General features: G+C 34.1%; 4 protein-coding genes and 1 long non-coding RNA gene across 5 annotated transcripts in view; all 5 read right to left on the bottom strand.

The window, feature by feature from the left end:
- The window catches only part of LOC131646336 (peamaclein-like), a 523-nt gene extending 268 nt beyond the window's left edge, over positions 1-255 (bottom strand). Inside the window, exons 1-2 of the mRNA XM_058916402.1 lie at positions 190-255; positions 24-54 (exon numbers count right to left, since the gene is read on the bottom strand). Of these exons, the coding sequence (XP_058772385.1) occupies positions 24-54; positions 190-255 (97 nt within the window). The remainder of the gene's footprint in view (positions 1-23; positions 55-189) is intronic.
- An 18,842-nt stretch (positions 256-19,097) lies between these two features.
- Positions 19,098-19,705, bottom strand: LOC131646335 (peamaclein-like). Its single transcript, XM_058916401.1, has 3 exons — positions 19,640-19,705; positions 19,518-19,548; positions 19,098-19,418 (listed from the first exon to the last, which is right to left on the bottom strand). The coding sequence occupies exons 1-3, from the start codon at positions 19,703-19,705 to the stop codon at positions 19,198-19,200; spliced, it is 318 nt and encodes a 105-aa protein (XP_058772384.1). The 3' UTR covers positions 19,098-19,197.
- A 17,624-nt stretch (positions 19,706-37,329) lies between these two features.
- On the bottom strand, positions 37,330-37,798 carry LOC131646334 (peamaclein-like). The gene is made up of 3 exons (XM_058916400.1): positions 37,733-37,798; positions 37,611-37,641; positions 37,330-37,511 (listed from the first exon to the last, which is right to left on the bottom strand). Exons 1-3 carry the CDS (start codon positions 37,796-37,798, stop codon positions 37,330-37,332), a joined length of 279 nt encoding a protein of 92 aa, XP_058772383.1.
- A 10,905-nt stretch (positions 37,799-48,703) lies between these two features.
- Positions 48,704-49,126, bottom strand: LOC131646333 (uncharacterized). The gene is made up of 2 exons (XR_009297421.1): positions 49,085-49,126; positions 48,704-48,985 (listed from the first exon to the last, which is right to left on the bottom strand). It is a non-coding gene; the product is annotated as an uncharacterized LOC131646333 (long non-coding RNA).
- A 5,412-nt stretch (positions 49,127-54,538) lies between these two features.
- LOC131646332 (peamaclein-like) lies at positions 54,539-55,107 on the bottom strand. The gene is made up of 3 exons (XM_058916399.1): positions 55,042-55,107; positions 54,920-54,950; positions 54,539-54,820 (listed from the first exon to the last, which is right to left on the bottom strand). The coding sequence occupies exons 1-3, from the start codon at positions 55,105-55,107 to the stop codon at positions 54,639-54,641; spliced, it is 279 nt and encodes a 92-aa protein (XP_058772382.1). The 3' UTR covers positions 54,539-54,638.
- Between the last annotated feature and the right edge of the window lie 16,982 nt (positions 55,108-72,089).

Genomic DNA, 72,089 nt, shown 5'->3' with positions numbered 1-72,089 from the left:
AAAAAAATAGCAAGAGTTCATACCATTAGGATGAACAGATCCTTCTCCACCAGCCTGTATATTTTTATTTAAAAAAATAAATAAACAGATGTTAGTATGAATAAATTCAGAATTATAAATCTTATATCTAGAATGAAAGGAGATATTATTTTTAATAAACTAAATCAACAGAAAAATTAAATCACTCACATAAACATCTTGGATCACAAAAGCTGTGACAACCATTAGAAGAAATGCATAAACTAATTTAGCCATAGTTGCTTGGTTGGTATTTTAATCTCACTCTTGTTTTATACAAAGTTTCTTCTTAGACATGAGAGTTATATAGAGGCAAATGTTAACACAGTACAATTAATCTTATTTATTATTTTCAATTTTAATGTTGTGTTTATCTGGACGGGTTTTAATATAAGTCAATAAATTGATATATATGGACGGTGAGTCTTTAGTTTTTGATTTTCTAGGTTTTTTTATGCTTGTTTTATAATTTTTAGTTGACTTCTACCTTTATTAGATTGTTTTTTCTATTTTCTTTTATATTGTTATTTTTCACTTTTTAATTGAATTAGAAAATAGTTTTTTATTTAATTTTATTTATCGTTTTTTAAATTTACTAAAATATGCATTTTTAATTTGTCAATATACTTTTATATATTTATTGGATAGAGATATTTATCACCTTAATTCTTTTTTAAAATCTGTTATGATTTTTTTTTGTTGAAAGAAGAATAAATATTTATGTAATCCAAGAACCAATAAGTACAAAGTCGATCCGAAGATCCAGACATTAATATTGACAAATTAGAGGCCACACATTAGGAGTTTGGAACTACTCTTAGCTTATTACAATAGTTACTAATCTTTTTCTAGTTTCCGCTCTACATAATATTCTTTCAATAATAACGGTTGTCCGAAGACAATTCGAATTGGTGTGCTGGAAAACGATGTCACTGTGCATTTTCAAATGGGATAGATTGTCTCATTAAGAGCATTTTTTAGGATAAGCTTACTACAATATTTGCCACGAGTCCACCCATATATAGTATTGATTTCTTTGTCCCAATCACCCGAATTATGACTATATATTTCAGTCACGCCAAGATTTGACCCCGAATTCCATTTGTTGTGTAGCACGAAAAGAACAGGTGCCCACACTTTCCTGCATCCCACAGAACACACATTTTCTATCTGTGTTACTCCAAAATTAGCCAACCGATCTTTCGTGGGTAGACTATTATAGCAAGTTAGCTACATCGTGAACTTCCCTATTAGTCTATCTAAATTACCTAAAAACAATTTCCTCCAGCAAACTTTTGGCTTATGACCTCTAAACAATTTGTATACTTGCTTGGTTACATACCTCCCCTTGGTTAGAAACTCATACCACATAATAGATTGTACTAGCATGTCCCTATTCTTGAACATGGCCTTAATGATCCACGAACGCTACCCTGATGGAATGAAGGTATTCGCGGTCTCCTTTTTCAGGTAGTAGTTGTGTATCCAATTGATCCATAGTCTATCCTTTTTTGAATAAACATTCCATAATAGTTTGGTAGACATGGCTTTATTCCATTCTCGTAGATAGATCAAATTTAGACGCCTGGTAGAAAGTGGATCACAAATGTGGTCCCACAATTCCTATCCATAAAAATTTTCTGCAGATTCTGTCAATTTGAGAAATGATCGTTTTTGGGAATAGAAAAATTTGCATCCATTAGTTGGCAATCGTAAACATCACGCTCTCCACCAATTGGAGTCTTCCCCCATACGATAATAACCCGATGCTCCTGAGATTGAGCTGCTGGAACATTTTGTCAATCAGAGGGTTTTAATCATGAATCAATAAATTTCTACTAGCCAACAGAAATCCTAGGCATTTCATCGACAACGATCCTATTGTAAAGCTGGTCGCATTCTGGAGAATTTCTTGAGTGTTGTTATCAATTCCACCATAGAAAATCTTACTTTTTGGGATGTTGACGGTGAGACTAGTATAGGCGGAGAAAAACGTTACCTTATCCATGATTAGCTGCATTGATATCGTTGTTAGAACAAGATTTGTTCTGATCAATTATCTTAGTTTTGATGATAACAATAATATGAATTTTGCTTAAGATAATATGGTACTCTAATCCAATGCAATTTCCTTTTCAGGAAATATATAAAGAGTATGCATAATTCAGCGCTCAGAAGCTTTGTCTCAAGGGTTCAGCATGCAACATCAGAACATGGTCTGGCAAGACATCAGAAGATGGTCGAAGCAGAATCAGAACATGGGTCTATGGAAGCATCAGAAGAACATGAGATCAGAAGCACTGAAGTTCTGATGGTATCACGCTCAGAAGCACTTCAAGGTCAGAAGATCAGAAGATGCTTTGCACCAAGCTGTTTGACTCTGATGATATTCAAACGTTGTATTCACAAACATCAGATCAGAAGGAAGTACAAGTGGCAAGCTACGCTGACTGACAAAAGGAACGTTAAAAGCTATTATAGGCAACGTCAGTAGACACAGCGTGAACAAGGCTCGAGGTAGTTGACAAAAGCGTATAACATTAAATGCGATGCTGTACGGAACACGCAAAGCGTTAAATGCACTCAACGGTCATCTTCTCCAACGCCTATAAATATGAAGTTCTGATGAGAAGCAAGGTTAACGATTCTGAACAAAACAACTCATATTAACTTGCTGAAACTCTGTTCTACTCAAAGCTCAGAATCTTCATCTTCATCAAAGCTCACTACATTGCTGTTGTAATATATTAGTGAGATTAAGCTTAAACGTTAAGAGAAATATCACAGTTTGTGATTATAGCTTTTAAGAAGCAATTGTAATACTCTTAGAATTGATTACATTAAGTTGTAAGGAACTAGAGTGATCGTGTGGATCAGAATACTCTAGGAAGTCTTAGAGGGTATCTAAGCAGGTTGTAACTAGAGTGATCGTGTGGATCAGAATACTCTAGAAAGTCTTAGAGGGTATCTAAGCAGTTGTTCCTGGAGTGATCAGTGTGTGATCAGAAGACTCTGGAAGACTTAGTTGCTGACTAAGTGGAGAACCATTGTAATCCGTGCGATTAGTGGATTAAATCCTCAGTTGAGGTAAATCATCTCTGCGGGGGTGGACTGGAGTAGTTTAGTTAACAACGAACCAGGATAAAAATAACTGTGCAATTTATTTTTATCTGTCAAGTTTTTAAAGCTACACTTATTCAAACCCCCCCTTTCTAAGTGTTTTTCTATCCTTCAATTGGCATCAGAGCGCCGGTTCTAAGGTGCAAGCACTTAACCGTGTTTAGAAAAGATTCAGGAAGAGAAAAACGCTTCAGTAAAAGATGGCTGATGAAACTGCAAAGGCTGATGAAACTGCAAAGTCTACATCTACATCTGGCTCTGCTGAGCAACACAACGGTAACAATGGTTATACTAGACCGCCGGTATTTGATGGTGAAAACTTTGAATACTGGAAAGATAAACTGGAAAGTTACTTTCTTGGTCTAGATGGTGATCTATGGGATCTTCTGATGGATGGTTACAAACATCCAGTAAATGCCAGTGGCGTAAAGCTGACAAGGCAAGAAATGAGTGATGATCAGAAGAAGCTTTTCAGGAATCATCATAAATGCAGAACTGTTTTGCTGAATGCTAACTCTCATGCTGAGTATGAGAAGATATCTAACAGGGAAACGGCCTATGACATATATGAGTCCTTGAAAATGACTCATGAAGGAAATGCTCAAGTCAAGGAGACTAAAGCTCTCGCCTTAATCCAGAAGTATGAAGCCTTCAAGATGGAGGATGATGAAGACATTGAAAAGATGTTTTCAAGATTTCAAACTCTTACTGCTGGATTGAGAGTTCTTGACAAGGGATACACCAAGGCTGATCACGTAAAGAAGATCATCAGAAGCTTACCCAGAAGATGGGGTCCTATGGTAACTGCATTTAAGATTGCGAAGAATCTAAATGAAGTCTCTTTGGAAGAGCTGATCAGTGCCCTGAGGAGTCATGAAATTGAACTGGATGCAAATGAGCCTCAAAAGAAAGGTAAGTCTATTGCATTAAAATCCAATATCAAGAAATGCACTAACGCTTTTCAGGCTAGAGAAGAAGATCCTGAAGAATCAGAATCTGAAGAAGAAAATGAACTGTCCTTGATCTCCAGAAGGCTAAATCAACTCTGGAAGAACAAGCAAAGGAAGTTCAGAGGCGTCAGAAGTTCAAAGAAATTTGAACGTGGAGAATCTTCTGATGACAGAAGATTTGACAAGAAGAAGGTCATGTGCTATGAATGCAATGAGCCTGGACACTTCAAGAATGAATGTCCAAAACTTCAAAAGGAAAATCCCAAGAAGAAGTTTCATAAGAAGAAAGGTCTTATGGCAACCTGGGATGAGTCAGAAGATGATTCAGACTCTGAAGATGAGCAGGCTAACTGTGCGCTGATGGCGACAGAAGATGACGGATCAGAATCCACATCAGAATCAGATTCTGAAGAGGTATTTTCTGAACTTACTAGAGATGAGTTAGTTTCCGGTCTAACTGAACTTCTGGAATTCAAGTCTCAGATTAGTCTCAAATACAAAGAGCTGAAAAAGCTATTTGAATTTGAAACAAAGAAGCTTGAGTTGGAGAATTCTGAATTAAAAGAAAAACTTTTAAAATTATCCAATAATGTTGGATCTCCTTCTGATTCAGAAAAATCCACTCCTAGTCTAAACCATATTCTGAAAGAATATGATTTAAGTTTCAGGAAGTTCTTATCTAGAAGTATTGGCAGAAGTCAGCTAGCTTCTATGATATATGCTGTGTCTGGAAACAAAAGAGTTGGCATTGGTTTTGAGGGTGAAACCCCATACAAACTTGAACCTGTTGATGAAATGAAATTCACATACAAGCCATTGTATGATCAGTTCAAGTATGGCCACTCCCATGATTTTAGGCACACTTCACATGCTCAAAGTTTTCACATAACACACACCAAAAAGCATGTGACATAACCTAGGAAATATCATGAAACTCACATTAAAAATTATCATGCTGTTCCTCCTATTGCTTACAATGTTAAACCCAAGTTCAATCAGAACTTGAGAAAATCTAACAAGAAAGGACCCAAGAAGATGTGGGTACCTAAGGATAAGATTATTCCTATTGCAGATATCCTTGGGTGCAAAAAGGACAAAGCACAACATGTCATGGTACCTGGACTCTGGATGCTCACGACACATGACAGGAAGAAGGTCTATGTTCCAAGACCTGGTGCTTAAGTCTGGAGGAGAAGTCAAGTTTGGAGGAGATCAGAAGGGCAAGATAATTGGCTCTGGAACTATAAAGTCTGGTAACTCTCCTTCCATTTCTAATGTACTTCTTGTAGAAGGATTAACACATAACCTCTTATCTATCAGTCAATTGAGTGACAATGGTTATGATATAATCTTTAATCAAAAGTCTTGCAAGGCTGTAAATCAGAAGGATGGCTCAATCCTATTTACAGGCAAGAGGAAGAATAACATTTATAAGACAGATCTGCAAGATCTTATGAGTCAGAAGGTGACTTGTCTTATGTCTGTTTCTGAAGAGCAGTGGGTCTGGCACCGAAGATTAGGTCATGCTAGTTTGAGAAAGATTTCTCAGGTTAACAAACTGGATCTTGTCAGAGGACTCCCTAATCTGAAATTCAAATCAGATGCTCTTTGTGAAGCATGTCAGAAGGGCAAGTTCTCCAAACCTGCATTCAAGTCCAAGAATGTTGTTTCTACCTCAAGGACATTAGAACTCTTGCACATTGATCTGTTTGGTCCAGTCAAAACAGCATCTGTCAGAGGGAAGAAATATGGATTAGTCATCGTAGATGATTATAGCCGCTGGACGTGGGTAAAATTCTTGAAACACAAGGATGAGACTCATTTAGTGTTCTTTGATTTCTGCATTCAGATTCAATCTGAAAAAGAGTGTAAAATCATAAAGGTCAGAAGTGATCATGGTGGTGAATTTGAGAACAGATCCTTTGAAGAATTCTTCAAAGAAAATGGTATTTCCCATGATTTCTCTTGTCCTAGAACTCCACAGCAAAATGAAGTTGTAGAACGAAAGAATAGGACTCTGCAAGAAATGGCCAGAACCATGATCAATGAAACCAATATGGCTAAGCATTTCTGGGCAGAAGCAATAAACACTGCATGCTATATTCAGAATAGAATCTCTATCAGACCTATTCTAAATAAGACTCCTTATGAATTGTGGAAGAATAAAAAGCCCAACATTTCATATTTCCATCCTTTTGGATGTGTATGCTTTATTCTGAACACTAAAGATCATCTTGGTAAGTTTGATTCCAAAGCACAAAAATGTTTCCTTCTTGGATATTCTGAACGCTCAAAAGGCTACAGAGTATACAATACTGAAACATTGATTGTGGAAGAATCAATCAATATCAGGTTTGATGATAAGCTTGGTTCTGAAAAACCAAAGCAGTTTGATAATTTTGCAGATTGTGATATTGATATATCAGAAGTTGTTGAGCCAAGAAGCAACGTATCAGAAGCAGAGCTTCTCAGAAGCAAAGAATCTGAAGATCAAGTATCAGCTTCTCTGGAGAATCTAAGCATTTCTGAAGAACCATCTGTCAGAAGATCATCCAGACTCATCTCTGGTCATTCAGAAGATGTCATTCTTGGAAAGAAGGATGATCCAATCAGAACAAGAGCATTCCTTAAGAACAATGCAGACTGTTAATTAGGTCTTGTATCCTTGATCGAGCCAACTTCTGTTGATCATGCTCTAGAAGATCCAGACTGGATAATTGCTATGCAAGAAGAACTGAATCAGTTTACAAGGAATGATGTTTGGGATCTTGTTCCTAGACCAGATGGATTCAATATAATCGGTACAAAATGGGTCTTCAGAAACAAGCTCAGTGAGAAAGGTGAAGTGGTAAGGAACAAAGCCAGACTGGTGGCTCAGGGTTATAGTCAGCAAGAAGGGATTGACTATACAGAAACCTTTGCACCAGTGGCCAGGTTAGAATCTATTCGTTTATTAATTTCATTTGCCACTCAACATAACATCACTCTCTATCAGATGGATGTTAAGAGTGCCTTCTTAAATGGTTATATAGATGAAGAAGTTTATGTCCATCAACCTCCTGGTTTTGAAGACTCTATGTCTCCTAATCATGTTTTTAAACTAAAGAAATCGTTGTATGGATTGAAACAAGCTCCCAGAGCTTGGTATGAACGCTTAAGTTCTTTCCTTCTGGATAATGGTTTCACTAGAGGAAAAGTGGACACTACTCTCTTTTGTAAAACCTTTAAAAGGGATATTTTAATCTGTCAAATATATGTAGATGATATTATTTTTGGAACATCTAATGCTACACTTGGAAAGGAGTTTGCTGAGTCTATGCAGGCTGAGTTTGAAATGAGCATGATGGGAGAACTCAAGTATTTCCTTGGAATACAAATAAATCAAACATTAGAAGGAACGTATGTTCACCAAACCAAGTATGTGAAGGAACTTCTGAAGACGTTTAATCTTCTAGACTGCAAAGAAGCCAAAACTCCTATGCATCCAACATGCATCCTAGGTAAGGATGAGGTAAGTAAGAAGGTAGATCAGAAGTTATACAGAGGTATGATTGGATCTCTTCTATATTTGACTGCTTCTAGACCTGACATTCTGTTCAGTGTTTGTTTGTGTGCTAGATTCCAATCAGATCCTAGAGAATCTCATTTAACTGCTGTTAAGAGAATTCTAAGGTATCTGAAAGGTACTACTAATGTTGGCTTAGTTTACAGAAAATCTAAAGAATATAACTTAGTAGGATTCTGCGATGCTGACTATGCTGGAGACAGAATTGAAAGAAAGAGTACTTCAGGAAGTTGCCAATTTCTTGGAAGTCATTTGATCTCCTGGTATAGCAAGAAGCAAGCAACTATTGCTCTATCAACAACAGAAGCAGAATATGTCGCTGCTGCTGGTTGCAGTACACAGATGCTCTGGATGAAGAGTCAGTGAGAAGATTATCAGATATATGAGAGTAACATTCCTATATTCTGTGATAATACTTCTGCTATATGTTTATCTAAGAATCCTATTCTTCATTCAAAGGCTAAACATATTGAGATTAAACATCATTTCATAAGGGACTATGTTCAGAAGGGTGTTATATCTTTAAACTTTGTGGATACAGACCATCAATGGGCTGATATCTTTACAAAACCCCTGGCTGAAGATAGGTTTAAGTTCATTCTGAAGAACATCAGTATGGATTTATGCCCAGAATGAGAAGATGAGAAGTTCTTACGTATGAGTATCTTCTGAAATGAATGTGATTTTTTTTAATCAGAAGTTCTGATTGAAATCTTTTAGAAATTATGATTCGGTTATTACTAACGTTTCATTGTCTAAGTTGATTCAGAACCTCTTTTAAAGCAAAACAGCTGTAACGTTTTATCTCGGGATGGTAAACCGTCGTTACTATTCATGGATAAGCGCGCGTGCAGTTGAAGGGACGCCGACCATAGGTAACTGTGCTAGTCACCTCATTTGTCTTTATTATCTCTCCTCATGTCACGTAACATTAAATGCTATCCATCATTTGTTTCATTTTATTTTCTTTTAAATACTCTTCAAACGCTTCTCCTTCCCTCTTATATTTTCTCTATTACACTCTGTCTCTGTTTTCCTTCTCTATCTCTTTGCATTCCTCATCAAGTTTTTTCTCTCTCTCTCTCCTGTTTTTTTTTTTTTTTTTCTCTTGCTCAAACCTAGCGTTCATCTTGAATCCTTTGTCTGGATCTCTTAATCATGCTCTAAGCCTGTTGAAGATCTATGACTCAAAGGCGGCAGATCTCTGCATATCTCGGGATGGCTCTCCTAATACCTCTCAAGTCAGACCTCTTCTTTGATGTTGTTATCAACTTTCACCCAAAGACAGAAGACTTTCTTGAGTTATGGGAAGAGGTTAAGAATGATATTCTTAACTTCTATGTTAAGGGAAAGCCCCTTTTGCAACAGCAGTTCTCTGTCTGTGAACTGTCCCTCTCTTCCTCTTTGGTCTCTGGGATCTCTCCTACAGTGGAGGTTCTAGTCTGGAAGACAATAAGACCACCGGGATTCTTGATGGGTTGACACAGAATGTGTCTTGCTAGGGTTTTGTTTTTAATTTTTGTAGTCATTTCCTCTTGGGATGACTTTTTATGTATTTGCTAGGAATGTTTCTCATCTTGTTAAACATAGGAACCTTTTGTAATATCTTTTAATTATCAATGAAAAGTTTCTTTGTTTTTACATTCCAGTGATTTTATTTGTCGTTTTATTCATCTGAATCTTTTGAAATATTCTTTTTGATGTTATGACAAAAAGGGGGAGAAGATAAATGATAAATGATTTGATTAATCTATCAGTTGCTGGGTAAAGCTCCCACACATTTACTAACAAGAACTGCAAGTTCTATATGGTTTAAGTGTTTTGCAGGTATAAAGAAGTGAAGAGAATCTTCAAAGCAAACACAAGAAGCAAAACCATAAGAAGTGTTATTCTGTAAAAAGAATAAGCTCATGGAAACTGAAGCAAGCTGAGTGCTGTCAAGCTTCAGAAATCAGAAGCAAGAAAGAAGAATGAATCAGAAGCACTGATAATAGAATTTGATCCATATCTGTCTATTTGCTCTAACAAAATTCTATTTGCTCTGATACATTATTTTAGCCTATATGGCTCTGATACATATCATGTGTTCTAATATACATTTTATGTTCTGACTCGTTCATGCTGACTTTTGTCGTTTAGTTTTTGTTCTGTAACATTTCAGGATGTAGAGATGCTCTGATGATGCTCTGGTACATTCAACAATGTTCTGATACAAATCAAGCATGAAGTGATGTTGGTAGAAATTCAAAGCTCTGAAGCTATCCGAGGGAAGCAGAAATCAGAAGCTGTGAATGTTCTAAAGATACAGAAAACTCAAGTTCTGAAGCTGTCCTAAATGGAAGCAGAAATCAGAAGCTGTGAATGTTCTAAAGATCCAGAAAACTCAAGTTCTGAAGCTGTCCTAAATGGAAGCAGAAATCAGAAGCTGTGAATGTTCTGAAGATCAAAGAAATTCAAGTTCTGAAGCTGTCCTAGATGGAAGCAGGAATCAGAAGCTGTGAGTGTTCTAGGGATCTAAAGAAATTCTAGTTCTGAAGCTGTCCAATGGAAGCAGAAGTCAGAAGCTATGAATTCTCTGAAGACAGAAGCTTATGTGATCGTCTCTACCGAAATAATCAGGGAAGTCTTTTATTAAAGTTCTTCGAGTATTTATTTCAGGGGGAGATTATTTATCTCAGGGGGAGATTGTTAATCTCAGGGGGAGACATATTCATATGCTTATGCTATAGCTGTGTAATTTGTCTTTTGCCGTCTGCTCTTTCTGATCGCAAATTCATATCATTTATATATGTTTTTGTCATCATCAAAAAGGGGGAGATTGTTAGAACAAGATTTGTTCTGATCAATTATCTTAGTTTTGATGATAACAATAATATGAATTTTGCTTAAGATAATATGGTACTCTAATCCAATGCAATTTCCTTCTCAGGAAATATATAAAGAGTATGCATAATTCAGCGCTCAGAAGCTTTGTCTCAAGGGTTCAGCATGCAACATCAGAACATGGTCTGGCAAGACATCAGAAGATGGTCGAAGCAGAATCAGAACATGGGTCTATGGAAGCATCAGAAGAACATGAGATCAGAAGCACTGAAGTTCTGATGGTATCACGCTCAGAAGCACTTCAAGGTCAGAAGATCAGAAGATGCTTTGCACCAAGCTGTTTGACTCTGATGATATTCAAACGTTGTATTCACAAACATCAGATCAGAAGGAAGTACAAGTGGCAAGCTACGCTGACTGACAAAAGGAACGTTAAAAGCTATTATAGGCAACGTCAGTAGACACAGCGTGAACAAGGCTCGAGGTAGTTGACAAAAGCGTATAACATTAAATGCGATGCTGTACGGAACACGCAAAGCATTAAATGCACTCAACGGTCATCTTCTCCAACGCCTATAAATATGAAGTTCTGATGAGAAGCAAGGTTAACGATTCTGAACAAAACAACTCATATTAACTTGCTGAAACTCTGTTCTACTCAAAGCTCAGAATCTTCATCTTCATCAAAGCTCACTACATTGCTGTTGTAATATATTAGTGAGATTAAGCTTAAACGTTAAGAGAAATATCACAGTTTGTGATTATAGCTTTTAAGAAGCAATTGTAATACTCTTAGAATTGATTACATTAAGTTGTAAGGAACTAGAGTGATCGTGTGGATCAGAATACTCTAGGAAGTCTTAGAGGGTATCTAAGCAGGTTTTAACTAGAGTGATCGTGTGGATCAGAATACTCTAGAAAGTCTTAGAGGGTATCTAAGCAGTTGTTCCTGGAGTGATCAGTGTGTGATCAGAAGACTCTGGAAGACTTAGTTGCTGACTAAGTGGAGAACCATTGTAATCCGTGCGATTAGTGGATTAAATCCTCAGTTGAGGTAAATCATCTCTGCGGGGGTGGACTGGAGTAGTTTAGTTAACAACGAACCAGGATAAAAATAACTGTGCAATTTATTTTTATCTGTCAAGTTTTTAAAGCTACACTTATTCAAACCCCCCCTTTCTAAGTGTTTTTCTATCCTTCAATCGTATCACGTCTCAAGAAGATGAGAATATCGTTTGCAAAAAAAGATTGAGAATCTTCAGTTTTTCACATTTAGGATGAAAGTTAAAGTTGGGATTATGGATCAACCTCCGCAACACCCGCTGAAATACTCCATGACGAGGACAAACAATAGCGGAGATATTGGGTCTCCCTGACGCAACCGCTGTTTGGCTTCAAGAGTTCTAGAAAGAATACCGTTAATAGAAATTTATATGAAACTGCTATTACCCAAGCCATAATCCACATAACGAATTGCCGAGGGAAACCAAAATCCGTCATAATGTGTCACAGAGGCTCTAATTCCACCGTATCGTAAGCTTTATGTATATCCATTTGGATCATGTCATGAATCACTCTTCCGGGTACAAAAACCTATTGGTTGTCATCAATAATAGTATCAATCACCTCTCCAAGCCTTGCTTTGATACTTTTAGAAATCACCTTGTACACAATGCTACAACAAGCAGCGGGCCTCATGTCCTTGATCGTGGTCGGATCGGGAGACATGGGGATCAAAGTTACCAAAGAGCACTTAAACTCTTTGAACATAGAACTTGTATTAAAAAATTATGATACAGCATCAACCACACCTTTTTAGATTATCTGCCAAGTTATTTTAAAGAAATATGCATTAAATCCGCTTATGTCGGGTGCTTTGGTATTACCTATACTAAAAACAACTTTCCATATTGTCAGATGCAGCTGCAGCCTGCATAAGTGTTAATTAGCATTATATTTTATATTTAAATAGGATTAAAATCTCATAAATAGGATTTGATTAGCTGAATAATGTGTATGTATTTATAGAAATTATTGGCCCTTAGTTATAGAATTAAAACAGGTCATTGATGAGTATTTATTAGGAATTTCCTTTTCTAAATACATTGTATTCTATTTAAGAGCACATGCTGCTCTATCGTAATAACAAAATAATTATCTCTGTCATGGTTACAGAGCTCCAAAATCCATAGGACCCTGTTGAAAAATTGTGGCATGCATTACCATTGTTTCCGTTGTGCGGCCTGCGTTGCCGATTTTATTTTATAGTCTATATTTCCATTTTCCCCAACAAAATTCAGAATGCCTGAACCAGTTAATATATCTGTCCCAAACACTGGCTCTATTGAACTGCAGAATGTTCAACCTAGCCTTCATCTCAATGGTAAAAACTACCTCAATTGGACTCATTTTGTCCAAATCTTTTTAAAGGGAAAAGGAAAAATTGAATCATCTTACTGGAAAGGATACTCCATAAACTACAGAAAAAAAGTTTGTTGCATGGGAAAGGGCAAATTGAATCATCTTACTGTTGTAATGTCATGGCTATGGAATTCCATGGTACCCGAGATTAGTGATGCGTGCATATTCTTGAAGACTGCCAAAGAGGTGTGGGACAGTTGTAAAGAAAACTATTCCAAGGTTGGTGATGTTGCACCAATTTACGAAATTAAGATGAAGATTACAACTACCAAACAAGGAGATCGGTCCATTAGTGATTATGCCAAACTCTAAAAAACCTATGGTTGGAGTTGGATCACTATGAACAATTTGAAAAAACATGCACAACAAATGCTACTTTACTAAAAAATTATAAGGAGAAGGACATAATCTATAAGTTCTTAACAGGTCTGAATAACAAGTTTGATCCAATAAGGATTCAAGTAATCGGAAAAGAGTTACCCTCACTAAATGAAACCATGGCTGCCTTTCGAACAAAAGAATCACGAAGATGAGTGATGATGGAGCCTCAATCAACTCAAAGTTCAGCTTTAGTAGCACAAAGTCGAGAGAAGAACATCTACCAATGGAAGAACGGTCAAATCAGAGGAGCCCCCAAAATGGAGATTGAAAGAGGGGATAACAAGGATTCTCTATGGTGTACATTCTGTAATAAGCAAAGATACACCAAAGACAGATGCTGGAAACTTCATGGAAAACCGCCAAATCATATTCGAAATTAGAACACCAAAGGAATTCAATGAGGAGGATCAGCACATGCTCACTTGGTCCAATCAAGTGTTGTTGAGGGATGTCATTCCAAATCTACTGTAGACTTCAATCCAGAAGAAATTACAAAACTAAGGGAATTACTAGACTCTTTAGACAAACCCACAAATACAGGTAGTTCTTCCATGGCATTATCAAGTAACTCTCATCCCTATGCTCATAGTGTTATACAATCTACAGAAAAAGAGACATGGATTGTTGATTCTGGGGCTACGAATTACATGACACATTCCTCTATTGAGTTTATCTCTTATGCATTGTGTCCAAGTAATAAAAAGATTGACATTGCAGATGACACGTTTATTAATGTTGCTGGAAAGGGAGATATTCCACAAAGTCAAAATTTAATGTTGAGAGATGTCTTGCATGGGCCCTATTTATCTGCCAAATTATTATATATTCACAAACTTACAACATATTTCAATGCTTAGTAACATTCACTCCTACACTTTGCAAATTTCAGGATTAGGAAACGGGGAAGATGATTGGACTTGCTAGAGAGGACTGCAACACCCCAAATCTACCCAATGTTGATATTAATATTAGAGTGCCAAAATTCCAACAATTTTTTGTTAAACAGATACACATCACTATAATAAAATAAAGAATTTTTCAAACAATTATTTAGTCTTCAATAATTCAACTTTAATTAAGTAACTGCAACGGAAAACAAATCAACTTAAACTGCGAGAAATCATAGCATCTTTCAACAACTTAAATCAACAACGAAATTCTCAAAACAACAACTGAATTCAACTTTAAAATGAACAACAGCATAAATCAAAACAAGCGTTTGTCACCCCCCCCCCCCCCCGAGTGCTACGTATCAGAGCAACGACATCCAATAGCTACTAAATATTTACTCCTCGTTACCTGCACGTTACTAATATAAAGGCAACGGAGAAAAACAAAAGAATGTGTGAGATATCAAAAAGTATAAGAAAGATTATGATAATTGATATATTAGACATAGAATCGTACAATATTCACCACATTCAGATATAATGACAATACAATAATCAACCAACTTACATAGCAATCACAACGACGTCAAAATGCGACTCAACATGAAACTCGACTATGCAAATGCACGTGGATCCATCAGAGTAAAACTGCCAACTTAATCATATGTCAGGTTATCAAGGCATTCCAACAACTTCAATAGGGTGCCATCAAGACCAACTTAATCGGATGCCAATTCAGGCCAACTTAAACAATGGAATGTTATGCGACAACAATGAACAATATTCAATCGACAATATCACAACGAAATCAGAACAACAACACAAATAACAACTTAACCGCAACTTAAACAATTTTCAACTTTGGCTATATGAGTCTACAACAAAAATTTGTCCAAATTTAGGACAAAATCATCTTACTTCGATAGTACCTGAAAATCACGCAATCGATATAATGTTTAACAAAAGCAACCAACCGCAATTTCCTAAATATATATATAAACCACCCCGAAGAATTTCATCCAATTCCGGTTAATTAATTTGCCGTTTATTTCGGCTAAGTCAATTAAATTGGTAGTGGTGTTCTTTTGTGTGTCCTGTTATTACTACTGTAATTTGTCACTATCCTGAAAAGTTCATCTTACTGATATAGCTATTTCCTACTGTGAAACATACTAACTATCATAAAATCATCATCTGCTAGTTAACACCATTGCTGCTAGACTATTAGTTATGTTAACACTATTATTGAGGTTTCTGCTACTGCTACATATTACTAACAATTTTGAACCCATTATTATTATTATTATTATTCACTAATGGGAATAGTCTATTATTAAATCTTAAAATACACATGAGAAAGGACAGAGAAAGTCAAATTACCAAAAACAAGTGCCTTATATTTCATACACACACACGTAACACAAGGATAGAGAAAGGGATGGAATGGGACCCCCGTCCCCATTTCATGAAAGGGATGGAATGGGACACCGGTCCCCAAGAAAGGGACACCCAACCCCATTTCATTTATAATTTTTTTCTTTTTTTGTTCTTGCCCTGGGGACTAGAGGCCCCCGTCCCACTTCTATTTCTTCTTCAGTTCTGATATCACATACTTAATACAACTTTAATATAGTGGGAGAACTGACTTTATTGAAATTTTGCGGATAGCAAGAGTCACCACCGACTTTTATTTTATCCAATTAAAAAGGCTAAAAGAACAGAAAAAAACTTTTTTGAAAGACTTTGAGTTCGGGGGGTAAGTTATACAAAGGGAAGGTTTAAAGCACCCTTTGTATCCATGGTTATCCATGGGCTCTTAATTTGCTTAGCTCACTTTGTTTTCAAAATGTTTGAGAAGTTTGAGAAAAAGGATTTGAATAAGGACTTTAGCTTGTAAAGTAAGCGTAGCCTTTTTGAAGTTTTTTGAAAGAGGAAAGTTTGAATTTAAACCAGAGCAAGCAATTAAAAACAATTACCCTAAGTTTTTAAAATTTGTTCTTTTAGCTTTTCAGGGCTATCCATACCATAGGAGGGTAGGAAGTACTTTTATTGGATTTAAAGGGTCATCGAGATTATCTTCGCCACAAGACTGTCCCTACCATATAGAGGACAGGTAGTCTAAGGGAAGGATATAATAGTCTTTTGATCTTTTAGGCAACAGGCGAGCATACCTTAGCAATGGGATAAATCATCATTTACCGAGGCAACATCGAGGGACAAAAATGATGATGAATGAACTGAGGGAAACATTTGCTTTAGGTATCCTCGGAATCGAAGGACTTGAAAATTTTAAAGGCAACAAATAATAAGGCAACAAGGCAGCAAATAGTAAGGCAACAAGCAACAAGCGAGGTTCTCCAATCGCTTCCTCGTGGTTCTCTAAGTGATTCCAGACCATCACCTTCGGTCCATACGCCCAGAATCACGTTCGTGAAGCAACGGTTTGCAAGTTTTTAAACTTTGTCGTTTTCATTGATTCATCATGTATGAATGCATTTTGATTGAATATCATCAATTGTTGTGAAGTTTTGAAGCTTTATGTGTAGTTATTTTATTGTTTGCGTACATATGTCGCAAACCACCATTGTTGATTTCTAGGGTTTTGTATTTAGGCTTTTCTGATACAGGCAAAATCAGACTGAAATAATGCTACCACTGTGTTCGTAGGGATCAGTTTACTCAATCTGGTTCATTTGTTCGCATTATTAGATACTGTTTTGCCCTTTTTGAGGATTGAAGGGCTAGGACCACGCATGTAAACCGTGACCTAAAAGTCCTGGTTTTCTGGAAAAACAACAACGAGGAAGATGGAGAAGCCTGCGCGCGGTTTGACTAAGCACGCACGTCCCCACGAAGGTTCACGGTGTTTCTTCACATCTAGGCCCCAGGATCATTCTTAGACAGAATCCAATGAACATCAAGCTGAGGGTGCATCAAAAGCTCCCATAGTTGCGCCACACAGGATCAGCTAAGTCTTTTTCTATTTTTTATTTATTTATTTTAATTATATAAATGTTTTTTTTACTTATTTCTTTTACTTTTTTATTATTATTATTTTAATTATTTATTTACTCTTATTTTTATAACTTAATTTTTTTTATAATAATTTTACGATTGTTTATTTTTATCGAAAGTTCGATTTTTACCCATTCTATTAATAATATTGTTATTTTGATTAAATACTTAATTTAATTCAATTTAATCGTTTAACTAGGTTAATATTTTATTAATTGATTAAAATACCTATTAGGATTAGACAATTTAATCGGAAATTTACTTTTATCGATTTAATTAATTAGGTTGAAAACTAATCATTAATTAAATTTGTTTTATTAACCATAGTTAACTTGTGCCCTAATTAGAGTTTGTGAGGTTTATCATTAGATCATTCATACATTAAAAAGTTTCTTTTCTTTGTGCAACTTTTCAAGGTTAACTCAAGATCCTCCTACTACGTGCCATGCCAATCGAAAAGTTAAGTTTTCTAAATCTCTATTTAATTTAATATTATTTTACTTTTTATTTTGTCTTTTTCCTTAAGTTAGGGTTTGTCCCACGTAGTCAATGAACTCCTCCTATACTCACCCCCTCTTTTGCCTTTATTTATTTTAGGGTTAACCAATCGGTCAAAGCTCGAACTTTCGGTAACCCTAAAACGCGTTCCTTTTTAATTTCTTCTTTAATTATTACTTGTGTTAAACCTGTTGTTTATTGGTTTATTTTATTGCTCTATTCCCCTTCCCCATGGCTATATTCTGTAACTGCTTCTGGGTTGTATTGTTTGGCCTTGAAGGAACTTAGACTGTTATTATAACTGCGTGGTTAGTAATTTAGGGAGTGCAACCTCGAACTGAATTTAAAATAACTAATTTACAAGATAATTATTTGAATTGAATCACGTGATTGTGCACCCATACACCTTTTATGATAAACCTTTTGTTGCCTGTTGCCTTGTTTCCTTTTCAGTGCAGAATAGTCAGGTCCCTCGGATATGAGGACGCCTCAGCAAATGTTGCCTTCAGTTCATTCACATCACAAAAAGATCACAAAAAGATCATAAATCCCAATAATGCGGCATTCGGCTCGGTTATATGATCTCGTCCCTCGAAGTTGCCTACGATGATGTGATAGTCCCTTTTGATTATTGCTGAGGTGTCCTCTTGGTTGCCTAATAATGACAATTTTGATCCTTCCCTTAGACTACCTGCCCTCTCTATGGCAAGGGACAGTCTTATGGCGAACGAACTCTCGATACCCTTCAACCTCCAAATAAAAGGACTTCCTACCCTCATATGGTATGGATAGCCCTGAAAGGCTAAAAGAACTTTTTTACAATGTTAAGGTAATTAGCTCCTAATTGCTTGCTCTGATTTAAATCCTTTTCTACTATTTTCTCAAAACACTTCAAAAAGGCTACACTTATTTACAAGCTAAAGTTCTTATTTCAAATCTTTTTCTTTATTCACTACAAACATTTTCAAACAAAAAGTGAGCTAAGCAATTAAGAACCCATGGAAAACCATGGATGCAAAGGGTGCCTTACACCTTCCATTTGTATAAATTACCCCCCAAACTCAAAATTTCTTTTAAAAGGTTTTTCCTATTCTTTTAGCCTTTATGTTAATTTGGATAAAATAAATGTCGGTGACGACTCTTGCTTACCGCGACATTTTTTAACGGTTTTGGTCCTTTAAGTTTTTATTAAAAAAATATATATTATCATTCACTACTATTATTTGACCATTATAATTCAACCCACCAAATTTTTTTCACAATAATAACAATAACCCTTTGAAAATTACTATATTTTAATTTTTTTTATTTCATTATTTTAATTAAATTGTCATCACTTATTTGTCACTCTTAACTTTTCATCTAGTTCCATTGCACATTAATAACCAAATAACAATATTTGCACGATCAATAATATACACACAATAAAAACTAGAGACAATTTTATTAATAATCATATTTCAGAGAAATGCATTCACATAGATCTATGCATGCATAGACAATACAAAAAATAAAACTAGGGACACTTGGGTCCTCCTTTATCATTTTTCAAGTTATTATAACATGGACATTCTTCCTTGTGACCAAATGTTCCAGATGGAACACATAAACATTTTGCACAACAAATGTTACAATACTCTAAACATCTCTCCTTATTTGAAGTTGCTGAACAATACTCTAAACATCTCTCCTTATTTGAAGTTGCTGAACATCGCACATTACATGCTCCCGCACACTCTGAAGAAATAAAAACAATATTTTAACGGTGAGCAATGTTGTGTTTCTCATATGATTGCTAAAAGAATATTGTTAAAAAGCAATAGCTAGAGTTCATACCATTAGGATGAAGAGATCCTTCTCCACCAGCCTGTAGATTTTTAAACTCTGAATTATAAATCTTATATCTAGAATGAAAGGAGATATTATTATTTTTAAACTAAATAAATCAAATCACTCACATGAACATCTTGGATCACAAAAGCTGTGACAACCATTAGAAGAAATGCATAAGCTAATTTAGCCATAGTTGTTAGGTTGGTATTTTAATCTCACTCGTTTTATACAAAGTTTCTCCTTAGAATTTAGTTATATAAAGGCAAATGTTAACACAATACAATAAATCTTATTTATTATTTTCAATTCTAATGTTGTGTTTATCTGGACGGGTTTTAATATAAGTCAAAAATTATATAATGTTATATTATACTAAATTGGAAAAACTATACAAACAACAATAAATTGATATATATGGACGGTGAGTCTTTAGTTTATCGGTTTCTAGGTATTTTTATGTTTTTTTAGTTTTTAGTTTTTTTTTTTTTAAATAGGCAAGAGATATATTAGACCACGAGAACCCAAGTTCTCAAGAAACGGTTACAAGAAGCACGGAATGAGTACCGGCCAAAGAAGATTAAGCACCAATTGAGCCTTACGAAAGGTAACACAAGGGATCCCTACTAAATTCGTAAAAATTACAATTGGTGTGCATAATATTCCCAACAAAAGACCATCTCCAAACCAAAGCTTTTATACCCCAAACAATGTCCGAGACATTCCAAGTGTCGCTTCTAAACACTATCCCATTTCTAATAGACCAAATGTACCAAACCACCGCTAACCAAAAAATGCTCTCCTTTCCTTTTCTAACTCTAGCTATCCTTCCGAAATTGAACCACCGCATGAAACTCTCCTTAAAACCCCTCGCTTTAAAGTTAACGAAACCTATCCAATCGGCTATTTCTCTCCAAACCAAGTCCACACAGTAACAAGACAGCAGAAGATGTGTAGTTTCTTCAACAGTGCACTTACAAAAAACACAAAAAGCATTAGATCGATCAATTATGCCTTTTCGAAGAAGAGCTCCTTTTGTCGGAATTCTGTTATTGAAGCACCTCCAAGCAAATGCTTTCGCTTTTAAAGGCGCATGTAACCTCCAAACGAGACTTAAAGCCTTATCAAACTCACCCTCCGGACCGAACGAAAACCTGCCTATAACTTCATAGCAGCTTTTAACCGAATAGGAACCATGTTTTTCGGGCAACCAAACAGCTGTGTCAATCTGATTATGGACTAAGTTAACTTGCTGCAGATCAACATACAGCAACTCCAACTCCGCCGCTACTGCCCCTTGAATGACATGAACCGGCTGCGTTCTTAACTGGACCTGGAACAGCGCTGCTGCTGCTTCTGAATGCACAGATGCTACGGTTTAGTTGACTTCTACTTTTATTGGTTTGTTTTCCCTTTTTTCTTTTGTATTGTTATTTTTCCATTTCTAGATTGCACTTTAGATGCTAATTTTTTAAATGAATTAGAAAATATTTATTTATTTATATTTATCTTTTTAAAATTTACTAAAATATATTTTGTTTAATTTGTTAATATACTTTAATAATTTTATTGAATAGAGATATTTGAATTATAAATTCCAGATGATAATAGTAAATAACTGATTATTGATAACTAAAAGATAATAATAGTAAATAATTTGTTATTGCATAGAGGTATCTCTCTTCCTTTAAATAACATTATTTGTCCCTTTTGTAGTGTTGGTTTAGAATCGGGTAGGCATACTTTTTTTTATTTTTTTATTTGTGGGGTGGTTAATAGGATTTGGAATGATATAGCTTCTTGGGTTGGTAAGGGAAATAGGGCGGAGGACGAGTGTTTACCAAGTTTTATGGAGTTGCACTCCTTCTTTAAACTCAAGAAAGTTAAGAGATGTAAATTGGGTGTGGTTTGGTTGGCGGTTACTTGGTGCCTTTGGTTAGTTAGGAATGATGTGTGTTTCCGGAATGATGGTTGGAGTGTTAACAACATCGTTTGGAACATAAAATTCACGGTATGGAGATGGTCTTTTTGCGGGAATATTATCGCTACCAATTGCAATTTCTACGATTTTTGTAAGGATCCTTTGCGGTTCCTTTCGTAAGGGTACTTGGTATGTAATAATCCTTTTTAATAGGCTTTTTGTTGGCCATTGTAATCGGGTTTGAGAACCACTAGTTCTCCTATATATATAATCCTTGCTTATGAAAAAAAAAAAGTAAATAACTAATTATTGATAACTAAAATATTGATGTGGTTGGTTCTCTTATGTTTTTTTATCTATTAAGTTGAAATTTCTTATATTCTTAGCAAATGGAACTATGAGAGATTTGACAATATTCATCTTAACGTCAGTCAAATTACTGATGAAGTTAACATGATACAAAGGTTAATTAATGGTGCAATATCTTACAATGATGATATTGGATCGGAGGAAAAATCACTACAACAATTAACGTTTTTCATGACGAAGCTTTCACGTCATCAAGAAAAAAACCTAGGTTTTATTCCAAGGCGCACAATATATATATATATATATATATATATATATATATATATATATATATATATATATATATATATATAAACAACTTGTTACCTCGATTTTTATAAACACCGAGGTGATATACTATTTAGGACATGCTTCAAATTCTAACTAATGCACTTTATGTTTTTATTTGTTAACAACTATAAACTAAATGATTTAACCCTTCTGTTGTTTTTATAAATCGAGGGTTAAAATAATCAGATTTTACTAAAAAACACTTGCTGAGCAGATTTTTCCCTAATACTATCTTATTTGTAGCTGCCTCACAGTCGAATGCATCATTTTTTTAAGATGGATTACAAAACTGAAAAAAATGTTTTTCTACCTTGAACAAAATAATTTTTCAGCTTTTGCAATCCATCTCAAACAACGGTGTTGTTGCCGTTGTTTAAGGTTTTGAACAACTATGATTTATTTCTAAAAGTCTTGATGGATTGCAAGTGCTAAAAAAACATTTTATAATTTTTGGAACAAACACGTGATTAGAAGTTGGATGCATTTCAAGCATGCAAATGGTATACGCTAGCGAAAGCAGTGATAATCATAGCATCAACAATCAATCTTGGTGAAGGCATGTATGACATTCAAGACGGATCTCTACCACCTTGTATGAGACCTGGACATACTGCTTTTTTTATATTCTGAGTAAACAATATTGATATTCTGCGAAGATTTGTTGCATATAATGTATTTTTGATACTATGGGTAAACAGTGTAACCATTAAAAAAATTATTCTAACCCCTCAGTTTTGTTTTAAAACCGAGGGATTAGAGTATAAAATGTTTTTTCCCAAAACCTTTTACATTGTTTACCCAGAATATTAAAAATACATTGTATGCAACCAATATTGTATGTGACCTGTTTATGCTGTAATTTTAATATTCTGGGTAAACAATATTATATTCTGCGAAGATTTGTTTCATACATATATTTTTACTATTATGGGTAAACAATGTAACCATTTTTGGAAAAAAAGTATTTTACTCTAACCCCTCAGTTGTTTTGAAAACCGAGATGATAGTTAAGTGTTTCTTTCACTATTTTCGTTCAAAGGCCTTAAACAAATCTTTGTCGTCCATATAAAGATTATCAACGCTTAAGAATCCACCATTAGTGATCCGCGTAAAACTTAAGGAACATCCATTATATAAGTTCTCTTACGATATAGGAAATCTAAATAAAACATATGAAGCGCTTGAGACATAAGAAGACTTGAAAAAATTCTCTTCGATGAATTGCAAGAGTAGAAAATAAACTGGGTTCAAGGAAATTTTTAATTATATTGAAATTTTTTTTATTATTGATATTAATTATCTTACCCATTTTTTCACCAGAAACAAATTCATCCAAGATGATCCGTAGAGAATATCTTTTAACAAACCCTTTTGTTTTGTTGTGGATTCAAGAAACCATCATTACAACAATATCTACCAATATGCTAAATGTCACGATATGCACGCTATAGGTGTAATACACAGGAAGCCATTTACAGTTCTACTTACAAGACATATCAAATGCGTCCATCAGCCAGAAGCATCGGCATCATGGCCATTCCAGCAGGAGTTTGACCCGGTCCATACATGGAACGCTGTAAAAGATTCGACTCCAATAATCAGAATATCATATTAATATATGGTGAATGTGAGAATAAACCAACGACATAATAGCAGCCATTCCAACGGGTGTCTCAATAGTTAAATTGATATCTAATCAAAACCTAATAGACTTACGTTCCCAAGGAGTTTGCCAAGGAAATGAAGAAATCAAAGCACCACGCGTGACAAGGGATACCGTAGAATCAGAACCACGTAAGTCTACTATCATCAACATTAGAAGGTTTCCAGGGACGAATTTCAGAAAACCACTGTTTCCACCAAACGTTGCCATCCCCAATCAAATCTACTAAATATCCCTCCTCCAGTTCCTCTAATAAGAAAAGGTTAGCTCCTAATGGGGGTAATCTTAACTGCAAAAACGCCTTCCACTTCAAAGCTTGTATGAATGTTGAATGCCCACCCAGGAATCACCACTTTTCCAATGTACGCCTTATCCAGCCTTCTTCTTTGTTCCTCCGAAGAATAAAACTCCATCGCCAGATTAACATCTCGAGAAACCCCGTGCTTTTTATTCCGAACACCACCAGCACCTTTGCCCCTGCACCCTTTAACCTTCCACCATCCGCCTCTCTAAACCGGCTAAATCTGGGGGATTAACATGGCTTTTCTTGCCGTCAATGATGATATTATCCAACCTAACCGCCAGCATCCTCGAGTCTTCTACCTTGTTGAATCTTGCAAATCTGAATCTCATGCCTATCTTGTTTCTGAAAGGCACAATGTTAACTTCGACGATGTTTCCATTACAACCAAACAAATCGTAGATATCAGCCGCCTTGACTCTTTCAGGGATCATCGAGAAGTAAATGGAATCTAGGCCCATTTCATCCACCTCCTTACCTCCACCCCTAGCCGGAAAGCAGTCCCATTTAGGATTGAAATGACGAAAAACTCTCTTTCACATCTTGCTCTACTCCATCGAGAGCCCTCGAGGCCACCGGATAAGTCTCACCACCAACTTTGGCCGGAAACTAAGAGAGAGAAGAGAGAATCACTTTGTATAATTGATGATATGTGTGATTATTTCTTGTTTTTTAGAAATGTTGGTTAACTGGAACCGAACGAGTACTGTATTTTTCTTTTCTTTTTATAATTTTTAATCTTTTTTGGTCTAATTAGTATTAGAAATAGAATACTAAAACCTGTGTTTACATTTTAAGTTTTTATAATTTGTTTTCTTTTTAAGTTTATGGTTTTTTTTTAGAGGTCACGTTAATTTCTTTCAATTCATTCACGTGGCACACGGTTTGAGAAATGGCAACTACAAGAACTTTTACTTTATTTTTTTCTAAGTTGTTGTATATTTTTTCTTTTTTGTTTAAGGTTTTTTTAACCAAGATAATATATATAGGGAGAACAAAGGGTTTTCTAACCCGATTTTACAGGGAAATGGGAAATTTCGACAATAAAAATTATAAACCAAATTCAATGACGAGAAAAAATACAAAGGATCCTTGCAATACTAAAAAACGGAATTGGGGTGAGTAATTTTCCTATAAAACGACCACTTCCAAACAAAAAACTTGATGTTCCAAACGATATTATCAACACACCATAATCCTTCTGAAAACGCACTCCGTTCCTAACCAACTAAATGGCCAAAGTAGTAGCAAGACACACAACACCCAATTTCCTATCTTTCACCTTAGTTTAAGTTTTTCTACCTATTTAAATTATAATTATTATTTTTTAATTTATAATAAAAAATTATTGACTAATAATTAAGTTTTAAAGAGGCTTCTAAAACGAGTACTTAAATTTCTGAAAAAAATTTCAAAATGAATTCATAAAATATTTTTTAAAAATTCATAATTTTAGATTTTGTAGTTTTTAAGTTATTTTAATACAAAATAAATTATAAATTTTAGTAATTGTCAAAATAACTACATAATAATTTTTTGACATAATTACAGTATGGATCTTTTAAATTATTTTATTATAATAAATTAATCATTTAATTTTTTAACAGTTTAGGTCCTTTAAGTTTTTATTAAAAAAATATATATTATCATTCACTACTATTATTTGACCATTATAATTCAACCCACCAAATTTTATTAATAATCATATTTCAGAGAAATGCATTCACATAGATCTATGCATGCATAGACAATACAAAAAATAAAACTAGGGACACTTGGGTCCTCCTTTATCATTTTTCAAGTTATTATAACATGGACATTCTTCCTTGTGACCAAATGTTCCAGATGGAACACATAAACATTTTGCACAACAAATGTTACAATACTCTAAACATCTCTCCTTATTTGAAGTTGCTGAACATCGCACATTACATGCTCCCGCACACTCTGAAGAAATAAAAACAATATTTTAACGGTGAGCAATGTTGTGTTTCTCATATGATTGCTAAAAGAATATTGTTAAAAAACAATAGCTAGAGTTCATACCATTAGGATGAAGAGATCCTTCTCCACCAGCCTGTAGATTTTTAAACTCTGAATTATAAATCTTATATCTAGAATGAAAGGAGATATTATTATTTTTAAACTAAATAATTCAAATCACTCACATAAACATCTTGGATCACAAAAGCTGTGACAACCATTAGAAGAAATGCATAAGCTAATTTAGCCATAGTTGTTAGGTTGGTATTTTAATCTCACTCTTGTTTTATACAAAGTTTCTCCTTAGAATTTAGTTATATAAAGGCAAATGTTAACACAATACAATAAATCTTATTTATTATTTTCAATTCTAATGTTGTGTTTATCTGGACGGGTTTTAATATAAGTCAAAAATTATATAATGTTATATTATACTAAATTGGAAAAACTATACAAACAACAATAAATTGATATATATGGACGGTGAGTCTTTAGTTTATCGGTTTCTAGGTATTTTTATGTTTTTTTACAGTTTTTAGTTGACTTCTACTTTTATTGGTTTGTTTTCCCTTTTTTCTTTTGTATTGTTATTTTTCCATTTCTAGATTGCACTTTAGATGCTAATTTTTTAATTGAATTAGAAAATATTTATTTATTTATATTTATCTTTTTAAAATTTACTAAAATATATTTTGTTTAATTTATTAATATACTTTAATAATTTTATTGAATAGTGATATTTGAATTATAAATTCCAGATGATAATAGTAAATAACTGATTATTGATAACTAAAAGATAATAATAGTAAATAACTTGTTATTGCATAGAGGTATCTCTCTTCCTTTAAATAACATTTTTTGTCCCTTTTGTAGTGTTGGTTTAGAATCGGGTAGGCATACTTTTTTTTATTTTTTTATTTGTGGGGTGGTTAATAGGATTTGGAATGATATAGCTTCTTGGGTTGGTAAGGGAAATAGGGCGGAGGACGAGTGTTTACCAAGTTTTATGGAGTTGCACTCCTTCTTTAAACTCAAGAAAGTTAAGAGATGTAAATTGGGTGTGGTTTGGTTGGCGGTTACTTGGTGCCTTTGGTTAGTTAGGAATGATGTGTGTTTCCGGAATGATGGTTGGAGCGTTAACAACATCGTTTGGAACATAAAATTCACGGTATGGAGATGGTCTTTTTGCGGGAATATTATCGCTACCAATTGCAATTTCTACGATTTTTGTAAGGATCCTTTGCGGTTCCTTTCGTAAGGGTAATTGGTTTGTAATAATCCTTTTTAATAGGCTTTTTGTTGGCCATTGTAATCGGGTTTGAGAACCCCTAGTTCTCCTATATATATAATCCTTGCTTATGAAAAAAAAAAAGTAAATAACTAATTATTGATAACTAAAATATTGATGTGGTTGGTTCTCTTATGTTTTTTTATCTATTAAGTTGAAATTTCTTATATTCTTAGGAAATGGAACTATGAGAGATTTGACAATATTCATCTTAACGTCAGTCAAATTACTGATGAAGTTAACATGATACAAAGGTTAATTAATGGTGCAATATCTTACAATGATGATATTGGATCGGAGGAAAAATCACTACAACAATTAACGTTTTTCATGACGAAGCTTTCACGTCATCAAGAAAAAAACCTAGGTTTTATTCCAAGGCGCACAATATATATATATATATATATATATATATATATATATATATATATATATATATATATATATATATATAAACAACTTGTTACCTCGATTTTTATAAACACCGAGGTGATATACTATTTAGGACATGCTTCAAATTCTAACTAATGCACTTTATGTTTTTATTTGTTAACAACTATAAACTAAATGATTTAACCCTTCTGTTGTTTTTATAAATCGAGGGTTAAAATAATCAGATTTTACTAAAAAACACTTGCTGAGCAGATTTTTTCCTAATACTATCTTATTTGTAGCTGCCTCACAGTCGAATGCATCATTTTTTTAAAATGGATTACAAAACTGAAAAAAATGTTTTTCTACCTTGAACAAAATAATTTTTCAGCTTTTGCAATCCATCTCAAACAACGGTGTTGTTGCCGTTGTTTAAGGTTTTGAACAACTATGATTTATTTCTAAAAGTCTTGATGGATTGCAAGTGCTAAAAAAACATTTTATAATTTTTGGAACAAACACGTGATTAGAAGTTGGATGCATTTCAAGCATGCAAATGGTATACGCTAGCGAAAGCAGTGATAATCATAGCATCAACAATCAATCTTGGTGAAGGCATGTATGACATTCAAGACGGATCTCTACCACCTTGTATGAGACCTGGACATACTGCTTTTTTTATATTCTGAGTAAACAATATTGATATTCTGCGAAGATTTGTTGCATATAATGTATTTTTGATACTATGGGTAAACAGTGTAACCATTAAAAAAATTATTCTAACCCCTCAGTTTTGTTTTAAAACCGAGGGATTAGAGTATAAAATGTTTTTTCCCAAAACCTTTTACATTGTTTACCCAGAATATTAAAAATACATTGTATGCAACCAATATTGTATGTGACCTGTTTATGCTGTAATTTTAATATTCTGGGTAAACAATATTATATTCTGCGAAGATTTGTTTCATACATATATTTTTACTATTATGGGTAAACAATGTAACCATTTTTGGAAAAAAAGTATTTTACTCTAACCCCTCAGTTGTTTTGAAAACCGAGATGATAGTTAAGTGTTTCTTTCACTATTTTCATTCAAAGGCCTTAAACAAATCTTTGTCGTCCATATAAAGATTATCAACGCTTAAGAATCCACCATTAGTGATCCGCGTAAAACTTAAGGAACATCCATTATATAAGTTCTCTTACGATATAGGAAATCTAAATAAAACATATGAAGCGCTTGAAACATAAGAAGACTTGAAAAAATTCTCTTCGATGAATTGCAAGAGTAGAAAATAAACTGGGCTCAAGGAAATTTTTAATTATATTGAAATTTTTTTTATTATTGATATTAATTATCTTACCCATTTTTTCACCAGAAACAAATTCATCCAAGATGATCCGTAGAGAATATCTTTTAACAAACCCTTTTGTTTTGTTGTGGATTCAAGAAACCATCATTACAACAATATCTACCAATATGCTAAATGTCACGATATGCACGCTATAGGTGTAATACACAGGAAGCCATTTACAGTTCTACTTACATGACATATCAAATGCGTCCATCAGCCAGAAGCATCGGCATCATGGCCATTCCAGCAGGAGTTTGACCCGGTCCATACATGGAACGCTGTAAAAGATTCGACTCCAATAATCAGAATATCATATTAATATATGGTGAATGTGAGAATAAACCAACGACATAATAGCAGCCATTCCAACGGGTGTCTCAACAGTTAAATTGATATCTAATCAAAACCTAATAGACTTACGTTCCCAAGGAGTTTGCCAAGGAAACGAAGAAATCAAAGCACCACGCGTGACAAGGGATACCGTAGAATCAGAACCACGTAAGTCTACTATCATCAACATCAGAAGGTTTCCAAGGACGAATTTCAGAAAACCACTGTTTCCACCAAACGTTGCCATCCCCAATCAAATCTACTAAATATCCCTCCTCCAGTTCCTCTAATAAGAAAAGGTTAGCTCCTAATGGGGGTAATCTTAACTGCAAAAACGCCTTCCACTTCAAAGCTTGTATGAATGTTGAATGCCGACCCAGGAATCACCACTTTTCCAATGTACGCCTTATCCAGCCTTCTTCTTTGTTCCTCCGAAGAATAAAACTCCATCGCCAGATTAACATCTCGAGAAACCCCGTGCTTTTTATTCCGAAAACCACCAGCACCTTTGCCCCTGCACCCTTTAACCTTCCACCATCCGCCTCTCTAAACCGGCTAAATCTGGGGGATTAACATGGCTTTTCTTGCCGTCAATGATGATATTATCCAACCTAACCGCCAACATCCTCGAGTCTTCTACCTTGTTGAATCTTGCAAATCTGAATCTCATGCCTATCTTGTTTCTGAAAGGCGCAATGTTAACTTCGACGATGTCTCCATAACAACCAAACAAATCGTAGATATCAGCCGCCTTGACTCTTTCAGGGATCATCGAGAAGTAAATGGAATCTAGGCCCATTTCATCCACCTGCTTACCTCCACCCCTAGCCGGAAAGCAGTCCCATTTAGGATTGAAATGACGAAAAACTCTCTTTCACATCTTGCTCTACTCCATCGAGGGCCCTCGAGGCCACCGGATAAGTCTCACCACCAACTTTGGCCGGAAACTAAGAGAGAGAAGAGAGAATCACTTTGTATAATTGATGATATGTGTGATTATTTCTTGTTTTTTAGAAATGTTGGTTAACTGGAACCGAACGAGTACTGTATTTTTCTTTTCTTTTTATAATTTTTAATCTTTTTTGGTCTAATTAGTATTAGAAATAGAATACTAAAACCTGTGTTTACATTTTAAGTTTTTATAATTTGTTTTCTTTTTAAGTTTATGGTTTTTTTTTAGAGGTCACGTTAATTTCTTTCAATTCATTCACGTGGCACACGGTTTGAGAAATGGCAACTACAAGAACTTTTACTTTATTTTTTTCTAAGTTGTTGTATATTTTTTCTTTTTTGTTTAAGGTTTTTTTAACCAAGATAATATATATAGGGAGAACAAAGGGTTTTCTAACCCGATTTTACAGGGAAATGGGAAATTTCGACAATAAAAATTATAAACCAAATTCAATGACGAGAAAAAATACAAAGGATCCTTGCAATACTAAAAAACGGAATTGGGGTGAGTAATTTTCCTATAAAACGACCACTTCCAAACAAAAAACTTGATGTTCCAAACGATATTATCAACACACCATAATCCTTCTGAAAACGCACTCCGTTCCTAACCAACTAAATGGCCAAAGTAGTAGCAAGACACACAACACCCAATTTCCTATCTTTCACCTTAGTTTAAGTTTTTCTACCTATTTAAATTATAATTATTATTTTTTAATTTATAATAAAAAATTATTGACTAATAATTAAGTTTTAAAGAGGCTTCTAAAACGAGTACTTAAATTTCTGAAAAAAATTTCAAAATGAATTCATAAAATATTTTTTAAAAATTCATAATTTTAGATTTTGTAGTTTTTAAGTTATTTTAATACAAAATAAATTATAAATTTTAGTAATTGTCAAAATAACTACATAATAATTTTTTGACATAATTACAGTATGGATCTTTTAAATTATTTTATTATAATAAATTAATCATTTAATTTTTTAACAGTTTAGGTCCTTTAAGTTTTTATTAAAAAAATATATATTATCATTCACTACTATTATTTGACCATTATAATTCAACCCACCAAATTTTATTAATAATCATATTTCAGAGAAATGCATTCACATAGATCTATGCATGCATAGACAATACAAAAAATAAAACTAGGGACACTTGGGTCCTCCTTTATCATTTTTCAAGTTATTATAACATGGACATTCTTCCTTGTGACCAAATGTTCCAGATGGAACACATAAACATTTTGCACAACAAATGTTACAATACTCTAAACATCTCTCCTTATTTGAAGTTGCTGAACATCGCACATTACATGCTCCCGCACACTCTGAAGAAATAAAAACAATATTTTAACGGTGAGCAATGTTGTGTTTCTCATATGATTGCTAAAAGAATATTGTTAAAAAACAATAGCTAGAGTTCATACCATTAGGATGAAGAGATCCTTCTCCACCAGCCTGTAGATTTTTAAACTCTGAATTATAAATCTTATATCTAGAATGAAAGGAGATATTATTATTTTTAAACTAAATAATTCAAATCACTCACATAAACATCTTGGATCACAAAAGCTGTGACAACCATTAGAAGAAATGCATAAGCTAATTTAGCCATAGTTGTTAGGTTGGTATTTTAATCTCACTCTTGTTTTATACAAAGTTTCTCCTTAGAATTTAGTTATATAAAGGCAAATGTTAACACAATACAATAAATCTTATTTATTATTTTCAATTCTAATGTTGTGTTTATCTGGACGGGTTTTAATATAAGTCAAAAATTATATAATGTTATATTATACTAAATTGGAAAAACTATACAAACAACAATAAATTGATATATATGGACGGTGAGTCTTTAGTTTATCGGTTTCTAGGTATTTTTATGTTTTTTTACAGTTTTTAGTTGACTTCTACTTTTATTGGTTTGTTTTCCCTTTTTTCTTTTGTATTGTTATTTTTCCATTTCTAGATTGCACTTTAGATGCTAATTTTTTAATTGAATTAGAAAATATTTATTTATTTATATTTATCTTTTTAAAATTTACTAAAATATATTTTGTTTAATTTATTAATATACTTTAATAATTTTATTGAATAGTGATATTTGAATTATAAATTCCAGATGATAATAGTAAATAACTGATTATTGATAACTAAAAGATAATAATAGTAAATAACTTGTTATTGCATAGAGGTATCTCTCTTCCTTTAAATAACATTTTTTGTCCCTTTTGTAGTGTTGGTTTAGAATCGGGTAGGCATACTTTTTTTTATTTTTTTATTTGTGGGGTGGTTAATAGGATTTGGAATGATATAGCTTCTTGGGTTGGTAAGGGAAATAGGGCGGAGGACGAGTGTTTACCAAGTTTTATGGAGTTGCACTCCTTCTTTAAACTCAAGAAAGTTAAGAGATGTAAATTGGGTGTGGTTTGGTTGGCGGTTACTTGGTGCCTTTGGTTAGTTAGGAATGATGTGTGTTTCCGGAATGATGGTTGGAGCGTTAACAACATCGTTTGGAACATAAAATTCACGGTATGGAGATGGTCTTTTTGCGGGAATATTATCGCTACCAATTGCAATTTCTACGATTTTTGTAAGGATCCTTTGCGGTTCCTTTCGTAAGGGTAATTGGTTTGTAATAATCCTTTTTAATAGGCTTTTTGTTGGCCATTGTAATCGGGTTTGAGAACCCCTAGTTCTCCTATATATATAATCCTTGCTTATGAAAAAAAAAAAGTAAATAACTAATTATTGATAACTAAAATATTGATGTGGTTGGTTCTCTTATGTTTTTTTATCTATTAAGTTGAAATTTCTTATATTCTTAGGAAATGGAACTATGAGAGATTTGACAATATTCATCTTAACGTCAGTCAAATTACTGATGAAGTTAACATGATACAAAGGTTAATTAATGGTGCAATATCTTACAATGATGATATTGGATCGGAGGAAAAATCACTACAACAATTAACGTTTTTCATGACGAAGCTTTCACGTCATCAAGAAAAAAACCTAGGTTTTATTCCAAGGCGCACAATATATATATATATATATATATATATATATATATATATATATATATATATATATATATATATATATATATATAAACAACTTGTTACCTCGATTTTTATAAACACCGAGGTGATATACTATTTAGGACATGCTTCAAATTCTAACTAATGCACTTTATGTTTTTATTTGTTAACAACTATAAACTAAATGATTTAACCCTTCTGTTGTTTTTATAAATCGAGGGTTAAAATAATCAGATTTTACTAAAAAACACTTGCTGAGCAGATTTTTTCCTAATACTATCTTATTTGTAGCTGCCTCACAGTCGAATGCATCATTTTTTTAAAATGGATTACAAAACTGAAAAAAATGTTTTTCTACCTTGAACAAAATAATTTTTCAGCTTTTGCAATCCATCTCAAACAACGGTGTTGTTGCCGTTGTTTAAGGTTTTGAACAACTATGATTTATTTCTAAAAGTCTTGATGGATTGCAAGTGCTAAAAAAACATTTTATAATTTTTGGAACAAACACGTGATTAGAAGTTGGATGCATTTCAAGCATGCAAATGGTATACGCTAGCGAAAGCAGTGATAATCATAGCATCAACAATCAATCTTGGTGAAGGCATGTATGACATTCAAGACGGATCTCTACCACCTTGTATGAGACCTGGACATACTGCTTTTTTTATATTCTGAGTAAACAATATTGATATTCTGCGAAGATTTGTTGCATATAATGTATTTTTGATACTATGGGTAAACAGTGTAACCATTAAAAAAATTATTCTAACCCCTCAGTTTTGTTTTAAAACCGAGGGATTAGAGTATAAAATGTTTTTTCCCAAAACCTTTTACATTGTTTACCCAGAATATTAAAAATACATTGTATGCAACCAATATTGTATGTGACCTGTTTATGCTGTAATTTTAATATTCTGGGTAAACAATATTATATTCTGCGAAGATTTGTTTCATACATATATTTTTACTATTATGGGTAAACAATGTAACCATTTTTGGAAAAAAAGTATTTTACTCTAACCCCTCAGTTGTTTTGAAAACCGAGATGATAGTTAAGTGTTTCTTTCACTATTTTCATTCAAAGGCCTTAAACAAATCTTTGTCGTCCATATAAAGATTATCAACGCTTAAGAATCCACCATTAGTGATCCGCGTAAAACTTAAGGAACATCCATTATATAAGTTCTCTTACGATATAGGAAATCTAAATAAAACATATGAAGCGCTTGAAACATAAGAAGACTTGAAAAAATTCTCTTCGATGAATTGCAAGAGTAGAAAATAAACTGGGCTCAAGGAAATTTTTAATTATATTGAAATTTTTTTTATTATTGATATTAATTATCTTACCCATTTTTTCACCAGAAACAAATTCATCCAAGATGATCCGTAGAGAATATCTTTTAACAAACCCTTTTGTTTTGTTGTGGATTCAAGAAACCATCATTACAACAATATCTACCAATATGCTAAATGTCACGATATGCACGCTATAGGTGTAATACACAGGAAGCCATTTACAGTTCTACTTACATGACATATCAAATGCGTCCATCAGCCAGAAGCATCGGCATCATGGCCATTCCAGCAGGAGTTTGACCCGGTCCATACATGGAACGCTGTAAAAGATTCGACTCCAATAATCAGAATATCATATTAATATATGGTGAATGTGAGAATAAACCAACGACATAATAGCAGCCATTCCAACGGGTGTCTCAACAGTTAAATTGATATCTAATCAAAACCTAATAGACTTACGTTCCCAAGGAGTTTGCCAAGGAAACGAAGAAATCAAAGCACCACGCGTGACAAGGGATACCGTAGAATCAGAACCACGTAAGTCTACTATCATCAACATCAGAAGGTTTCCAAGGACGAATTTCAGAAAACCACTGTTTCCACCAAACGTTGCCATCCCCAATCAAATCTACTAAATATCCCTCCTCCAGTTCCTCTAATAAGAAAAGGTTAGCTCCTAATGGGGGTAATCTTAACTGCAAAAACGCCTTCCACTTCAAAGCTTGTATGAATGTTGAATGCCGACCCAGGAATCACCACTTTTCCAATGTACGCCTTATCCAGCCTTCTTCTTTGTTCCTCCGAAGAATAAAACTCCATCGCCAGATTAACATCTCGAGAAACCCCGTGCTTTTTATTCCGAAAACCACCAGCACCTTTGCCCCTGCACCCTTTAACCTTCCACCATCCGCCTCTCTAAACCGGCTAAATCTGGGGGATTAACATGGCTTTTCTTGCCGTCAATGATGATATTATCCAACCTAACCGCCAACATCCTCGAGTCTTCTACCTTGTTGAATCTTGCAAATCTGAATCTCATGCCTATCTTGTTTCTGAAAGGCGCAATGTTAACTTCGACGATGTCTCCATAACAACCAAACAAATCGTAGATATCAGCCGCCTTGACTCTTTCAGGGATCATCGAGAAGTAAATGGAATCTAGGCCCATTTCATCCACCTGCTTACCTCCACCCCTAGCCGGAAAGCAGTCCCATTTAGGATTGAAATGACGAAAAACTCTCTTTCACATCTTGCTCTACTCCATCGAGGGCCCTCGAGGCCACCGGATAAGTCTCACCACCAACTTTGGCCGGAAACTAAGAGAGAGAAGAGAGCATCACTTTGTATAATTGATGATATGTGTGATTATTTCTTGTTTTTTAGAAATGTTGGTTAACTGGAACCGAACGAGTACTGTATTTTTCTTTTCTTTTTATAATTTTTAATCTTTTTTGGTCTAATTAGTATTAGAAATAGAATACTAAAACCTTTGTTTACATTTTAAGTTTTTATAATTTGTTTTCTTTTTAAGTTTATGGTTTTTTTTTAGAGGTCACGTTAATTTCTTTCAATTCATTCACGTGGCACACGGTTTGAGAAATGGCAACTACATGAACTTTTACTTTATTTTTTTCTAAGTTGTTGTATATTTTTTCTTTTTTGTTTAAGGTTTTTTTAACCAAGATAATATATATAGGGAGAACAAAGGGTTTTCTAACCCGATTTTACAGGGAAATGGGAAATTTCGACAAAAAAAATTATAAACCAAATTCAATGACGAGAAAAAATACAAAGGATCTTTGCAATACTAAAAAACGGAATTGGGGTGAGTAATTTTCCTATAAAACGACCACTTCCAAACAAAAAACTTGATGTTCCAAACGATATTATCAACACACCATAATCCTTCTGAAAACGCACTCCGTTCCTAACCAACTAAATGGCCAAAGTAGTAGCAAGACACACAACACCCAATTTCCTATCTTTCACCTTAGTTTAAGTTTTTCTACCTATTTAAATTATAATTATTATTTTTTAATTTATAATAAAAAATTATTGACTAATAATTAAGTTTTAAAGAGGCTTCTAAAACGAGTACTTAAATTTCTGAAAAAAATTTCAAAATGAATTCATAAAATATTTTTTAAAAATTCATAATTTTAGATTTTGTAGTTTTTAAGTTATTTTAATACAAAATAAATTATAAATTTTAGTAATTGTCAAAATAACTACATAATAATTTTTTGACATAATTACAGTATGGATCTTTTAAATTATTTTATTATAATAAATTAATCATTTAATTTTTTAACAGTTTAGGTCCTTTAAGTTTTTATTAAAAAAATATATATTATCATTCACTACTATTATTTGACCATTATAATTCAACCCACCAAATTTTATTCACAATAATAACAATAACCCTTTGAAAATTACTATATTTTAATTTCTTTTATTTCATTATTTTAATTAAATTGTCATCACTTATTTGTCACTCTTAACTTTTCATCTGGTTCCATTGCACATTAATAACCAAATAACAATATTTGCACGATCAATAATATACACACAATAAAAACTAGAGACAATTTTATTAATAATCATATTTCAGAGAAATGCATTCACATAGATCTATGCATGCATAGACAATACAAAAAATAAAACTAGGGACACTTGGGTCCTCCTTTATCATTTTTCAAGTTATTATAACATGGACATTCTTCCGTGTGACCAAATGTTCCAGATGGAACACATAAACATTTTGCACAACAAATGTTACAATACTCTAAACATCTCTCCTTATTTGAAGTTGCTGAACATCGCACATTACATGCTCCCGCACACTCTGAAGAAATAAAAACAATATTTTAACGGTGAGCAATGTTGTGTTTCTCATATGATTGCTAAAAGAATATTGTTAAAAAACAATAGCTAGAGTTCATACCATTAGGATGAAGAGATCCTTCTCCACCAGCCTGTAGATTTTTAAACTCTGAATTATAAATCTTATATCTAGAATGAAAGGAGATATTATTATTTTTAAACTAAATAATTCAAATCACTCACATAAACATCTTGGATCACAAAAGCTGTGACAACCATTAGAAGAAATGCATAAGCTAATTTAGCCATAGTTGTTAGGTTGGTATTTTAATCTCACTCTTGTTTTATACAAAGTTTCTCCTTAGAATTTAGAGTTATATAAAGGCAAATGTTAACACAATACAATAAATCTTATTTATTATTTTCAATTCTAATGTTGTGTTTATCTGGACGGGTTTTAATATAAGTCAAAAATTATATAATGTTATATTATACTAAATTGGAAAAACTATACAAACAACAATAAATTGATATATATGGACGGTGAGTCTTTAGTTTATCGGTTTCTAGGTATTTTTATGTTTTTTTACAGTTTTTAGTTGACTTCTACTTTTATTGGTTTGTTTTCCCTTTTTTCTTTTGTATTGTTATTTTTCCATTTCTAGATTGCACTTTAGATGCTAATTTTTTAATTGAATTAGAAAATATTTATTTATTTATATTTATCTTTTTAAAATTTACTAAAATATATTTTGTTTAATTTGTTAATATACTTTAATAATTTTATTGAATAGAGATATTTGAATTATAAATTCCAGATGATAATAGTAAATAACTGATTATTGATAACTAAAAGATAATAATAGTAAATAACTTGTTATTGCATAGAGGTATCTCTCTTCCTTTAAATAACATTTTTTGTCCCTTTTGTAGTGTTGGTTTAGAATCGGGTAGGCATACTTTTTTTTATTTTTTTATTTGTGGGGTGGTTAATAGGATTTGGAATGATATAGCTTCTTGGGTTGGTAAGGGAAATAGGGCGGAGGACGAGTGTTTACCAAGTTTTATGGAGTTGCACTCCTTCTTTAAACTCAAGAAAGTTAAGAGATGTAAATTGGGTGTGGTTTGGTTGGCGGTTACTTGGTGCCTTTGGTTAGTTAGGAATGATGTGTGTTTCCGGAATGATGGTTGGAGCGTTAACAACATCGTTTGGAACATAAAATTCACGGTATGGAGATGGTCTTTTTGCGGGAATATTATCGCTACCAATTGCAATTTCTACGATTTTTGTAAGGATCCTTTGCGGTTCCTTTCGTAAGGGTAATTGGTTTGTAATAATCCTTTTTAATAGGCTTTTTGTTGGCCATTGTAATAGGGTTTGAGAACCCCTAGTTCTCCTATATATATAATCCTTGCTTATGAAAAAAAAAAGTAAATAACTAATTATTGATAACTAAAATATTGATGTGGTTGGTTCTCTTATGTTTTTTTATCTATTAAGTTGAAATTTCTTATATTCTTAGGAAATGGAACTATGAGAGATTTGACAATATTCATCTTAACGTCAGTCAAATTACTGATGAAGTTAACATGATACAAAGGTTAATTAATGGTGCAATATCTTACAATGATGATATTGGATCGGAGGAAAAATCACTACAACAATTAACGTTTTTCATGACGAAGCTTTCACGTCATCAAGAAAAAAACCTAGGTTTTATTCCAAGGCGCACAATATATATATATATATATATATATATATATATATATATATATATATATATATATATATATATATATATATATATATATATATATATATATATATATATATATATAAACAACTTGTTACCTCGATTTTTATAAACACCGAGGTGATATACCATTTAGGACATGCTTCAAATTCTAACTAATGCACTTTATGTTTTTATTTGTTAACAACTATAAACTAAATGATTTAACCCTTCTGTTGTTTTTATAAATCGAGGGTTAAAATAATCAGATTTTACTAAAAAACACTTGCTGAGCAGATTTTTTCCTAATACTATCTTATTTGTAGCTGCCTCACAGTCGAATGCATCATTTTTTTAAGATGGATTACAAAACTGAAAAAAATGTTTTTCTACCGTGAACAAAATAATTTTTCAGCTTTTGCAATCCATCTCAAACAACGGTGTTGTTGCCGTTGTTTAAGGTTTTGAACAACTATGATTTATTTCTAAAAGTCTTGATGGATTGCAAGTGCTAAAAAAACATTTTATAATTTTTGGAACAAACACGTGATTAGAAGTTGGATGCATTTCAAGCATGCAAATAGTATACGCTAGCGAAAGCAGTGATAATCATAGCATCAACAATCAATCTTGGTGAAGGCATGTATGACATTCAAGACGGATCTCTACCACCTTGTATGAGACCTGGACATACTGCTTTTTTTATATTCTGAGTAAACAATATTGATATTCTGCGAAGATTTGTTGCATATAATGTATTTTTGATACTATGGGTAAACAGTGTAACCATTAAAAAAATTATTCTAACCCCTCAGTTTTGTTTTAAAACCGAGGGATTAGAGTATAAAATGTTTTTTCCCAAAACCTTTTACATTGTTTACCCAGAATATTAAAAATACATTGTATGCAACCAATATTGTATGTGACCTGTTTATGCTGTAATTTTAATATTCTGGGTAAACAATATTATATTCTGCGAAGATTTGTTTCATACATATATTTTTACTATTATGGGTAAACAATGTAACCATTTTTGGAAAAAAAGTATTTTACTCTAACCCCTCAGTTGTTTTGAAAACCGAGATGATAGTTAAGTGTTTCTTTCACTATTTTCATTCAAAGGCCTTAAACAAATCTTTGTCGTCCATATAAAGATTATCAACGCTTAAGAATCCACCATTAGTGATCCGCGTAAAACTTAAGGAACATCCATTATATAAGTTCTCTTACGATATAGGAAATCTAAATAAAACATATGAAGCGCTTGAAACATAAGAAGACTTGAAAAAATTCTCTTCGATGAATTGCAAGAGTAGAAAATAAACTGGGTTCAAGGAAATTTTTAATTATATTGAAATTTTTTTTATTATTGATATTAATTATCTTACCCATTTTTTCACCAGAAACAAATTCATCCAAGATGATCCGTAGAGAATATCTTTTAACAAACCCTTTTGTTTTGTTGTGGATTCAAGAAACCATCATTACAACAATATCTACCAATATGCTAAATGTCACGATATGCACGCTATAGGTGTAATTCACAGGAAGCCATTTACAGTTCTACTTACAAGACATATCAAATGCGTCCATCAGCCAGAAGCATCGGCATCATGGCCATTCCAGCAGGAGTTTGACCCGGTCCATACATGGAACGCTGTAAAAGATTCGACTCCAATAATCAGAATATCATATTAATATATGGTGAATGTGAGAATAAACCAACGACATAATAGCAGCCATTCCAACGGGTGTCTCAACAGTTAAATTGATATCTAATCAAAACCTAATAGACTTACGTTCCCAAGGAGTTTGCCAAGGAAACGAAGAAATCAAAGCACCACGCGTGACAAGGGATACCGTAGAATCAGAACCACGTAAGTCTACTATCATCAACATCAGAAGGTTTCCAAGGACGAATTTCAGAAAACCACTGTTTCCACCAAACGTTGCCATCCCCAATCAAATCTACTAAATATCCCTCCTCCAGTTCCTCTAATAAGAAAAGGTTAGCTCCTAATGGGGGTAATCTTAACTGCAAAAACGCCTTCCACTTCAAAGCTTGTATGAATGTTGAATGCCGACCCAGGAATCACCACTTTTCCAATGTACGCCTTATCCAGCCTTCTTCTTTGTTCCTCCGAAGAATAAAACTCCATCGCCAGATTAACATCTCGAGAAACCCCGTGCTTTTTATTCCGAAAACCACCAGCACCTTTGCCCCTGCACCCTTTAACCTTCCACCATCCGCCTCTCTAAACCGGCTAAATCTGGGGGATTAACATGGCTTTTCTTGCCGTCAATGATGATATTATCCAACCTAACCGCCAACATCCTCGAGTCTTCTACCTTGTTGAATCTTGCAAATCTGAATCTCATGCCTATCTTGTTTCTGAAAGGCGCAATGTTAACTTCGACGATGTCTCCATAACAACCAAACAAATCGTAGATATCAGCCGCCTTGACTCTTTCAGGGATCATCGAGAAGTAAATGGAATCTAGGCCCATTTCATCCACCTGCTTACCTCCACCCCTAGCCGGAAAGCAGTCCCATTTAGGATTGAAATGACGAAAAACTCTCTTTCACATCTTGCTCTACTCCATCGAGGGCCCTCGAGGCCACCGGATAAGTCTCACCACCAACTTTGGCCGGAAACTAAGAGAGAGAAGAGAGCATCACTTTGTATAATTGATGATATGTGTGATTATTTCTTGTTTTTTAGAAATGTTGGTTAACTGGAACCGAACGAGTACTATATTTTTCTTTTCTTTTTATAATTTTTAATCTTTTTTGGTCTAATTAGTATTAGAAATAGAATACTAAAACCTTTGTTTACATTTTAAGTTTTTATAATTTGTTTTCTTTTTAAGTTTATGGTTTTTTTTTAGAGGTCACGTTAATTTCTTTCAATTCATTCACGTGGCACACGGTTTGAGAAATGGCAACTACAAGACCTTTTACTTTATTTTTTTCTAAGTTGTTGTATATTTTTTCTTTTTTGTTTAAGGTTTTTTTAACCAAGATAATATATATAGGGAGAACAAAGGGTTTTCTAACCCGATTTTACAGCGAAATGGGAAATTTCGACAAAAAAAATTATAAACCTGTGAGATATTGGATCGAACTCTAGTATTGTCGTAGGGTAGCTTCTTGGTTCGACAGTTCGACAGAGTTAAGCATGAAGTCGAAGGATTGTTCACATGCTGGTGTCGAAGTGTGCATGCTGTAGTCGAAGATGGATCTAGCATGCAGATGTCGGAGATGCTAGAGTTGTTAGCATGTTAAATTAGGTTTTAGTGTTTAAACCCTAATTTGTTAAGTTAGCTTGTTTATTAAGTTGGCTTGTGTAATGGGCCTTGCTGAAAAAGCCCATTAGTTAGTATGTTAGGTTTTATTATAAATAGCATACTAGTCTCTCATCATTGCTAAGCTGCAAATCCTAATTTAGGGTGAGAGAGGTTATTTGTTATTCTTGTAAACTTGTAATCTTGTTTTAAGAGAAAGTGAAAGAATAGCAGTTATAACCAATTCTTGTGTTCTTATCCCTAATTCCCTATTATACTTTGTTATTGGTATCGTTTTTCACAATAAATTGGTGCGGTGAGCGTGGAGAAGATGCCTTCAACAAAGTATGAGATTGAAAAGTTCACCGGAGTGAATGATTTCGGTCTGTGGCGCTTGAAGATGAAAGCCCTACTGGTTCAGCAGGGTTGTTTGGAAGCGTTGAAGGGAGAGGCAGCCATGAATGCTGCATTAACGGCAGCGGAGAAGACAACTATGATCGAGAAAGCACACAGCGCAATTCTGTTGAGCCTTGGTGATAAGGTTCTCCGGCAGGTATCAAAGGAGACGACGGCATCAGGGTTATGGGTGAAACTTGAAAGTTTGTATATGACCAAATCGCTGGTAAATCGACTCTACCTGAAGCAAGCTTTGTATTCATTCAAGATGATTGAAGACAAAGTATTGGCTGAGCAGTTGGATATGTTCAACAAGCTGATTCTTGATCTTGAAAATATTGATGTGAAGATCGATGATGAAGATCAAGCGCTGTTACTATTGTGCGCTTTGCCTCGATCACATGCTCACTTCAAAGAAACTCTCTTGTATGGAAGGGAGTCCCTGACGTTTGAAGAAGTTCAATCAGCCTTGTACTCTAAGGACTTGAATGAACGAAAGGAGCATAAACCTTCGACTGTTGGCGAAGGTTTGGCCGTTAAAGGAAAACTCTTACGAAAGGATGGTAAGTTCGACAAGAAGAAAGGCAAAAGCCAGTCGAAGACTTACAGTGGCGAAGCATCTGGCATTCGATGCTACCATTGTAAGAAGGAGGGTCACACAAGAAAGGTGTGCCCTGAACGCTTGAAATATCATGGAGGTAAGGATAATGGCAACGCTGCCATTGTTCAAGATGATTTCGAATCATCTGATGTTCTTGTGGTTTCAAGCAGTGACTCTAAGAAGGAGTGGATTATGGATTCAGGTTGCACTTGGCACATGACTCCAAACAAAGACTTGTTCGAGGAATTATGTGATCAAGATGGTGGATCAGTATTACTGGGAAACAACAAGGCTTGCAAGATTGCAGGTGTTGGATCTGTGAGATTCAAGCTCCATGATGAGTCAATAAAGTTGTTGACTGAAGTCAGGTATGTTCCTGATTTGAAGAGAAATTTGCTTTCTCTTGGTGAATTCGACAAGAAAGGATATGTTTTCCAAGGAGAGAAAAGTATCCTAAGAGTCATGAAGGGTTCGAAGGAAGTCTTGAGAGGCGTGAAGAAACAAGGCTTGTATACCCTTGAGGCTGAAGTTGTAAGTGGTTCGACAAATGTTGCATCCACGAAACCTTTGTCGAAAACAGAAATCTGGCACATGAGATTGGGCCATGTCAGTGAAAGGGGTCTGGTCGAATTAGGGAAACAAAATCTGCTTGGTGGAGACAAAATCGAAAAGCTGAAGTTTTGTGAACCCTGTGTACTTGGAAAATCTTGCAGAGTGAAGTTCAACAAAGGCAAACAAAGAACACATGGATCCCTTGATTACATCCATGCTGATCTTTGGGGGCCTGCAAGGTGTCCATCACATTCAGGAGCAAGGTATTTTCTATCCATAGTAGATGATTATTCCAGAAAATTATGGGTATTCATCCAGAAGACTAAGGATGAAACTTTTGAGAATTTCAAAAGTTGGAAGACTCTGGTTGAAAATCAGACTGGCAGAAAGGTCAAGAGGTTGAGAACCGACAATGGCCTTAAATTTTGCAATGAGGCATTCGACAGTTTCTGTGCTGCCTCTGGTATTGCAAGGCATAGAACTACTGCAGGTACTCCACAGCAAAATGGTTTGGCTGAAAGGTTTAATCGAACTATTTTGGAGAGAGTCATATGCATGTTGACTAGTGCGGGGTTAACAAAGGTGTTCTGGGCTGAGGCTGTTTCGACAGCAACATATCTGATAAACAGGTGTCCTTCGACAGCGTTAGATATGAAGACACCTGAAGAAGTTTGGTCGGGACATCCACCAGATCTCGACAAACTGAGAGTATTTGGCTGCGTAGCCTATGCTCACATTAGGCAAGACAAGGTCGAACCTAGAGCTCTGAAATGCATGTTCATGGGATACCCTGAAGGAGTCAAAGCTTATAGGCTATGGTGCCTAGAGCCAGGTCACAGGAGGTGTATCACCAGTCGAGATGTAGTTTTCAATGAAGCTGAAATGGCTTTTAAGAAAACTGATGATGTTGGTCGAAGTACAGAAACATCTGACGAAGAGCTGGAACAGGTAGAGATTCCTGTTGAGGTGGAGCATGTTGATGCTGAATTGCATATCCCAGATGAAGTCGAAGAAGAAGCAGAAGATGCTGAAGTTGAGGAAACTGACGATGACTACCTATTGTCGAGAGATAGGTCGAGAAGAGTCATCAAGCCACCTCAGAGACTTGGATATGCAGATCTTATAGCTTATGCCTTAATCTCTGCAAGTGAGGTTCTAGACGAAGAACCTAGAGACAATAAAGAAGTTATGAGGAGTCGAAATAAGACTGAATGGCTGAAGGCCATGGATGATGAGATAAAATCTCTTCATGATAATCATACCTGGGAACTGATCAAGAAACCTGCTGGGGCAAGGTTAGTCAGCTGTAAATGGATTTTCAAAGTTAAGGAAGGAATTGAAGGAGTGACGTCGAAAAGATACAAGGCAAGGTTAGTTGCAAGGGGTTTCACTCAGAAAGAAGGTGTCGACTTCAATGATGTGTTTTCTCCTGTTGTGAAGCATAGGTCCATTCGAATGTTGCTTGCCATGGTGGCACAATTCGATCTTGAACTGGAACAGATGGATGTGAAGACTGCGTTCTTGTATGGTGATCTAGATGAAACGATCCTGATGAGGCAACCTGAAGGGTATGTCGAAAAGGGGAAGGAAGATTATGTGTGCAAGTTAAAGAGATCTTTGTATGGGCTGAAACAATCTCCTCGACAGTGGAATAGGAGATTCGACAAGTTCATGGCACGCATAAGTTTCATTAGAAGTCAGTTCGACCACTGCGTTTACTTCAGATTTCGACCTGGTAATTCATTTGTTATTTTGTTGCTTTATGTGGATGATATTCTCATAGCAAGCAACAATGTTGAAGATGTGATGAGGGTGAAGGCTGAACTCAATAAGGAGTTCGATATGAAGGATCTGGGAGCTGCTTCCAGGATTCTTGGAATTGACATTCGAAGAGATAGAAAGAAGTCGAAGTTATGTCTATCTCAAGAGGCATATCTACGGAAGATTCTTGAAAAGTTTGGTATGTCGAATTCGAAGCCAGTTGTGACTCCAACAAACCCTCAATTCAAGCTGAGTATTGATCAGTGTCCCAGTACTGATGTCGAAAGAGCCTATATGAATAGCATTCCGTATGCTAATATAGTTGGTTCTTTGATGTATGCTATGGTTTGTACTAGACCCGACATAGCATACGCAGTAAGTCTTGTAAGCAGGTACATGGCGAATCCTGGAAAGGCTCACTGGCAAGCATTGAAGTGGATTTTAAGGTACATAAATGGGTCTCTGAATAGAGTCCTAATTTATGGTGGAGCCTTGGGTGAAGATAGTAAAGCAGTAATAGAAGGATATGTCGACTCTGATTATGCAGGTTGTATGGATTCCAGAAAATCTATTTCTGGATATGTTTTCACTATGTTTGGCACTGCAATTAGTTGGAAAGCAACACTTCAGAAGGTTGTTGCTCTATCAACCACTGAAGCGGAGTATATTGCCCTAACTGAAGCTGTGAAAGAAGCATTGTGGCTTGAAGGTTTTGCGAAGGAGCTAAAACTTCAAGGTCGAGGTATCACTGTTAAATGTGATAGTCAAAGTGCAATACACCTGTCGAAGAATTCAGCCTATCATGAGCGAACTAAGCACATTGATGTGAGGCTGCATTTCGTCAGAGGAGTAATCGAGCGTGGAGAAGTCCAAGTGCTGAAGGTTTCGACTGAAGACAATGCTGCTGATATGATCACCAAGACATTGCCGAGTTGCAAGTTTTTCCACTGTATGCAGTTGATAAAGCTGCATGAAGAAAGCTAGTTTGTTCCTTGACGTTGTAGAGTTAGGTCCAAGGTGGAGATTTGTGAGATATTGGATCGAACTCTAGTATTGTCGTAGGGTAGCTTCTTGGTTCGACAGTTCGACAGAGTTAAGCATGAAGTCGAAGGATTGTTCACATGCTGGTGTCGAAGTGTGCATGCTGTAGTCGAAGATGGATCTAGCATGCAGATGTCGGAGATGCTAGAGTTGTTAGCATGTTAAATTAGGTTTTAGTGTTTAAACCCTAATTTGTTAAGTTAGCTTGTTTATTAAGTTGGCTTGTGTAATGGGCCTTGCTGAAAAAGCCCATTAGTTAGTATGTTAGGTTTTATTATAAATAGCATACTAGTCTCTCATCATTGCTAAGCTGCAAATCCTAATTTAGGGTGAGAGAGGTTATTTGTTATTCTTGTAAACTTGTAATCTTGTTTTAAGAGAAAGTGAAAGAATAGCAGTTATAACCAATTCTTGTGTTCTTATCCCTAATTCCCTATTATACTTTGTTATTGGTATCGTTTTTCACAACAAATCGAAAAGCTGAAGTTTTGTGAACCCTGTGTACTTGGAAAATCTTGCAGAGTGAAGTTCAACAAAGGCAAACAAAGAACACATGGATCCCTTGATTACATCCATGCTGATCTTTGGGGGCCTGCAAGGTGTCCATCACATTCAGGAGCAAGGTATTTTCTATCCATAGTAGATGATTATTCCAGAAAATTATGGGTATTCATCCAGAAGACTAAGGATGAAACTTTTGAGAATTTCAAAAGTTGGAAGACTCTGGTTGAAAATCAGACTGGCAGAAAGGTCAAGAGGTTGAGAACCGACAATGGCCTTGAATTTTGCAATGAGGCATTCGACAGTTTCTGTGCTGCCTCTGGTATTGCAAGGCATAGAACTACTGCAGGTACTCCACAGCAAAATGGTTTGGCTGAAAGGTTTAATCGAACTATTTTGGAGAGAGTCAGATGCATGTTGACTAGTGCGGGGTTAACAAAGGTGTTCTGGGCTGAGGCTGTTTCGACAGCAACATATCTGATAAACAGGTGTCCTTCGACAGCGTTAGATATGAAGACACCTGAAGAAGTTTGGTCGGGACAAAACCAAATTCAATGACGAGAAAAAATACAAAGGATCCTTGCAATACTAAAAAACGGAATTGGGGTGAGTAATTTTCCTATAAAACGACCACTTCCAAACAAAAAACTTGATGTTCCAAACGATATTATCAACACACCATAATCCTTCTGAAAACGCACTCCGTTCCTAACCAACTAAATGGCCAAAGTAATAGCAAGACACACAACACCCAATTTCCTATCTTTCACCTTAGTTTAAGTTTTTCTACCTATTTAAATTATAATTATTATTTTTAAATTTATAATAAAAAATTATTGACGAATAATTAAGTTTTAAAGAGGCTTCTAAAACGAGTACTTAAATTTCTGAAAAAAATTTCAAAATGAATTCATAAAATATTTTTTAAAAATTCATAATTTTAGATTTTGTAGTTTTTAAGTTATTTTAATACAAAATAAATTATAAATTTTAGTAATTGTCAAAATAACTACATAATAATTTTTTGACATAATTACAGTATGGATCTTTTAAATTATTTTATTATAATAAATTAATCATTTAATTTTTTAACTGTTTAGGTCCTTTAAGTTTTTATTAAAAAAATATATATTATCATTCACTACTATTATTTGACCATTATAATTCAACCCACCAAATTTTATTCACAATAATAACAATAACCCTTTGAAAATTACTATATTTTAATTTCTTTTATTTCATTATTTTAATTAAATTGTCATCACTTATTTGTCACTCTTAACTTTTCATCTAGTTCCATTGCACATTAATAACCAAATAACAATATTTGCACGATCAATAATATACACACAATAAAAACTAGAGACAATTTTATTAATAATCATATTTCAGAGAAATGCATTCACATAGATCTATGCATGCATAGACAATACAAAAAATAAAACTAGGGACACTTGGGTCCTCCTTTATCATTTTTCAAGTTATTATAACATGGACATTCTTCCTTGTGACCAAATGTTCCAGATGGAACACATAAACATTTTGCACAACAAATGTTACAATACTCTAAACATCTCTCCTTATTTGAAGTTGCTGAACATCGCACATTACATGCTCCCGCACACTCTGAAGAAATAAAAACAATATTTTAACGGTGAGCAATGTTGTGTTTCTCATATGATTGCTAAAAGAATATTGTTAAGAAACAATAGCTAGAGTTCATACCATTAGGATGAAGAGATCCTTCTCCACCAGCCTGTAGATTTTTAAACTCTGAATTATAAATCTTATATCTAGAATGAAAGGAGATATTATTATTTTTAAACTAAATAAATCAAATCACTCACATAAACATCTTGGATCACAAAAGCTGTGACAACCATTAGAAGAAATGCGTAAGCTAAGTTAGCCATAGTTGTTAGGTTGGTATTTTAATCTCACTCTTGTTTTATACAAAGTTTCTCCTTAGAATTTAGAGTTATATAAAGGCAAATGTTAACACAATACAATAAATCTTATTTATTATTTTCAATTCTAATGTTGTGTTTATCTGGACGGGTTTTAATATAAGTCAAAAATTATATAATGTTATATTATACTAAATTGGAAAAACTATACAAACAACAATAAATTGATATATATGGACGGTGAGTCTTTAGTTTATCAGTTTCTAGGTATTTTTATGTTTTTTTACAGTTTTTAGTTGACTTCTACTTTTATTGCTTTGTTTTCCCTTTTTTCTTTTGTATTGTTATTTTTCCATTTCTAGATTGCACTTTAGATGCTAATTTTTTAATTGAATTAGAAAATATTTATTTATTTATATTTATCTTTTTAAAATTTACTAAAATATATTTTGTTTAATTTGTTAATATACTTTAATAATTTTATTGAATAGAGATATTTGAATTATAAATTCCAGATGATAATAGTAAATAACTGATTATTGATAACTAAAAGATAATAATAGTAAATAACTTGTTATTGCATAGAGGTATCTCTTTTCCTTTAGATAACATTTTTTGTCCCTTTTGTAGTGTTGGTTTAGAATCGGGTAGGCATACTTTTTTTTATTTTATTTGTGGGGTGGTTAATAGGATTTGGAATGATATAGCTTCTTGGGTTGGTAAGGGAAATAGGGCGGAGGACGAGTGTTTACCAAGTTTTATGGAGTGGCACTCCTTCTTTAAACTCAAGAAAGTTAAGAGATGTAAATTGGGTGTGGTTTGGTTGGCGGTTACTTGGTGCCTTTGGTTAGTTAGGAATGATGTGTGTTTCCGGAATGATGGTTGGAGCGTTAACAACATCGTTTGGAACATAAAATTCACGGTATGGAGATGGTCTTTTTGCGGGAATATTATCGCTACCAATTGCAATTTCTACGATTTTTGTAAGGATCCTTTGCGGTTCCTTTCGTAAGGGTAATTGGTTTGTAATATTCCTTTTTGCTAGGCTTTTTGTTGGCCATTGTAATCGGGTTTGAGAACCCCTAGTTCTCCTATATATATAATCCTTGCTTATGAAAAAAAAAAAGTAAATAACTAATTATTGATAACTAAAATATTGATGTGGTTGGTTCTTTTATGTTTTTTTATCTATTAAGTTGAAATTTCTTATATTCTTAGGAAATGGAACTATGAGAGATTTGACAATATTCATCTTAACGTCAGTCAAATTACTGATGAAGTTAACATGATACAAAGGTTAATTAATGGTGCAATATCTTACAATTATGATATTGGATCGGAGGAAAAATCACTACAACAATTAACGTTTTTCATGACGAAGCTTTCACGTCATCAAGAAAAAAACCTAGGTTTTATTCCAAGGCGCACAATATATATATATATATATATATATATATATATATATATATATATAAACAACTTGTTACCTCGATTTTTATAAACACCGAGGTGATATACCATTTAGGACATGCTTCAAATTCTAACTAATGCACTTTATGTTTTTATTTGTTAACTACTATAAACTAAATGATTTAACCCTTCTGTTGTTTTTATAAATCGAGGGTTAAAATAATCAGATTTTACTAAAAAACACTTGCTGAGCAGATTTTTCCCTAATACTATCTTATTTGTAGCTGCCTCACAGTCGAATGCATCATTTTTTTAAGATGGATTACAAAACTGAAAAAAATGTTTTTCTACCTTGAACAAAATAATTTTTCAGCTTTTGCAATCCATCTCAAACAACGGTGTTGTTGCCGTTGTTTAAGGTTTTGAACAACTATGATTTATTTCTAAAAGTCTTGATGGATTGCAAGTGCTAAAAAAACATTTTATAATTTTTGGAACAAACACGTGATTAGAAGTTGGATGCATTTCAAGCATGCAAATGGTATACGCTAGCGAAAGCAGTGATAATCATAGCATCAACAATCAATCTTGGTGAAGGCATGTATGACATTCAAGACGGATCTCTACTACCTTGTATGAGACCTGGACATACTGCTTTTTTTAAATTCTGAGTAAACAATATTGATATTCTGCGAAGATTTGTTGCATATAATATATTTTTGATACTATGGGTAAACAGTGTAACCATTAAAAAAATTATTCTAACCCCTCAGTTTTGTTTTAAAACCGAGGGATTAGAGTATAAAATGTTTTTTCCCAAAACCTTTTACATTGTTTACCCAGAATATTAAAAATACATTGTATGCAACCAATATTGTATGTGACCTGTTTATGCTGTAATTTTAATATTCTGGGTAAACAATATTATATTCTGCGAAGATTTGTTTCATACATATATATTTACTATTATGGGTAAACAATGTAACCATTTTTGGAAAAAAAGTATTTTACTCTAACCCCTCAGTTGTTTTGAAAACCGAGATGATAGTTAAGTGTTTCTTTCACTATTTTCATTCAAAGGCCTTAAAAAAATCATTGTCGTCCATATAAAGATTATCAACGCTTAAGAATCCACCACTAGTGATCCGCGTAAAACTTAAGGAACATCCATTATATAAGTTCTCTTACGATATAGGAAATCTAAATAAAACATATGAAGCGCTTGAAACATAAGAAGACTTGAAAAAATTCTCTTCGATGAATTGCAAGAGTAGAAAATAAATTGGGTTCAAGGAAATTTTTATTTATATTGAAAATTTTTTTTTATTATTGATATTAATTATCTTACCCATTTTTTCACCAGAAACAAATTCATCCAAGATGATCCGTAGAGAATATCTTTTAACAAACCCTTTTGTTATGTTGTGGATTCAAGAAACCATCATTACAACAATATCTACCAATATGCTAAATGTCACGATATGCACGCTATAGGTGTAATACACAGGAAGCCATTTACAGTTCTACTTACAAGACATATCAAATGCGTCCATCAGCCAGAAGCATCGGTATCATGGCCATTCCAGCAGGAGTTTGACCCGGTCCATACATGGAAGGCTGTAAAAGATTCGACTCCAATAATCAGAATATCATATTAATATATGGTGAATGTGAGAATAAACCAACGACATAATAGCAGCCATTCCAACGGGTGTCTCAACAGTTAAATTGATATCTAATCAAAACCTAGTAGACTTACGTTCCCAAGGAGTTTGCCAAGGAAACGAAGAAATCAAAGCACCACGCGTGACAAGGGATACCGTAGAATCAGAACCACGTAAGTCTACTATCATCAACATCAGAAGGTTTCCAAGGACGAATTTCAGAAAACCACTGTTTCCACCAAACGTTGCCATCCCCAATCAAATCTACTAAATATCCCTACTCCAGTTCCTCTAATAAGAAAAGGTTAGCTCCTAATGGGGGTAATCTTAACTGCAAAAACGCCTTCCACTTCAAATCTTGTGTGAATGTTGAATGCCGACCCAGGAATCACCACTTTTCCAATGTACGCCTTATCCAGTCTTCTTCTTTGTTCCTCCGAAGAATAAAACTCCATCGCCAGATTAACATCTTGAGAAACCCCGTGCTTTTTATTCCGAAAACCACCAGCACCTTTGCCCTTGCACCCTTTAACCTTCCACCATCCGCCTCTCTAAACCGGCTAAATCTGGGGGATTAACATGGCTTTTCTTGCCGTCAATGATGATATTATCCAACCTAACCGCCAGCATCCTCGAGTCTTCTACCTTGTTGAATCTTGCAAATCTGAATCTCATGCCTATATTGTTTCTGAAAGGCGCAATGTTAACTTCGACGATGTCTCCATAACAACCAAACAAATCGTAGATATCAGCCGCCTTGACTCTTTCAGGGATCATCGAGAAGTAAATGGAATCTAGGCCCATTTCATCCACCTGCTTACCTCCACCCCTAGGCGGAAAGCAGTCCCATTTAGGATTGAAATGACGAAAAACTCTCTTTCACATCTTGCTCTACTCCATCGAGAGCCCTCGAGGCCACCGGATAAGTCTCACCACCAACTTTGGCCGGAAACTAAGAGAGAGAAGAGAGCATCACTTTGTATAATTGATGATATGTGTGATTATTTCTTGTTTTTTAGAAATGTTGGTTATTTGGAACCGAACGAGTACTGTATTTTTCTTTTCTTTTTATAATTTTTAATCCTTTTTGGTCTAATTAGTATTAGAAATAGAATACTAAAACCTGTGTTTACATTTTAAGTTTTTATAATTTGTTTTCTTTTTAAGTTTATGGTTTCTTTTAGAGGTCACTTTAATTTCTTTCAATTCATTCACGTGGCACACGGTTTGAGAAATGGCAACTACAAGAACTTTTACTTTATTTTTTTCTAAGTTGTTGTATATTTTTTCTTTTTTGTTTATGGTTTTTTTAACCAAGATAATATATATAGGGAGAACAAAGGATTTTCCAACCCGATTTTACAGAGAAATGAGAAATTTCGACAAAAAAAATTATAAACCAAATTCAATGACGAGAAAAAATACAAAGGATCCTTGCAATACTAAAAAACGGAATTGGGGTGAGTAATTTTCCTATAAAACGACCACTTCCAAACAAAAAACTTGATGTTCCAAACGATATTATCAACACACCATAATCCTTCTGAAAACGCACTCCGTTCCTAACCAAATAAATGGCCAAAGTAATAGCAAGACACACAACACCCAATTTCCTATCTTTCACCTTAGTTTAAGTTTTTCTACCTATTTAAATTATAATTATTATTTTTTAATTTATAATAAAAAATTATTGACGAATAATTAAGTTTTAAAGAGGCTTCTAAAACGAGTACTTAAATTTCTGAAAAAAATTTCAAAATGAATTCATAAAATATTTTTTAAAAATTCATAATTTTAGATTTTGTAGTTTTTAAGTTATTTTAATACAAAATAAATTATAAATTTTAGTAATTGTCAAAATAAATACATAATAATTTTTTGACATAATTACAGTATGGATCTTTTAAATTATTTTATTATAATAAATTAATCATTTAATTTTTTAACAGTTTAGGTCCTTTAAGTTTTTATTAAAAAAATATATATTATCATTCACTACTATTATTTGACCATTATAATTCAACCCACCAAATTTTATTCACAATAATAACAATAACCCTTTGAAAATTACTATATTTTAATTTCTTTTATTTCATTATTTTAATTCAATTGTCATCACTTATTTGTCACTCTTAACTTTTCATCTAGTTCCATTGCACATTAATAACCAAATAACAATATTTGCACGATCAATAATATACACACAATAAAAACTAGAGACAATTTTATTAATAATCATATTTCAGAGAAATGCATTCACATAGATCTATGCATGCATAGACAATACAAAAAATAAAACTAGGGACACTTGGGTCCTCCTTTATCATTTTTCAAGTTATTATAACATGGACATTCTTCCTTGTGACCAAATGTTCCAGATGGAACACATAAACATTTTGCACAACAAATGTTACAATACTCTAAACATCTCTCCTTATTTGAAGTTGCTGAACATCGCACATTACATGCTCCCGCGCACTCTGAAGAAATAAAAACAATATTTTAACGGTGAGCAATGTTGTGTTTCTCATATGATTGCTAAAAGAATATTGTTAAAAAACAATAGCTAGAGTTCATACCATTAGGATGAAGAGATCCTTCTCCACCAGCCTGTAGATTTTTAAACTCTGAATTATAAATCTTATATCTAGAATGAAAGGAGATATTATTATTTTTAAACTAAATAATTCAAATCACTCACATAAACATCTTGGATCACAAAAGCTGTGACAACCATTAGAAGAAATGCATAAGCTAATTTAGCCATAGTTGTTAGGTTGGTATTTTAATCTCACTCTTGTTTTATACAAAGTTTCTCCTTAGAATTTAGAGTTATATAAAGGCAAATGTTAACACAATATAATAAATGTTATTTATTATTTTCAATTCTAATGTTGTGTTTATCTGGACGGGTTTTAATATAAGTCAACAAATATATAATATTATATTATACTAAATTGGAAAAACTATACAATCAACAATAAATTAATATATATGGACGGTGAGTCTTTAGTTTATGATTTTCTAGGTATTTTTATGTTTGTTTTACAGTTTTTAGTTTTTAGTTTTTAGTTGACTTATACTTTTATTGGTTTGTTTTTTCTATTTTCTTTTGTATTGTTATTTTTCCATTTTTAGATTGCACTTTAGATGCTAATTTTTTAATTGAATTAGAAAATATTTATTTATTTATATTTATCATTTTTAAAATTTACTAAAATATATTTTGTATAATTTGTTAATAAACTTTTATAATTTTGTTGAATATAGATATTTGAATTATAAATTCTAGATGATATATGTTAATAACTGAGTATTGATAACTAAAATATTGACGTGGTTGGTTGTCCTATGTTTTTTTATCTATTAAGTTGAAATTTCTTAAACATATTTTTAAGAAATGGAACTGAGAGATATTTGACAATATTCATCTTAACGTCAGTCAAATTAGTGATGAAATTAACATGATACAAAGGTTAATTAATGTTGCATTTTACAATGATGATATTGGATTGGAGGAAAATTACAACAACGAATAACGTTTTTCATGACGAAGCATTCACGTCATCAAGAAAAAAACCGAGGTTTTATTCCAAGGCTCGCCATATATATATATATATATATATATATATATATATATATATATATATATATATATTATAAGCACCGATGTGATATACCATTTAGAACATGCTTCGAATTCCAACTAATGCACTTTATGTTTTTATTTGTTAACAACTATAAAGTAAATGATTTAACCCTTATGTTGCTTTTAAAAAACACTCACTTAACAGATTTTTCCCTAATACTATCTTATTTTTAGCCGCCCTACAGTCGAATGCATCATTTTTTTAGGATGGATTACAAAACTGAAAAAAATGTTCTTCTACCTTGAACAAAATAATTTTTCAGCTTTTGCAATCCATCTCAAACAATAGTGTTGTTGTTGTTTAAGATTTTGAACAACTATGAATTATTTCTAAAAGTCTTTATTGATGGATTGCAAGTGCTGAAAAAACATTTTATAATTTTTGGAACAAACACGTGATTAGAAGTTGGATGCATTTCGAGCATGCAAATGGTATACGCTAGCGAAAGCAGTGATAATCATTGCATCAACAGTCATTCTTGGTGAAGGCATGTATGAAATTCAAGGCAGATCTCTACAATCTTGTATGAGACCTAGACATACTGGATTTTTTATATTTTAAGTAAACAATATTGATATTCTGCGAAGATTTGTTGCATACAATGTATTTTTGATATTCTGGGTAAACAATGTAACCATTAAAAAAATTAGTCTAACCCCTCAGTTTTGTTTTAAAACCGGGGGATTAGAGTAAGAAAATGTTTTTTCCCAAAAACTTTTACATTGTTTACCCAGAATATTAAAATACATTGTATGCAACCAATATTGTATGTGACCTGCTTATGCTGTAATTTTAATATTCTGGATAAAAAATTTGATATTTTGAGAAGATTTGTTTCACAATATTATTTTTAATATTCAAGGTAAACAATGTAACCGTTTTTGGAAAAAAAATTATTTTACTCTAAACCCTCGGTTGTTTTAAAAACCGAGATGATAGTTAAGTGTTTCTTTTACTATTTTCATTCAACGGTCTTAAATAAATTTTTTTTGTCCATATAAAGATTATCAACGCTCAAGAATCCACCATTAGTGATCCGCGTGAAACCTAAGGAACATCCATTATATAAGTTCTCTTAGGATATAGGAAATCTAAATAAACCATATGAAGCGCTTGAAACATAAGAAAACTTGAAAAAGTTCTCTTCGATGAATTGCAAGAGTAGAAAATCAACTGGGTTCAAGGAAATTTTTATTTAAATCGAAAATATTTTTTATTATTGATATTAATTATCTTACCCATATTTTTCATCAGAAACAAATTCATGCAAGATGATCCGTAGAGAATATCCTTTAACAAACCCTTTTGTTTTGTTCTGGATTCAAGAAACCATCATTACAATAATATCTACCAATATGCTGAATGTCACAATATGCACGCTGTAAGTGTAATACATAGGCACCCATTTACAGTTCTACTTACAAGACATATCCAATGCGTCCATCAGCCAGAAGCATGGGCATCATGGCCATTCCAGCAGGAGTTTGACCCGGTCCATACATCAAAGGTTGTAAAAGATTTGACTCTAATAATCAGAATCTCATATTAATATATGGTTAATGTGAGAATAAACCAACGACATAATACGGTCATTCCAACGTTGTCTCAACCGTTAAATTGATATCTAATCAAAACATAAAAGCACGGATCACCTGTCCAAGACCAAGAGCACCATATCCGGCACCAAGTGCACCATAGGAATTACCAATCACACCATAACCAAGATGCGGTGGATAACCTGGAAGATATCCTTGATTATGTACATTTGATACTACAGCCTTCTGATCAGCTTGTGGATTTGCTAGAGAAAACACTAACATTTAACCTGAAAACTTAGAATAAACCTAATCACTATATGCAATAGTTACATAACTTTTGAAAAGCAAATGCAAAATCTCAATCTCAATTAAAAATCAAATTCAAAATGAAAAGTTATAATGTCAATTTTCCAATATCAGTTCAATGGTGCTAAGGATGAGGGTGATATAGAAATCGGGTCCATGTGAAAATTCATGTATAAACTGCATAATCTACACAAAATTATATATCAAAAGCATCAATATGAAACTGTTATGTGCAAAGACTGAACCAGTATAATGACTCTGCATCAATATATTGTTCTAAAGTTTTACATTTGATACTTTAAATATTAATTATGGACGTCTATTTTTTCACTCCCTTGATTCTGCATTGGTGAAACCACCACTGCCAATCTAATTTCACATCTTTTTTGTTGAAAAATATTGTCCAATATTATTTAGAATTCACACTCCAATTTCTTGTACCTATAAGTGATTTTTCTTTTATTTTCCTAAAATTGCAGCTCAGTTTTCTCCTGATGAAAATTTTCAAGGAGAGAATTCTTTTGAAGAAGCGATTTGGACTGTTACCAATCCACCATCCAGCTCCAAAATATTGATCAATATTCAAGCTTTAGCTATTACAATGATATATTCAGTGCTTATCAATCAAAATCTTGCCCAAATGTATCATTTATGTAATAGCTATTAAAATGCTTAATAACCTGACATTTATGCAATAGCTAGTCATTCTAAAGATAACATTAATTCTAAAGAGTGGATTTTAAAGATATCTTCCACATGAAAATGACATATAGACAAAAATGAATTGTAACTTATTTCACCGAAATACTACAAACAACAACAAACTCGTACAAACAACATTCAGTGAAGTAGATGTCGGCAAAAAATAAAGCATGTCATTGGGTTTTTCGAATCAAGAGAAATATATATTAACATTAACACCCAAAAAACCGTATGCAGGAAAGAAGCAGTGGAAATCAAAACTTAAAAAAACCAAAACATTGTCATTGTTCTTCTTCAACGCCACATCAACAGAATCAACAAATATTCCAAAAGTAATTAAAACGAAATAGTAAGAGAAAAGAAGAATGCATACCTAAGATTGTTTACTAATTTCTGATGCTTGTGAGAGTGAGAAGAATTTGTGATTTTTGTATTGAAGATTGGGAGGAGAACATGACAGTGACATAGGTATGGTTTGAAGGAAAAGAGAGAGAAGAAACTGGTATGGTTTGTTGTTTTCTCGGTTGTAGTAGTGTGTTGACGAGAGAGAATGATAAAAAAACGAGAGGAAGCGTCCAAATATATTTTTGAATTAAAGAAGAATTGAGGATGCCAAGTGTCAAATGCTGATTGTAAATTGAAGGGTTATTTTAATAATTACCAAATTGTCCATATGATAGTATAATTGAATTTGAAGGAAAGGATATTTTGGGGTGTTTGGGAAATTGATGAGTAAAATTAAAACATTTGAACAAATATAATTTTCTATAACACAAAATGTATATTTGATAAAAGAGATATTTAAAATTTCAAAATAATTTTAAAACATATTAAAAGAAAAAATGATATTAAAAGAGAAATTAATAAATTATATATAATTTTTGTTTTTATAAATTATTTTCTTAGTGGTTGAATATTTGGTCCAATATTAGATAGATAGTAGGTTCGATTCCTACTCTAGAAATTTTATCAAATTTTTACTTTTCAATTTTTCTATGCTTTTTTTTATTTTATTTTTCGAAATTATCATACCATTTATTAAAATATAAATTAAAGAATTATATTAAATTTTAAAAAAATAAAAAATTACTATTATTTTTATAAAACATTTAGATGTATTGGAGAAAAAAACATTTTATTTTAAAAGAAAAATATTTACATTATTTTTTAATTCAAAAAATAATGAAATATAATATAAAAGAGAATTCGCAACAAAATCCGTTAAACGTTTCTTGCGGATTATGTAATTAGTTTGGTTTTTATTCAAAATAGAAATTCTGCAGGAGGTATGGAGGAAAAAAGGAGGATTAGTTGGGTTAGTTGGAAGAATGTTTGTCTTCCGGTGGAAAAAGGGGGTCTTGGCATTAAAAATATTTCGGATTTTAATTTGGCTCTTTTGAATAAATGGAGATGGAGAATTTTAAGAGGTGATGATGTGCTTTGGTTCAAATTGTTAAAAGCAAAATATGGGGATCTAAACATGAAGATCTTATGTGGAGGTACCCTTTCTTTTTCCTCTCGTTCTTTTTCTTCTATTTCTTCTTCTTCTTTGGATTCTATTTGGTGGAGGGATTTGATCTCTATTGGTGGGAGTGGGTATGATGGGACGAGAGATCCTATGGAGTCTTTTTGTCGGTTTAGAGTCAGGAATGGGTTTTCTACTCCGTTTTGGGAAGCAACGTGGTTGGATTCTTGTTGTTTAAAGAAGGTTTTCCCTTGTTTGTTTGAGGTGTCGGGGTTGAAGAGAGTGGCGGTGGCGGGTATGGGAGGTTGGGTTAATGGAGTGTGGTCGTGGGGGAATCTAGGGATTAATCCGTTGGATTTGAGTGATCAAAATTTGGTTTCGGATTTGGCTTCTTTGGGGGATATGTTGGAAGGCCGCGGTCCGAGTTGTGGGGAGTCCGATAACGTGGAGTGGATGGCCGAAGCGGACGGTGTCTTTTTCGTTGCATCTTGTTATAAGTTTTTTGCCGGGTTCCGTATTCTGTTTGGTCCTTCAAATAAATTCGATGGGGCATTGAGCTTGTTATGGAAAATGGAAGTTCCTTTTAAAGTTAAGGCTTTTGGGTGGAGGGTCTTTGTAAATAGACTTCCTACAAAGGATTTATTACTTCGGAGAGGTATCACTTTTTCGGGAGACCTTTCCAAGTGTGTTTTTTGTGGTGTTGATTCGGAAAGTATGATGCACTCTTTCTTTTTGTGTCCTTCGGTTGCTTTGGTTTGAAATTCGATGGCTAGGTGGATTGGCAAACCTTATGGTGGGATGGAGGAGAATTGTTTGGGAGGTTTTTTGGATTGGTTATCATTTTGTAAAAAGAAGAAAGTTAAAGAAGGTAAACTAGGAGTAGTTTGGTTAGCAACTTTATGGTCTCTTTGGTTGTATAGAAATGGTGTGTGTTTCCGGAATGAGGTGTGGAATGTGGATAATACTATTTGGAGCATCAAGGTTTTGGTGTGGAAGTGGGCTTTTATAGGAGATATTACTCATCCTATTTGTGGTTTCTACGAATTCAACAAAGATCCTTTGTTCTTTATTTCGTAGTGTCGAATCGGTTTGTAATCTCTTGTTGATTTTTTGTGCGGGATTTTTTCCCCTCTTTTGATGTAAATAGGTGTTGAGAACCCTTAGTTCTCCTTTTTAATACAACTTGATTACTCAAAAAAAAAATAAAAAAATTCTGCAGCAAAATCTACATAAAATTTCCTGCAGATTCTTTAATGTAGATTGATTTTTTATTCAAAATATACATTATGCAGCAAAATCCGCATAAAAGTATTTTATTTATTAATTTTCCAAAAAGATCTGCAGATATACCTGCAGAATAATTTTTGCATGTAAATTGTGTATTTCTAATAGTGTCTCCTTTTCTCCATCTGCTATGATACTTACAGCATAGCAGTGTTTACAACATAGCAATGAAAATAAGCTATTTTTACAACACTAATTTGAATTTAAAGTATGATATTATACTTACAGCATAGCAGTGTTTACAACATAGCAATGAAAATAAGCTATTTTTACAACACTAATTTGAATTTAAAGTATGATATTTTTTTTGCCCACCATGTAAAAAATCCTATGAGCCTACATCATGTAAAACACTATAATGTAAAACACACTGCAAATGGAAATTAATGTTATACTTTAAATTTAGGGTTAATAGTAATTTACCCCCCTGTAATGTTAGCGAATTTTGTTTTTCCCCCCTCCCTACCCTTTGGCAACGGTTTTTTCAAAAAAATCGTTGCCAAAACCTACCTTTGGCAACGGTGAGGGGGTAAACCAAAACATGCTCATATTACAGGGGGATAAACTACTATTAACCCTTAAATTTATTTTAGATTATAAATGTGCTATGTTGAGTACAACCCTGCAACTTCTAACAAAAGTATGTTTCTTCACAATTCACATAATTCCATATCATGCCTACCAAACAAACTACATTATTAAATAATAACCACTAACAGTAGGATTACAATGTTGACAAGAATAATAACACCTATAAACTCAGTTTTTAAAAATAATCACTTGATAAAACGTCAATAGTACCCAAACATAACAATAATTAACCATTACAATATCAAAATCATGCCCAAAACAAAAAATGTTAACAATAACAACAAAATCAAATTGTCAAATTAGAAACAAAAGTTATAAAAATTAAGGTTCATGAAAAGAAGAAGAATAAATAGATAAAAAGGGAGAGAATGATGGAAAACTAGTGAGGAAGAAAGAAGAAGAGCTTGCCGATTTGTGAAGCGATCAATGAAAGCCTAAGAAAGAATCAAAAGGGACTTGAGAGAGAAATTTGGAGCAACGACGGTTTTAGAAATGTTGGTTAACTAGAACTGAATGTGTACTTCATTTTTCTTTTGCTTTTATAATTTTTAATTTTTTTTTTGGTCTAATTAGTTTTAGAAATAGAATACTGAAACCTGTGTTTTCTTTTTATGTTTTTATAATATGTTTTCTTTTCATGTTTTTGGCTTTTTTTTTTGTTTTTTTTAGAAACTCTTGTTATATCTATTAGGTCTCTTAGGCATCATGTGTGCTTCCAATAATGCCCCTCTGCTTCCGTATATATACCTCCGGAAGCACTATTTTTTTACATTTGCGTGAAAACATTCCGTAGATGCACATACGAAACACGCCGTAGGTACATCTACGGAATAAACCCATAACCAGTAAACCAAAAAACAACATTTATAACGAGAAAAGCAACATTCATTGACTAAAATCGGCATTACATCGATAATTCCAACAGAAAATTAAATATTACATCTAAGAAATTACAACAGTCAAAACAATTTCATCTGATTCATGCATCATTTGAATGACATCAATGTCGTTTTCCACTTCATCCCATCAACGTTTCGTTTTTCCAATCTCAAGTGAGGTCTTTGTTCTAAGCCTCTGAATCCTTCGGATGACTTCGCCATGTTTGTACTCCCCTGCTAACCAAGACATCAGAGACCTTTTTAGTTGGTCCATGGAATGGATGTGCCAAAATTTTATCTGCATCAGGGGTTTGAGAGGAGAGAAAACAACATGCCTATCCCTTTTGAAATTAATTTTTTCAGGAGCAGGTCGCTTGGATGATGGCCTAGGGGATGCCGTGAACATGAATATATAGATAAATTTTTGTGTTTGAGTGTAATATAACACTAGAAACCCTAACTTTATTAAAAACCTTGGTGAATATGGACCACACATTCTCTGTCACAGAACGTTCCGTAGGTATATCCATTGAAGGATCTTAGATATTTTTCTTTCATAGATGTACCTATGGAAAAAACCCATAATTTTCAAAATTAGAGCCTTCTGTAGATACTGAAGGATAGAAAAACACTTAGAAAGGGGGGGGGGGGGGTTGAATAAGTGTAGCTTTAAAACTTTTAAGATAAAACTATTTGCACAATTATTTTTATCCTGGTTCGTTATTAACTAAACTACTCCAGTCCACCCCCTTGGAGTGATTTACCTCACCTGAGGATTTAATCAACTAATCACACTTGATTACAATGGTTTTCCACTTAGACAACTGCTAAGTCTTCTAGAGTATCCTGATCACAACCTGATCACTCTAGGAACAAACTGCTTAGACAACTTATAAGACTTGCTAGCGTATACTGATCAACAACCTGATCACTCTAGTACTTACAAATTAATGTAAACAAATTCTTTTAAGAGTTACAGTTCTTCTTATAAAGCTATTATCACAACTGTGATTTTCTCTTAAGTTTAAGCTTAAATCTCACTAAGATATTACAACAGCAATGTAGTGAGCATGATGATGAAGTTTGAGAGCTTTTGAATTTGACAGCGTTTCAGTATAATGCACAAGTGTTGTATTGAGCTTCTCATTAGAACTTCATATTTATAGGCACTTAAGAAGATGACCGTTGGGAGCATTTAATGCTTTGCGTAATCCGTACAGCATTGCATTTAATGTTTCACTCTTTTGTCAACTACCTCGAGCCTTGTTTCCGCTGTGTCTACTGACGCTGCCATTAATAGCTTCTAACGTTCCTTTTGTCAGACAGCGTAGCCTGCCAGTCTAGTACTTGCTTCTGATCTGATGTTTGTGTAAACAACTTTTGAATATCATCAGAGTCAAACAGCTCGGTGCAGAGCATCTTATTGTCTTCTGACCTTGAAGAGCTTCTGAGCGTGATACCATGAGAACTTTAGAGCTTCTGCTTCTGATCTCAAGTTCTTCTGATGCTTCCATAGACCCATGTTCTGATTCTGCTTGACCATCTTCTGATGTCTTGCCAGACCATGTTCTGATGTTACATGCTGAACCTTCTGAGTCAGTGCTTCTTGCGCTGATTTTGTGCATACTCTTTATATAATTCCTGAAACAGAAATTTCATAGTATTAGAGTACCACATTATCTCATACAAAATTCATATCCTTGTTATCATCAAAACTAAGAATATTGATCAGAATAAATCTTGTTCTAACAATCTCCCCCTTTTTGATGATGACAAAAACATACATAAATGATATGAATTTGCGATCAGAAAAGACAGATGGCTAAGGACAATTACACAGCTATAGCATAAGCATATAGGCAATGTGTGAATATGTCTCCCCCTGAGATAAATAATCTCCCCCTGAAATAAATAGTAGAAGAATTTTATAAATAAAAGATTTCCCTGAGTATTTCAGTTGAGACGTTCACATATGCTTAAATATTCAGAACATTCACAGCTTCTGATTCTTGCTTCCATAGGACAGCTTCAGAACTAGAATTTCCTAGATCTTCAGAATATTCATAGCTTCTGATTCTTGCTTCCATTAGACAGCTTTAGAGCTTGAATTTCTTCTTGAGTCATTGCATGCTAGATTGTATCAGAACATTGTTGAATATACCAGAGCATCTCTACATCCTGAAATGTTTCAGAACAAACTAAACGACAAAAGTCAGCATGAATGAATCGGAACATAGAATGTGTTTCAGAATTTTATACTATGTATCAGAGCATACACACAAAATGTTTCAGAGCATATTTTGTAACTAAAAAACATGCATCAGAACATATAAAGAATAAGAATGAAAGTATATTCTATTATCAGAATATCAGAAAATTCTTCCTTCTTGCTTCTGATCTTGAAGCTTTATAGCACTTCAGCTTGCTTTAATTTCCATGAGCTTGATTCTTTATAGAATTGCTTTTCCTCATCTCTTTGCTTCTCATGTTGAGCTTTTAAAGAGGGTCTTCAATTCCTGCAAGACAACACTCAAAGACATAGAACTTTGCAAGTTCTGTTAGAAATGTGGAGCCTTTCTCTTAGCAACTGATAAAATAAATCAGATCATTTATCACATTTTTCTCCCCCTTTTTGTCATAACATCAAAAACATAAAAGATTCAGATGAAAAACAAGACAAACACATAGAAGAAAAAGGATAATTTTCATTAAGCACAGAGAAAAAGGTTCAGAAGTACAAGAGGAAGGGCAAGGGAAGATGCAAAGAAAAAAAGATGCAGCAAAGCAAAAGAAAATAATCTAAGACTCAGTCTAAGATGACCCTAGCTTTGACATGATCTTGGCCAGCATATCATGAATCCCATTGTTGCTCTCATTCTGCCTTTCCATGAAAGCACGAAACTCAGCGTTGATTGACCTCTGCTCATCCGTGTTTTTCTGAATGACTTCCAAAGTCCTTTCAAGACGGGAAGGTTCATCAGAAGAAGCTTCACAACTTCTTTCCAGTGGTATGGCATTCTGATCCGCAACTTCCATAGTCAGATCATTTGTAGGATTTTCCTCAACAGGAATTGTTTCAGCAACATGATCATCAGCATCTGCTTCTTCCATAGAAGCATCTCCATACTCTGCTGCAGGAACCTCAGAATCTCCATTCTCAAGTGCCTGAAGAATGGCAACAAGATTCCTAGGAGCAGAAGGACCTTCAACTTCTGGTGCGTCAACAACTTCTGGAATGACCAAGCTTGGGTCCTCCCCAGAAGGATTGTCCCTCAGAAATTCAAAGAGAGTCCTGAAGTCTCCGAGCAGAACATGATATTGAGGTATCTAGACCACAATCTCCCTACAAGGGTTAGCTTCCATTGCAGCAACAATTCTTGCTTCTTCCAGCTCATCCACAAACCTTTTCTCCTCAACAGCAACCCTGTTTTTGAGGGGGTGATAGTAGATGCCATTATCACCCTCCAGAAGATAACCAACATAACCAGGGGCAGCAGCCACTAGTCTCTTCTGTACTCCCATAGCTCCTACTTGAAAATCCTGGCGAAAGCTTCTCCAGAGGTTTCTCGTAGAAACATCATCAAGACCATTGAAGTAATCATCCTTCAGAAGGTCCAGTCTGCTAATCACTTCATTTCTGAACAACTCCAGGTAGATATGGGGTTCAGGTTCAGGTGGGTTGAAGGTGAATTTATAGTCAGGGTAGAGAAGGCAGTATGGGTTGGATTTTCTGGTAGTTAAGGGATGGGATAGATAAGGTGGAGGTGCAGTGGTTGAAGAAGATGGGATATCTGTGGGGATGATTGAGGATGAAAGAATATATGTGATGGGAGTGGGTGAAGGTGGAATTATTATAATGGGGGTTGATGAGGATGACTTATCAGAAGGAGTTGGGGGATGGATATTTAGTGGTGTAGGGTTTAAGACCAGAGTAGAAAGTGAAGGTGGAGGAAGATTTGGTATGGTGAAGGTGTTTTGTGGTTTAGAAGGAGGTGGTTGGGTAGAAGTTTGAGGTACAGAAGGAGGAGTAAAAACATGCCTGGAGACAATTGCAGAAGGAGCATTTTCGGATCTAGGAGTATGAAAAGAGTCTCTAATTTTCTTCTGTCGATATTCTAGAGTGTTCACCTTGTCAGGATCATAGGTGACCCTCTGCTTCTTGGCTTGCTTGGCCTCATCTTCTTGAGCCTTTCTTTTTAGCCTAGTCTGTTGTTTCTTCTGATCCTTCTTTTGAAGATCAGCTTTTGACAGAAGCACTCTACCACGGATCCACGCAGGATCAACTTCAGATTGTTTCCTAACAGAATCTTCCAAGTGGTGCTTGACAGCCTTGTGAAGTTCTAAATGAAACAAAGTGGCAAAACCTTCAACAGGAATCCTCCTTGACAGAATATCTGGAAAACTTGTACCAACAGAAGATACCTTCTGGATGAGATCAAGTCTGAACAGATCAACACCGTTGAAGATAGGTCCTTAAACAACTCCTAGAAATTGGGACGCTCCAAGGGTCTTAATAGAATCTAACAGATTACTTTCAGTCAGAATATCAGATATCATTCTGGCGAAAGGAATAGTGTTTCTTGGAATATGAGGACTCTTCGCCCTTTCTTCTTCTCTAGACTCAACAATGGAAGTCTTCAGATTCTCAAACAGAATGTGAGAGATGTTGAGAGTATACTTGTGATCAGGACTGATGTAGGCGGACGAGGAAAATAACTGCTTCCTATGGTGAAGAGAACCTAGGATAATCTCAGCCCACACCTGATAAAACGGCCTTAAAGTACCAGTTTTATAAGATTCAAGCCCAATAGCATGAGAGATTTGTGTTTCAACCTGATACCAGTTAACCCTTCCAAGTTGAGGACCGATGCAACCTTCTTCATCATCTAGGTTGTAGAGCTTCCTGATGAGCTTTTCAGTAACAACCACTTCATGCCCTAGCACGAAGGAAATGATGGCAGTTGGGGTAACCGTTGCATGTACCTAGAAATCCTTTACCAGTTCAGGATAAATTGGTCCAACCAATCTATCGAGATAGTTTGACCATCCCTGTGTTAATATCCTTGCGTCACACTGGAAGCCATTTGTTCTTAGATTGTTGAAGTCCACAGCGGACTCACAGAGAACTTCCAGTTCTTTAGTGGGAATCATGCAGGTTTTCAGAGGAGCATACCCATATTTTCTCAGAAGAATCTGAGTGGAAGTGAGTCTTTCTGCTGGGCTTGAAGAGCTTGAAGATGAATACATGATGATGTTGCTTGGTTAAGATCAGAAACTAGGGTTTGAAAGAACGAATGCAAAGAGAGATACACAAATGGAGAGAGAGCAAAAAAGATGAAATGAAGATGAAGCGGGTTATTTAAACGGTTTGAAAAAGAAAATAAAAGAAAATAAAAAGAAAATTGTTTAAATGAAATAAAAAAATGACATCAATATGCATTTAATGAGAAATGACGTTAGGAGATATAAAGTGACAGAATGAAATGATTTGCACAGTTACCTAGGGCGGCGTCTCCTCAACTGCACGCATGCTTGTCCAAAAATAGTGAACACGTGTTCATTTTCTGGAAAGACTGGTGACAGCTGTTTTGCTTTAAAAAAGCTTCTGAATCAACTTAGATAATGAAACGTTAGTAACAACAGAATCAGAACTTCTAATTGATTGATATCAGAACTTCTTATCGCTGCCTAGTTCTAACACATTTCAAAAGTTATTCATACAAAGATCTTCTCATCTTCTCATTCTGGGCATAAGTCCATACTGATATTCTTCAGAATGAACTTAAACCTATCTTCAGTGAGGGGTTTTGTAAAGATATCAGCCCATTGATGGTCTGTATCCACAAAGTTCAAGGAAAGAACACCCTTCTAAACATAGTCCCTCATGAAATGATGTTTAATCTCAATATGTTTAGCTTTGGAATGTAAGATAGGATTCTTAGATAAACATATAGCAGAAGTATTATCACAGAAAATAGGAATGTTACTCTCATATATCTGATAATCTTCTAGCTGACTCTTCATCCAGAGCGTTTGTGTGCTACATCCAGCAGCAGCAACATATTCTGCTTCTGTAGTTGAGAGAGCTATGGTAGCTTGCTTCTTGCTGTACCAGGAGATCAAATGACGTCCAAGGAATTGACAACTTCCAGAAGTACTCTTCCTTTCAATTCTATCTCCAGCATATTCAGCATCACAGAATCCTACTAAGTTGTATTCTTTAGATCTTCTGTAGACAAAACCAACGTTAGTAGTACCTTTCAGATACCTCAGAATTCTCTTAACAGCAGTTAAGTGAGATTCTCTAGGATCTGATTGGAATCTAACATACAAACAAACACTGAATAGAATGTCAGGTCTAGAAGCAGTTAAGTACAGAAGAGATCCAATCATACCTCTGTACAACTTCTGATCTACCTTCTTACTTACCTCATCCTTACCTAGAACACATGTTGGATGCATAGGAGTTTTGGCTTCATTGCTGTCAGAAAGATTAAACTTCTTCAGAAGTTCTTTCACATACTTCGTTTGATGAACATAGGTTCCATCAGAAGTTTGATTGATTTGAATTCCAAGAAAATACTTGATTTCACCCATCATACTCATTTCGAATTCAGCCTGCATAGACTTAGCAAACTCCTTTCCAAGTGAAGCATTAGCTGTTCCAAAGATAATATCATCAACATAAATTTGACAAATTAAAATATCCTTCTTAGATGTTTTACAGAAAAGAGTTGTGTCCACTTGTCCTCTAGTGAAACCATTGCCCAGAAGGAAAGAACTTAATCTTTCATACCAAGCTCTGGGAGCTTGCTTCAATCCATACAATGATTTCTTAAGTTTGAAAACATATTATGGAGACTTGGAGTCTTCAAAACCAGAAGGTTGATGGACATAGACTTCCTCATCTATATAACCATTTAAGAAGGCACTCTTAACATCCATCTGATACAGAGTGATGTTGTGATGGGTGGCAAAAGAAATTAGTAAACGAATAATTCTAACCTGGCCACTGGTTCAAAGGTTTCTGTATAGTCAATCCCTTCTTGCTGACTATATCCCTGAGCCACCAGTCTGGCTTTCTTTCTTACCACTTCTCCCTTCTCACTAAGCTTATTTCTGAACACCCACTTAGTACCAATGATGTTGAATCCTTTTGGTCTAGGAACCAAATCCCATACATCATTCCTTGTAAACTGATTTAGTTCTTCTTGCATGGCAATTATCCAGTCTGGATCTTCTAGAGCTTGATCAACAGAAGTTGGCTCGATCAAAGAAATAAGACCTAATTGACAGTCTACATTGTTCTTAAGGAATGCTCTTGTTCTGATGGGATCGTCTTTCTTTCCAAGAATCACATCTTCTGAATGAGCTAAGGAAAGTCTAGAAGATCTTCTGACTGTTGGCTCTTCAGAAATCCTGAGATTCTCTAAAGATGCAGCAACTTGATCTTCTGATCCATTGCTTCTGAGATTTTCAGCTTCTTGAGCTTTGCTTCTTGGTTCTACAGCTTCTGATATGTCAATATCTATATCTGCAAAACTCTCAAACTGCTTTGGCTTTTCAAGACCAAGCTTATCATCAAACCTGATATTGATTGATTCTTCTACAACCAATGTTTCAGTATTGTATACTCTGTAGCCTTTAGAGGGTTCAGAATATCCAAGAAGAAAACATTTTTGTGCCTTAGAATCAAACTTACCAAGATGATCTTTAGTATTCAGAATAAAACACACACATCCAAAAGGATGAAAATATGAAATGTTGGGCTTTCTGTTCTTCCACAATTCATAAGGAGTCTTATTTCGAATAGGTCTTATAGAGATTCTATTCTGATTATAACATGCAGTATTTATTGCTTCTGCCCAGAAGTGCTTAGCCATATTGGTCTCATTGATCATGGTTCTGGCCATTTCTTGCAGAGTCCTATTCTTTCGCTCTACAACTCCATTTTGCTGTGGAGTTCTAGGACAAGAGAAATCATGGGCAATACCATTTTCTTTGAAGAACTCCTCAAAGAATCTGTTCTCAAATTCGCCACCATGATCACTTCTGACCTTTATGATTTTGCACTCCTTCTCAGATTGGATCTGAGTGCAGAATTCAAAGAACACTGAATGAGACTCATCCTTGGGTTTTAAGAACTTTACCCATGTCCAACGGCTATAATCATCTACGATGACTAATCCATATTTCTTCCCTCTGATAGATCCTGTTTTGACTGGTCCAAACAGATCAATATGCAGAAGTTCTAACGGCCTTGAGGAAGAGACAACATTCTTAGATTTGAATGCAGGTTTGGAGAACTTGCACTTCTGACATGCTTCACAAAGAGCATCTGATTTATATTTCAGATTTGGGAGTCCTCTGACCAGATTTATTTTGTTAATCTGAGAAATCTTTCTCAAACTAGCATGTCCTAATCTTCTGTGCCAGACCCATTGCTCTTCAGAAACAGACATAAGGCAAGTCACCTTCTGCTTCTCAAGATCTGAAAGATCAATCTTATAAATGTTGTTCTTTCTCTTGCCTATAAATAGGATTGAGCCATCCTTCTGACTTACATCCTTGCAAGACTTTTGATTGAAGATTATATCAAAACCATTGTCACTTAATTGACTTATGGACAATAAGTTATGCGTTAATCCTTCTACAAGAAGTACATTAGTTATGGAAGGAGAGTTACCAAAACTTATGGTTCCAGAGCCAATAATCTTGCCCTTCTGATCTCCTCCAAACTTGACTTCTCCACCAGGTTTAAGTACCAGGTCTTGGAACGTAGACCTTCTTACCGTCATGTGTCGCGAGCACCCAGAGTCCAGGTACCATGACATTTTGTGCTTTGTTCTCTTTGCAGCTAAGGATATCTGCAACAGAAATTATCTTCTCCTTAGGTACCCACAATTTCTTGGGTCCTTTCTTGTTAGTCTTTCTCAAGTTCTGATTGAACTTGTGTTTAGCATAATAGTTAACAGGAGGAACAACATGATATTCTTTAGGTTTGACAGCATGATATTTCTTAGGTTGTATCACATGCTTCGTGGTGTGTACAGTGTTAAAACTCTGTGCATGTGAAGTGAGCCTAATATCATGTGCATGGCCATATTTGAACTGATCATACAATGGCTTGTATGTGATTTTCAAATCATCAACAGGTTCAAATTTATGTGAGGTATCACCCTCATAGCCAAAACCAAACCTTCTGTTTCCAGAAACACCATATATCATAGAAGCAAGATGACTTCTGCCAATACTTCTAGATAGGGACTTTCTGAAGCTCGAGTCATATTCTTTCAGAATATGATTGAGACTGGGAATGGATTTTTCTGATTCAG

The sequence above is a fragment of the Vicia villosa genome, linkage group LG2 (genome assembly GCF_029867415.1).
Source record: "Vicia villosa cultivar HV-30 ecotype Madison, WI linkage group LG2, Vvil1.0, whole genome shotgun sequence".
In the NCBI taxonomy this organism is placed as follows: domain Eukaryota; kingdom Viridiplantae; phylum Streptophyta; class Magnoliopsida; order Fabales; family Fabaceae; genus Vicia; species Vicia villosa.
This window is presented reverse-complemented; position numbering and strand designations above follow the sequence as displayed.

Bases quoted from the DNA above. Each gene is read 5' to 3' on its own strand.
- LOC131646335 (XM_058916401.1), bottom strand. From the start codon at position 19,705: ATGGCTAAATTAGCTTATGCATTTCTTCTAATGGTTGTCACAGCTTTT. The intron at 19,549-19,639 runs GTGAGTGATTTG...AAAAATCTACAG, and splicing joins TTGTGATCCAAGATGTTCAT to GCTGGTGGAGAAGGATCTCT. The intron at 19,419-19,517 runs GTATGAACTCTA...TTATTTCTTCAG, and splicing joins AGGATCTCTTCATCCTAATG to AGTGTGCGGGAGCATGTAAT.
- LOC131646334 (XM_058916400.1), bottom strand. From the start codon at position 37,798: ATGGCTAAATTAGCTTATGCATTTCTTCTAATGGTTGTCACAGCTTTT. The intron at 37,642-37,732 runs GTGAGTGATTTG...AAAAATCTACAG, and splicing joins TTGTGATCCAAGATGTTTAT to GCTGGTGGAGAAGGATCTCT. The intron at 37,512-37,610 runs GTATGAACTCTA...TTATTTCTTCAG, and splicing joins AGGATCTCTTCATCCTAATG to AGTGTGCGGGAGCATGTAAT.
- LOC131646332 (XM_058916399.1), bottom strand. From the start codon at position 55,107: ATGGCTAAATTAGCTTATGCATTTCTTCTAATGGTTGTCACAGCTTTT. The intron at 54,951-55,041 runs GTGAGTGATTTG...AAAAATCTACAG, and splicing joins TTGTGATCCAAGATGTTTAT to GCTGGTGGAGAAGGATCTCT. The intron at 54,821-54,919 runs GTATGAACTCTA...TTATTTCTTCAG, and splicing joins AGGATCTCTTCATCCTAATG to AGTGCGCGGGAGCATGTAAT.